This window comes from Lathyrus oleraceus, chromosome 5 (genome assembly GCF_024323335.1).
Source record: "Lathyrus oleraceus cultivar Zhongwan6 chromosome 5, CAAS_Psat_ZW6_1.0, whole genome shotgun sequence".
NCBI classification, from domain to species: Eukaryota; Viridiplantae; Streptophyta; class Magnoliopsida; order Fabales; family Fabaceae; genus Lathyrus; species Lathyrus oleraceus.
In genome coordinates, this window is record NC_066583.1 from 552124851 (window position 1) to 552196939 (window position 72089).

The 72089-nt window shown below is 38.0% G+C and overlaps 1 protein-coding gene and 1 long non-coding RNA gene across 2 annotated transcripts; one reads left to right on the top strand and one right to left on the bottom strand.

Moving 5' to 3' along the window:
- Positions 1-23505: 23505 nt before the first annotated feature.
- On the top strand, positions 23506-36198 carry LOC127086308 (uncharacterized). The gene is made up of 2 exons (XR_007789452.1): positions 23506-24015; positions 35898-36198. It is a non-coding gene; the product is annotated as an uncharacterized LOC127086308 (long non-coding RNA).
- LOC127086307 (uncharacterized) lies at positions 35327-35911 on the bottom strand. Its single transcript, XM_051027056.1, has 2 exons — positions 35762-35911; positions 35327-35671 (listed from the first exon to the last, which is right to left on the bottom strand). Exons 1-2 carry the CDS (start codon positions 35888-35890, stop codon positions 35420-35422), a joined length of 381 nt encoding a protein of 126 aa, XP_050883013.1. The 5' UTR covers positions 35891-35911; the 3' UTR covers positions 35327-35419.
- Positions 36199-72089: the final 35891 nt, after the last annotated feature.

Genomic DNA, 72089 nt, shown 5'->3' on the forward strand with positions numbered 1-72089 from the left:
TTCCTAGCAGTGGTGGTAACTTGGGAGCTCTTCATTGAAAGTTCTTTGGTGTATATACCGACGATTCGAAGTCTATCTTTCACCAGTAATCCTTATATCAGCCACCCCATATCACATTGCATATGCATCATAATCAAATAATCATACATTGCATTTAATACACCATGCATATCCCGCTTTTTGATTTGTAACTGATATATCTCCCTAGTGGAATATTTCAATTAATCACCAGCAGACCAAACCAAAAAGTTTATCTGCTATTCAATACAACCCTTTTAATCATGGGCAAATTTTTGGACATTTATGTATTTACTCCTTTTCCACCTAAACACCCGAAAAGCTAAACGCAATTCGCACCTTCAGGTTTAAGAAGATTAAATATGGGAAGCCGTTATACCCCAAAATTTACCCTCCCTTTTCTCATTTTGGATAATTCATTTTCATACATCAAATCATATCATACATGACCATTGCATTTGGTCATGGGATCACAAACATGGCCACATCTAGGTTTATATCTTAACATTAGGGTTTCATCTTACTTTTGATTGTCAGTTAACCCTAATTTCAATGAGTTGGTACTTGGTTGTTCTTGTTACTTATGTAGGTAATCATGCTCCAAATCAAGGCAATACAAAGACCTTTTGATCAAGGTAAATGCAAGTTTGCTTCATGTTGATTCAAAGGTGGTTCATGTGTTTATTTCCATGCCTCATCACTCAATAATCAAGCTATTCTCAAGATCACTCAAGCCCTAATTAAGTTTTCATTAAGGTATGCTTATTCCATCATAATTATGGCATAAAATGTAAGAAAACATCAAGTTTACACAAAGGGGTGCAAGTTGGTTTGACCTAATTTGCAAGTATGCCTTGCCTTTAGTCCAAACTCCAAAACTCCTTCAATTTTTAACCAATTGTCAAGATTAATTGAGCCAAATGTGCCTTTTGAGTTCTTCTACAAATTTTATTCAAGGGTAAAAATATCAATTCATTCATTAAGGACTTCATTTGTGCAAGAGACCAAGTTGCCAAAATGGGCAAAAACCTTCGCATGACCCCTAGTTTTCACCCTTGTCATTTTCAGCTCAAGCATTCTTTTATTCCCATTCTTTTTGCATCTTGTTAAGCTTGTGTCCAATCTCATTTGGCCCATGTTTGGATTAAAATGCACGAGGGAATCAAAAGTCATGGTGTCACCAACTTAGAACCTCAAAATGACCAAACATGTTGCAAACTGCTTGACCAATTGCCCAACCTAAAACTCAGGTCACGACCTCAATTTCTCAAGCATGTAACTTTCATCTCAAAACTCCTTTGGACTTCTTTCTTTTTTAATTATGTCCTACTCCATGAAATGATCATTTGGCTCAAAGAAAATTGGAAAACGCACAAGTGGATTGGAATTTGCCTAAGCATGAACATGGTAACGTAAACTATGTTTTGCACTATGACCTATAATGTGGAATCATGCTAAAATCAACTTGGGACCACTTCTCACACATGCAAATTTGTTTCCCATGACCAAACGCATATGACCATAACATAAAACGACTTGCAAAGCTCCAAAATCACGAGTTTGGTGCCAAATTTTCTCACGTATTTGACTCCTAACACATTCCCTATAAATATGGGAGTGATTTTCCTTTATTTCTAAGCTTTGAAAGCCAAAGAAAATCTGAAACCATTGGAGCCTGATACCTCTAATACCCAGTCAACCATTTCCTTGATTCAAGCTCTTTTAACTTCAAATCTTCACCCATAATCCATCATAGACAACTTCTGAAGCTAACTGAAGCATTACTTTAGCTTGAAGCTCCTTGGAACCTTGCACTCAAATCCACCATAGTTGACTTCTAAAACTCCAATCAAAAAGGTAGATACGAGTTACAACTTTAAGCAAACAAGTTACCACGGTCTTCACCTTGTTCTACTGATCAAAAGCCCTCTCCTAACTGGGATTTATCTATTGATTTAGTCATTTAACTTTACTTTCAAGAACTAGGGTTCTTCACAAGTTTGAGCAAATTCTCCCTGCTCAGAGCAAATCCATTGCTCTGATGCAGGGATACATGAACGATGAGATGTTTATCAACTGAATCTATGCATGATTCATGTTAAAAACAAGAGTTCATGAGTTTCCAAAATCAAAATCTAGAGGTTGAAGATGAAGTTCTCCGCGTGCTTCAGAGGAAAAATTCAAACTCTCTAGCAAATTAGGACGCACCATCTCCCATTATCGTTTGATTCAAATGTTTTATTTTCTTTTTTTTATTTAATTTAAGTCATTTTCGTCCAAAATTCATTTTAATTATATCCTTTATTATTTTTTAGTCTAATTTTTTTTCCATAATTTCATAAAAATATTACTACTACATATAATTTTTGCATAATTTTGAAAATCAATTTTGCATTTATTTCATATTTTCTTTTCTTTTTCATTTAATTTTCAATTAACATTTTTATTTTAATCATTTTAAAACATTTTTCATCCCAACTTTTGAGGTCAAGTCATTTATATTTTTGTTGACCTCCATTTTTCTTGGACTTTTATTTTGTGTTTTGACCCCTCTTTTACATTTTCTCTTTTATTTATTTTTATTAATCATTATTAATTCATTTTTATCATTTTTTAATTTCTTTTTGATATTCACTTGATGTTTTAATTAAGTTGATTGTTTGGTTGATGATTTCTTCCATAACTCAAATCATTGATAGATGGACTTGAGGTTGATTCAACCTTCTCTGATTCAAAATTATTGATAGATGATTATGAATCATCTTCAATACTTTGCATCAGTGATAGGTTATCCCTTGATGCAATATATTTTGAGTCCTTTGACTTGTGGATAGATAATCCCTAATATTACTTTGTCCCTCTTTACGTTATTGTCATTTACTTTGTTCCTCTTTACATTATTGTCACTAACTCCTAACATTACTTTGTTCCTCTTTACAATATTGTCATTTAATTCTTACCATTTAATTCAAGCCACTTAATTTATGTCATTTACTTTTATTTAATTTACTTAATGCACTTTAATTTTATGTCTCATTAATCATCATCTCAAATTCTACTCTATTCATCTTGCCTTATTCATATGTTACTTCTTATCTTGTTTGATTTATCTGCTTGTTAATCTTAATGAACCAAAACATGATAAAATGACTTTGACTTAATAATAAACTTATGCTTGACTTGAAGTGTTGAAGACCTTTTGGACTATGGACTTTGATTTAGGTTTAGACCCACTGCTTGACTTAGAGTGACCTTGGACCCATGGACCTTATGGACACTTTGACTTGCTATCTCCTGTTGAACTTTTGAGCTTATGGTTTTATTTATCTGTTTTATTCATCTGTTTTATTCATCTGGCTCTTGTATTCATATGCTTAGGCTCAACACGCATTCATATCCATGTGACTTTCTCTTGGATTACCTATCAATGAGACATAGGACAATACACTTTTCATCCACATGGCTTTCTCTTGGGCTACCTAACAATGAAACCTTATGCTAGTTTTGTATGACCGTGCATCTTTGTTGGTTCATAATTTCTACTCCTTTAATCTGGCATGATCAAATTCAACTTTGATTAACTAGATCTTTTCATCTAATACAATCCCATTTTGTCTTTTTCAAGTGACCATAAGTCCCTTGGTCAATTGATGGGACTTGTCTCTGTTACTTTGGAGCTTCAGCCTCAAAACATTTACAAGACTTCTGATGGATCACAGTCACATTCCTCAGCATATCCCAATCATCCCCACAAGCATCTTTAGGAACCTGCTTCAGAGTCTTAACATAGTTCCTCAGAACCTTGTCTTTAGAGTCTTCAGAACTTGAGCGCAGAATCTTAAAGGATGACAATCCTTCAAAGGCTCTTAAATCAGGGCCACAGTCAGAACCTTTAGCATAAACGTTCATCAGAACCGTTTTCTAAGAGCTTTCTAGAACTTTACAGCATCTTGTAAAACACTTGTATCTCTTCAAAGTCTGAGTGTATTAATTTCAGAATTTGATGACATCACACGTTAATGCTTAAGAGTCAGAACCTGTTAGCAAAAGCTACACACTAGATAAAAACCATTAGTGTACAAAATTGTTCTCTTAGAAACAATGCATTGTTATCATCAAAACTAAAAGTCACTTGCTGAACCAAATCTTGTTCTTACATAAATATTATGTTCCGCTACATTTATAGCTATGCCATTAATTCAACTTTCATGGCCTTGATCGTTATGATCGTTACATCATTATAATCATTCATTGTCTTGTTCTTTTATCTATGTCTTAATCGTATAACTCATATCGTAAACTTGTTGCATGACTGAAGGTTGAGTCAACTTTCTGCTTCAAAGTTGAGTCGACCTCTTGGTTGGATGATCTCACGCACACATCATACCGTGACGAGTATGTCTTGAGGTTTGCTTCAACTTGCCTATGAGAGTTTAGGTACTTTCTTAGGGTTCAATGCGCTTTAGAACAAATAAATTGACGTCGGTTGATGCTAAGTAGGTTTTGAGCCAATATAAACATATCGTTCCACGTTGAGACCAAACAATTCAGATTTAAATTTTTGTAAATAAAAATTTAAAGTTAAATTTTGAGTTATTGGATTTTAAATCCACGGCCTGCTGAGTGCGTGAGTACAATCAAACAAATTTTAATAATATACTATCATGGTCTCAAAGCTCAAAGAAATAGCCAAGCCAATAACCATGGCCTTGCACACTAGCACCATGGTTTCAAGTGATGACAATATTGTTTCTGTATAATATATATGTTGCATTGTTAGTCGCTCAAACTAAATTATTTAGTTGATAGCTACATCGTCCAAAACATCATTTCAATACTATTCGGTATGTGATATATGTATGTAAGGTGCAATTTGAGGCACGTCACCATGACTATTAATATGACAAACCTGAAAACTAAATCAAACAAACCAATTCTCATATGTATAAATGCTGTTTGGCCATAGATGTATTTAGGTCCAACTGAATTTTATAAGTTCTTTCCTTTATGGCCCTGAGAATCAGAATGTGACACCCTCCACAAAAGCTACCACTCTTTGATTTGGTCCCTGTTCTCTTCCTTACTTTCCCATGGTATTTGTTTTAAGGTTATCTATGAAGACGAAAGAAAACCTAACTGGGCCAATTCAAAAACAAGAGCGGTTGAAAAGCGTGCATATGTTGTGGTACCATGTTTAAATGGTCCTAGTTTTTTAGTTCTTTGATGTCTTAACGTAGGAGATTTCTATAGAATGGACATATTAAATAGTGTTCGTTGTAAAGAACGAAGAGTGCAGAGACAGCTGCATATGGTCGGTGATAAAGATAAGAGGCATTACAATTTTCTTATCTGTTTAAGGTAACCTTAAATGAATGATAATGTTAATGTCAGATAAGCAACATATAGTTCAAGAAAAAACATATAATACAAAAATGAAAATTTTAACCAAAAACACTAAAGGTTTGGTCACCTCAATTGTGCAAGTCCATACGTCTTCGACTATATAATAGCAACTTTATTTTTTCAATTATTCAAGTTTATAGTTTTAATTCACAACTTGTATTTACATATTATGATACGTTTTAAATGATAAAGAATATCTCTGAACCGTATTCTGGTCGCAACCCAGAAAATATATGAGCCAGTATGAGTACACAACAGTAAATATAAAATCAAAATCATGTTTTAATGGCACCCTTTTATAGCACATTATTTATTAAATGTGGAAGTCTTATGTCACATTACAAGACAATTTGGTTTTTATCACACATAGGCTGCGATAATTATTTGATAACCGTTGTGCTTCTCTGGTTGCGAGGGTTGTTGTAGCGGTAAATTCATTATCATCAAACTATGGATAAATTTGACCTTAATAAAACAAGAGTCGTCACTGCGTTTTTATTATTTTCAAAGGAAAGGGGAAAAACACGAACAAAACTCAAAGATAAAAAGTTTTCAAATCAAAACTAATAAAATGGCAAAGGTTACGAGTAAGGGGATTGGTTACACATAAGGAAGATGGTAACACCCAAAGTGTTATAGGTACTCATATGGAGTCATTTTTTATGTGTGTATGTGTTTTTGACATAAATGATACTTGATAAAAATAGATTTTGGAGATGAGAAAAGAATTCTTTGATTATATTTTTGTGTTTGAGAAGACCTTCGGACTTGTGTCTACATACCACCATAAAAATGAGATATCAAAATCTCTTATTTCGTGGTAAAAATATCAAATAAGTTGGTGAGTTGCTTTTAACAAAAGTTTGATAAGAAGAGGACACAAAATGCCAAAATTTTAAATGGGGTTGTTAGTTTTTTTTTTTTGTCTTTTGAAATTTAAGTCAAATATGGTTAAGTTTATGTGCAAATTTGATTTAAGAAAGAGACTTACAAAAATTTATTGACATAAGGCCAAAGTTTCTAATCATTGAAACAAAGTCTAAGTTTAAGAAAATCACAAGCAAAGAAATTTTTTGAGAAAGGGAAGAGATTTTGAAATTTAAGAAATGGGAGGAGATGAATAGGTTATCCTAAGTACAAATTTAAAAGTTAAGAGTTGAAAAGATTTGACCAATGGGATGCAATCCAACTGACAAGAATGTCATATAGAAACTCATTTTTCTTTGGACTTTAATCAAGCAATAACCAATAAGCAAAGAGCAATATCCAGACATTATGAAGATTAAGGCATCAAATAAAGATAGTCACATCCAAGCAAGCAATTTCCATAGCTAGTAGTCTCATTTATCTTTCAATGTATCAGATGAAATATTCCTTAATCAACTCAGAGCAAAGCATCAGACAAAAGATCAAAATAAAAATTAAGTACAAAGACAGAGTAGTAGATGAATTCAAGCAAATTCCAAGGCTTGTATCAGATGAAGGTTCAGTTCAAGATAGCTTAGTCTCAGAATGTTGGCATTGGCCAAGTTCTTTTTGCACAGGGAATGTTGCCTAATCCTAAGTCCAAAAGTTTAAATCAAGTTCAACAGTCCATCAGATGTTTTTTAGGGTTTTTGTTATTATTAGGTATTTTAAGGTCCTAAGACCACAAACAAAATTAAAACACACAAACAAATATATACAATCACAAGATATGGCTCAAATGAGCAAAGTAAAAATGATATAAACATAAACAAGTTATATGAAATGTAAATGACAATGAATGATAAATGACTGAAATTTAAATTGTATAAAGTAAATGACTTGAAAGTAAAGAAGTATTAATAAGAGTTAGTAAAATGTTAGTCAAATGTTAGTCAAAAGTTAGTCAAGTGTTAGTGGTGATTTTAATTGACTAAATCATTATTTGGAGAACACTCAACCATTCATTCACAAGTATGAATCCTTAAACCAAGACATCTTCCATGAGAGGGGCTCCAACTTGGATAATTCAACAAGTATGTCACTAGCTCCCATGAAAGGAAAAAAGGTCAAGTCTTCATACAATGCCATGAAGAATGGGAGACTTACAATCTCACTTACTATAATGATATGTCTGGAGGGTCAAATTTAATTATATGTTAAGCAATCGTAATTGGACTTGTGTAGAAGCCACAACTATTTGAGGCCGAGCAATACAAATTTAGGTGTTAATGCATATTAGAGATTTGGTATGAAGAACCAAACTCCTAAAACATACCACACACTAAAAGAAAAAAGATCAAAAAGGAGGGATCTACATCAGTCAAACTTGTATTGATTCATCTGACTTAAGGGTCATTGATGAATCAATTAGTCTTTAGACATTAGAGATTTCATTGGTCAAATAAGGGAATGAGGAAGAATAGGGATGAAGATGAAGATGAAGAGGGAGAGGTAGATAGAAACACAAATTGATCATGGGAGGAATTTCATCAAATCAAAACCATCCATTCATTTTGGGAGATAAAATGTACATTTCATCAATCCCCTAAATCTAATGGTTTTGATCCAACAAAAGTCAAACCAACCTTGACCAATGCCCAAACAAAAAGTCAAACATCACAAGACCATAAAAATGACTCCACATAATTTTTAAACATTTAATCAATTAAAAACAATTTAAAATTAAATTAAAATGCATTTTAATTTGGTCAAAACCTAAAATTCCTTCAAAACACCAAATAAATGGCCAAGGGATTTATCATAGGTCAAACAAGGTCAAAGGACCTTAGACAAAAAAATTCATGATTTTTAAAAAGTCAGAAGTATTTTTAAACAATTAAAAATATGCACAAAAACATTTAATTCATGAAAAATATCAAAATTCATCCAAAAAAATAATTTTAATTCAGAATATGGAAGAGAGAAATATTTAATTTTTTTTTGTGAAAGTCCTATATTTTTTGGATTAACAATGAAATGTCTATGAATTAAACAAAATAAAGCAAATAAATGAAAATTCAGAAAATAAAAAGAAATTTGAAAATATGAGGGCCATCAGATTTCCCTTATTAATTGATGCGGCAGATCTGATGGCCAATCGTGTGCTATCCACGATGCGCTCTAGTCAACGTGCCACGCACATGGTATTTAAAAGGAATGACTCAGATTAAAACATTCAAACATGATCAGATGGTTAGGAGGCGTGCCAACACACCACCGGAGCTCGGGCTCCGGTCATCTTCTCCGGTGAACCTCACCGGACTGGTCCACCTTCATCTTAATGGAAAATGAAAAACAAGGACACTATTTCAAAGAAAAATGCTCAGGAGCTAGAATCTAACCTCAATTTTCTCAAATTCCAAATATATCAAAAGATACAGGGATTTGAATTTTGAGGATCATGAACTAAGTTGCTTCGATTTGACCTCAAAGAAACTCAATCTTGTTGCCTACATTGGTAGGACTTCAGCCAATCAAAAATCAAAGAGAATGGTAAAGAATTGAGGGAGACTCGAAGAGATGAAGTTTCTGAAAAATCACCTTCGAGGGAGCTTGAATCTTGCTTGATCTTGCTTCTAATTAGTCTTGAATTGACTTCAGAAGCTTGCATGAAGAGAATTGGATCAAGGAATGGCTTGGATTCTTGGAGTTTCAACTTCAAAACAGAAGTGAAATTGAAACTCGATTTTCAATTCAAAACCTTCAAGTTTATCCTCTAATGGTGAGGGGTATGGTTGCAGGATCAAAGCTTAGGCAAGGTGTCCCCAATTCTAAGCAAACGAGGTTGTATTTATAGGCAATGCAATTGATTTCCACACACTTCCATAAAAATGCTAAAATTAGTAATTCCCACTTACATGGATGCATGGGTGTGTGATAGGCCAATGAAATGATGTAAAAAGGTCCAAAATTGATCATTAGCAATGCTGAAAGTGTGTCATGGAGTCATGCAATTGGAAATGAAAAATGGTCATGAGATTCATCTAAATGGAACCTTGAAGAAAAGCCATGAGCATTCCATTCACTCTTTGACCAAATGAGGTGATCTTGGACTTTTTGAAAACGTGAAATCAAGGGGAACAATTTTCATGTTTAATACTTTTCCATTTGAATCTTTTATCATGATGAACTTTGAGGTGGAAATTTGGGAAATCAAACATAAATGAAAAATTTCTAAGTACCAAGCCAAATGTTCACTTCTTCCACCTTGAATAACTTTTTCTATGGGGTTCAAATGGAAAAAAGTTTCCTTCATAAAAGTTGTAGCTATTTAAAACCTATTCAATTTGGTCACAAATTTGACCTCATTTGGATTTGGCAAGAAGGAGTTATGCTTTTTAGAAGTTGAGGAAAATCTCTTGTTCAATGGTAATGACCTGAAATGACATATAATGTTTCCTCTTGGTACATGCTGTAACACCCTTCTAAAATACCCCAAATGTTTAATTAAAATAGCAATATATCAATCAGAGTAATTATGCAATTAAGGGTGTCACACAATCACTTCACACCATAATAACTGTCATGCTCTTTTATTAATTCAAAACATAAAGCATTTGCACAATACGCAGCGGATAGGGCTTAAATCAATCATGCAAAACATGTAGCATATTACATGTAAACTGGTTCACAATCAACAATAAAACATTTAAAACATCCCATCCCGATGTTACATCTACCAGAGCATGACCCACTAAGGAACTACACTAGACTTCAAGCGCTAGCTCCTACTCAATCACTGCTCGTTACCTGAAAAATAGTTGTGAGGGTGAGTTCCTCAATCGATATAATAAGCATTATAAAATATCATGCAATGTTAAGTAATTTAACACATTTCATCACCCTAATCATAACACACATTCAGTAACGGCACATCAACTCAAACATCATACTCAACACCAACATAAAGCACACGTATAATCTCAATTCATACTCAACACCAACACAAAACACACATATAATATTGGAATACATCCATTCATATTATACGCCATACATACACTATGCAATGAGACTCCATGCATGCGGTACCGACTATTCGTGAACATATAGTTCAACTTCACCGACCAAATCCAGGTACGGCTACCAAGCTCACTAGTCCCACTCATTTGAGACCTAGTGACTCACATCACTAATTCCTCACCATGGGAATTAGCTACCACCCCAAGGGCCATGCTATGCACGCTAATCACCTAGCATGCAAACATCAACAACAGTCCAAAATAACTAACATCACTAATTCCTCACCATGGGAATTAGCTACCACCATAAAGACCACATTATGCTATGCCAAATCACCTAGCATGCAACATCAACAACAATCCACAATGGACATATGCTCACACTCTAAGCCATAAAACAGTCCATCCACAATTACATACATAATATATACATTCACAACATTATGCATATTTTCACACATCATCAGCATATTTATCACGTAATTATATAGTGTCATGCCAAATAATTCAGTCACAGTATTAGCACACTCTACTAATACCTATCCTACTCAAAGCAACGGGAAATAATCCCTACTATATCACACACCGATATAGGCCAATCACCAATTATGTTCACAACATTAAAATATTAATTTTTCACTTTTCCAACAGTGTTAACCGGTTAACGCCCTGGGTTAACCGGTTAACGCAACACAGAACACGCTTTCTGGCAAAATTCAACAGTGTTAACCGGTTAACGCCCTGGGTTAACCGGTTAACGCAGACAGAACAGCAATTTCTCAGAAATCACAACAGCGTTAACCGGTTAACGCCCTGGGTTAACCGGTTAACGCAAGCAAAACAGCAATACTTCATAATTCCTAACAGTGTTAACCGGTTAACACCCTGGGTTAACCGGTTAACGCAAGACAGAAAGCTGTTCCTGCGCTAACACGAAGCAGAATGCAGAATTCTCCGCGTTTTCCGCCGTTGGAGGACTTCCGGACCTCCGATTCCGATTCCGTAAAAAGCTATCCGTTCGGAAAATCACTACCCATCCAATTACAGATTCAATTACGGCTTTAACATAGTTTATTCATCACAATTTTTCAGCATTCAACATCCCAATTAGGGTCAAATCAATGGCTTATCACTACCCATTACATGTTAACCCATAATACCCCTTAAACGACGATAAACCCCCCTTACCTGAGTTAATCCGGCGAATCTTTAAGCTTCAAGCTTTTCCGTTCTTCAACCCTTGCTCTCTTGCTCTTCCTCTTTGCCTTTTCTCCCTTTTCAGCCGCTTCTCTGTTTTCACGTGAAAACTCTTTTTACCAAAAATGGAACCCTTTTTCCTTATTTCCAACTTATATATATTTTCCAATAATTATTATTCCAATAATAATAATAATAATAATCCAATAATTCCAATTATTTAATTAAATTAATAAATATAATATTAACTTAAACTAAATAATTAGCTTATTTTTATCGGGGTGTTACACATGCCCTTGCAAGTTTAATTTGAAGTTTCTCAAAGAATAAAAGTTGGATAGGAAATCTTGAAATTTATCATGGATGACCTTCATTTCATAAAAATTGAGCAAGTTATGGTCCTTGGAAGTTGACCTCCTAATAGGGTTCAAACAAAATGACCTATAATTATTCACTATAAAACATGACTTTCCAAGAAAAACTAGCTCTTGACTTAAACATGAAAGTTGTTTGGAATGTCATAAGGAGTAACTTTTATCTTGGAATAATTTTCATATGACAAATAGTTTAGGATATAGGGTCTAGGGAACCCCAGTTTTGATTAGTTGACTTTCTCTGGTCAACCACCATGAACCAACTTGCAAACCTGATGTTCCCTTGAACTCTTGGAATCATGGAGGATCATATATGTATAAGATGATGTAATATGAAGTATCCCTTGAAATAATTTGATCACATGATGAAGAAACTTGCTGAGGAAGTCACACAAGATACCTAGATGAATTAGGGCTTCCCAGGCAAATTTGCTTCAAACTCTTGATGAATTCTTGATCAATATTACAAATGAAGATCATGGGGATCCATATATGATGTCTAAAATCAATGTGAATCATCTCTTGATTGATCTCCTTTCATTGAGGGTCTCAAATCCTAGTTGTGAGCTTGATGAGGTTTGGTGGATGCACACACTACCTACAAAAGAAATAAAGTTATACATGGACATATTTTTGGTATTTCTGTTAGTAAATAATGAAAAACAAAGTATGATACAATCAAATGTGCTTGGTGATCTCTCATAATTCCAACCCAATGAATGAGGGGTGAGGAGGATGCCAAGGTGTGATCCCAAAGCCAATGCATGTGATGAGACAACATGAGGGATATTAGGGTCAAAATTGGGGTCTTACAACTGCCCATATTTAAGGACATTCTAACTGAGGATGTGAAGGTTAAAATCTTTATATCGACTCTGTAGAATGGACTTGATGAGACTCTTGATGATTTGATGATTAAAATATAATGTGAAGCTCATGGGGATCCATATATCATGTATAAAGCCATTGTAGACCAATTCTTGATTGAGCTCTTAGCCATAAGGGTCTTAAATCCTATATATGAGCTTAATGGATCAAAGGTGATCATGTGCCTTACCTACAAAAGATTTGGACAAATGCAAAGACATATTTTTGGTATTTTGGTTAGTAAAGATGATAAAATACAAAGTATGATACAATCACATGGTGATGGGTGATCTCTCCCAATACAAATCCAATGAATGAGGGGTAAGGAGGATGCCAAGGTATGATCCCAATGCTAATGCATATGATGAGATAACATGAGGGATCTTAGGGCCAAAATTGGGGTCTTACAGGATGAAAAACAATTTTTTCACAATTTTAATACAGCATGAGTCGATACATGAGTAAATGGGTTGATGCATGTTTGGTAAAAAAAACACCAAACAGAAAGGTTGACAGGACATGTATCGATACATAGGGTATGGGTCGATCCAAATTGGGTTGAAAAATAATTTTTCACAATTTTAATACAGCATCAGTCGAAACTTGAGTAAATAGGTTGATACATGTTTGGTAGAAAACACCAAACAGAAAGGTTGACAGGCCATGTATCGTTTCAACCATCAATGGGTCGATACATACTGAAGGAAAGTTGATTTTTGAGAAAAACAATTATACATGTATCGATACATCACCATATGATTCGATACATGCTGAACCAAAATTGAATTTCATAAACATAATTTAGACATGTATCGATACACCAACTCATACGTCGATCCAAAATATCAAAATATGCAAAAATGATATTTTAATGATGCAAAATTCTTCTCAATTGTTATTTTAATGATATGTCATGCTAGAGATCTTTTTGAAATAATTTCCAACTACATTTCTATCACAAACTTTGACATCACTCAAAAACTCATAATATGGGATATCACCTGCACATGCCAATAATATTCTCAAGAGAAACTCGTCTGAGTGTAGTATCACGTAACAAGTAATTCAAGTCTACACTTGAATAGTCACCGCACTACGCCTTAAAAGTCCAAGAGGGTTTAAAGGGTACTAAAGGTCCTCAGCTTCTCGGGCTCCCAGGTCAAAAATAATAATATTATTACGACTACACGTAATAATAAATACTACCATCAAAGGCGCCTCCACTGAGTGGGGTTATATGATATGTTAATCATGCTTAGGATTACTCTATACATGTAACTTTTGATTATACCACCATCCTATCTTATTGCACACTTAAGTCTAGGTTAGGACTTATCTCACATATATCATTTAAACACCCAAAATACCCACACAAAATAGCAAACAAATAATGATAACCCAAATAATAACAAGTTAGGTTTAACCCTCTTGGGGGGGGGGGGGGGTCCCTAGTGAAGTTGCCATTTTTGTCGCGGTGAGAATCGGAGACCAAGCTATTTTATTAGCTTAACTCACAAAACTAGAGTTCACCACCGGACTTTATTATTTCCAAGGGAAAAGGAAAAGATCAAACCCCACAATGAAAATGCAAAGCAAAAAGCAAGGCTAAGATGCAAAGCAAATAAGAGTTCTAAGGCACAAGGGTTGATTATACTAATGGGAGGTACTAGCATCCTAAGTATCTATAGTATCATATAGGAACCTCTTGAAAATATTTGTGTTTGTTTAAAAGTTGTTTGTTAAAAGATTGGGGAGATGAGAAAATAAGTGTTTTTTAATTGTTTTTTTTATTTGGAAAGACATAAAGTCTTGTGCCTACGTACCAATGAAGGATCAAAACCTCGTAGTTGAAGTACAAATAACAAAAGGGTTTATTTAGTGAATTTTATAAGAATAGACGAGTTATCATCTTAAGAAGAATACTCATCTAAACCACCACAAATATGAGAAGATGGATCTTTGCATCATTATGACGGAAGGCCTCTAACTTGGATATAGAATCTACAAGTATGCCACTAACTCCTTCATATGGAAAAGAATCAACATCAATTTCAGTCATTACTATAGGGTAGGAGATTTATATCTCAACTATAGAGATAATTCATGTCTAGTCTCTTTTGAGAAAGGGTTTAAAGTGAAAAAGCCAAGTGGCAAAAGTTTTGAATGAGATTTATGTTTTTTAGTCTTATAGAAAGAGTTTGAAAAGCTTAAAGTGTTTTGAAGCATTTATGAAGAAAGAAAGTTTGAAAATTCAATGACCTAAAGTCAATGTTTTTTATGAAAGAAGTTCAAGTTTAAAAGATTCTAAGATTGGACTAGGGTTTATAAGGATCTAAAGGGCACAAGATGGGTAAAGGAAGATACAAACACACATAATGAATATGCACATGACAATAAGTCAGTTATAATCCCTTTCCCTTGGATTGAAACATAAGGACAAGTATTATGCAAGAAATATCATGGATTAACAATATGCACTAAGCAAGCATATGAACAAAGTCACTACCATGTATCAAGCTTAAACATCTTAAGACACCAATAAAGGCCATCAATAAAGAATGGAGCAAAAGGCATGGCATAAAGAATAGTTCATAACACATGGATCATACAAGCATACAAGCAAAAATGCCTCAAGAATAATTTTGCAAAGTTCATCAAGTCAAAACATCAAACAAGATATATCATGATATCAATCACAAGACATGTAAAGAAATGGTTGAGGCATTTACAAGTGGACCTATAAGGAGCATACAAGCATGTTAAACATTGAACAATTATGTCATGCATCAAGACTAAAGCAATGTTTAGGAGAAAGTTCAAAGCACGTCAAAGCATCATTTTATGACAAAAGTTCACATCATACAAGGGTTCAAGTCTTTAGGGTTCATGCCTCTAAGGTACATACATTAGGGTTCAAAGCAAGTCATCAACCATAATCATCCATATACTTCAAGCACAAATCAAACAAACAAGTTATCATCAAGTCTAAGTCCAATTATAATCAAGGTGTTCAACACATATGGATCAAAATGTGAGCAAATTAATCATGGAAAAAATTAAATCAAAGCATACTTAAATAAAAAATAAAAAGGAATAAATAATAAAAAAAAAATGGATTTTTTAATATAAAATTAAAAATTAAATAACGAAATAAATATTATTTTTAAATATAAAAATATAGAAAAGAAAATAAATAAAATATTTTTTGGGGTTTTCAATAATTATATAATAAATAAAAAAGGAAAAAAATATTAAAAGAAATAAAAAAATATTTTAAAAAAAAAGAGAAAAAGGGAGGAAAAGAAGGAAAAACAAGGGAAAAGGATCAAAACGGGATTAGGGAGGGGTCAAGCCCGTGACCCTTATGTCACAAACATAGGCTGTACAAACACATCAACCATTGCGCCAAGGCTAACTTGCTAATCACAAAGCGCATCCAACATAAAATATACTAAAACAAAATTTATTAAAAACACAGAACTTCATCTTCCTCCTCGTGACGTTACTATAACTATATTTTAAAATAAATGCAACTTTCTCGTTTTTGAACCAAATCAAACATGTGAATATACCATCTTGCTTAGAATTTCATGAGGAATCCATACATAACATTAATTTTCATTTATATTGACTCTAACTCACGAATTTCAAACAAAATCAGAGAAGACCTAAAATTTCAAAATGAAATTAAGTCGCGTACAAGATGAATCGATGCCCATTTTCACGGGGCTTTCATCCCTCACATGATATCAAGCATAATGGTAACAAGAATGAACAGAAATGATGCTTAAATGGTAGAGTTTGAAATATGAATTTTTTACCAAACAAAGTGTGTCCATTGCACCTTCAAACGCACTTCTAGATGACAAATAATGATTCATCTAGCTTCCTTGAGTTCTCAGGAGTGTAATGGTGTGTTTAGAATTACTTGAAACCTTCTAAATCATTCTGACCGAATCCACTTGCAAATGGAAGAAATGAAGTTTGGTTATCGAGTTTGAGGTGCTACAACTCGTGTTTAATGCATACAGAAGCTTATGTAAGGTATATGGAAGGTGTTTGTGGAGAAAAATGGAAGGAAAGTGAAGGATGGGTAAAAATTCAAAAAATGGCTTTAGTGGAGTTTTCAAGTTATGACACAAAGTGATTCTGAGTTTGTGTGTGTTTTTTTTTGTTTTCTGATGTTTCTTCTTTTATTTCTTGTCCTTTAGATGATGACTAGAATGTTGCATTTATAGAGAATTGACTGAATAAAGTTGGATAAAGATTTGGCATTGTTCAATGGATATGGATAAAAAAAAAGATGGTGAAAGGTAGAAGTAACCTTTTGCTCTAGCATGGCTGCAAGTTGACATTTCCGAGTTTTTTTCTCTTGGTTGGACAAGCTACCTCTAGTATCTATAATGGGTCTCATAACTTGTTGAAGGAGTTTTGATCCAAAAGCACTTTTCATGTAGTGCATAAAATATAATTCAATATGGACCATTGGAACAAAATTTTGTCCCTTAAATAGAGATTAATTTGGCTCAAGTTTGGTATTAATTTGTAGATATCATGGGATACTTCAAATCTCATGTTAATATCATCTTGGGAAAATGCTTGAAAATGACCTAAGTTGGCTCCAAATTCGCGTGAACCAAACTGAACAAAACACTTAGAAAGTTGGCTCCAAATTCAACCTTAAAGAATCAAGAATGGTTTCCTAGATTATTGGAAAATTGGTCATAAATTCATGCACTTGGAAAGGCTAAAGACTTCAAAACAATTCTAAGTGTTTTGAAATTTTCAGCAACTTGAAAACCTCAACTTTCACCATCAATATCTTCCACTTCAAGAAAGATTTTGGCCTCAAATTTTCACCAACTTGTAGTATCAAATATCATATTTAATTGTAGGCTTGTTTTCCCAATATGGACACTTGAGGAAGAAGGTACAATCTTGGAAAGTTGGTCACTTGAACATGAAATTTTGGGACTTAGAGAATTTTTCAAAACCTTAATTTGGACAAGTCTTGATCTTTTATTGATTTCCTTGATTTAACTTGATAAAGTTCAATAAAATTTCATATTTCTTTGATCCTTGACTTGAGAAGCCCATCGTTGACCAAAAATGTTAAAAGTCAAACTTTGACTTTGAGCACATGTTGACTTTTTATTAGTTGAACCAAAAGTCTTCAACTATCAATAGATCAAACTTCTTGAGCCAATTGAATCACATGAGTGGCATGAGAAAGAATTTGAGACCTTTGAATCATGTTTCAAGGCATGAGATCATGTTTTGCTTAAAAAGTCAACATCAAGCTAACTTTGACCAAAACCCTAATTTGAAGCATCTGATGAATTGTAGCTTGATGATCTTGAGTTTATGCAAACTTCAAACTTGGTTATTGATGGAGGGAATATCTTGACCATCATGAGTGAGTAGAGGATCTTGATATTTTAAGGATCATACAAAACCTTGATTGGTCAACCACTTGAACTCCTTGGTGCAAAATCCTAACTTGTGAACAAAGCAAGCAAGATATATTTTTATATTTTCAAGGGGTCAGCAAAACATAAAAATAACCATTGTTTATGACCTTGATGATATGAAAATGATGAAAATGGGGTGAAATCTTAGGGTTAAAAATTAGGGTATGACACCTAGCAACGGTTGAGAAAGTCGAAAGTTGATGAATACAGTCCCTAGCAATGTCTGGGAAGGAATATTTAAATTTTGCAATGATCGTCCCAAGCAACAGCTGGGAAGGAATATTTAAATTTTACAATGATCGTCCCTAGCAACAGCTGGGGAGAAATGAGGAATTGTTCTTGAGTAAGATTGGAATGTGAATTAAAGATTATATTATGATGCAATGTTATGTATGTGAAATGTCAATGTATGTTCGGGATGCTGAGGAATATGCAAATACAAGGTTTATAAATTGTGCCAAGTATGATTGGGCTTTGTGGGGGATAATTTGTTGGGAGTGCCAATGATGACTGGGCTTTGTGGTTTCTTCGGGAGAGTGGAATTGACTTCCCGACATCAAAATCTGGATATTTTAATGTCTAAGCTACGTCTGGTGCAATTGCTGCTAATTTTTTTATTGGGCCAAGTCTATGGGATTGTGTGGCTTTGTGGTGTTTGGTTCATACCAAGCATCTTGGATTATGATTACCCTTGGGTACTTTGAAAGAAAAGTAACTTTGATGTTTTTCTTTTGAAAGTCTTTTTTTGGTAAAAGTTATTTACCCAAATATTTCCAATGAAATGTTAATTAAGGAAAGTCACACTTTACAAACAAAGCAGGAAAAGTAAAAGTATTGAACACATTTGGTGGAAATGATTTTATTGATAAATGAATGATCCCAAGAGTGGGTAAGTTATACAAGGAAACAATTCCTAAAAGAGGTGATTGCGAAAAGAAATTTAAAAACTATAATGAAAATGGAAATAACTTAGATTCCCACCAAGTTCCAATTCTGCTATAGTCCTTATGTCTTTGAATGTCCTCAGATCTTGCTTCGGAAGAAAGTGATTGGGGATTGACTCATCGGGGAGTGTGGAGGATTCTTTACAGATTAAAGCCTCTCACTTTTACAAATCCCTAATTTTCTCCTAGACCTCCCTTTCGAGTTTTTAGTCTACCGGGATACCCTTTTTTGCACAAGCCACCCTTTCGGTTTTTCAACTTATCATGTTTTTTCTCCTCTTTTTATTTTTTATTTTTGTAAGCATAATATTTTTGACTGTATTCGCATTCACAGGGGATAAAAGATATTCACCATCCATAGTTGAAAATATTAAGGCTCCTCCAGAGAAGACCTTTCTTACAACGTATGTGCCTTCATAGTTTGGCGTCCATTTGCCCCTTGGGTCAGTGTGAATCGAAAAAATCTTCTTCAACACTAGCTTTCGGACCTTGAGGATGCGGGGAATGACCTTCTTTTCAAAAGCTCGCTTGAGACGCTTTTGGTATAGTTGGACATTAAAGATGGTTGTCAAGTGCTTTTCATCAATGAGGTTTAGTTGGTTAAATTTGGCTTATACCCACTTAGCTTCGTCGAGCTTGACATCGGTCAAAATCCTCAAGGATGGAATCTCTACTTCAACATGCATGACCACATCTATGCCATACACAAGAGGGAATGGGGTTGCCCCAATGGAGCATATCATGCCAACCCTTGTAGGTTTCTACCATCTTTTTCCCCAGTAAGCATCTCATGCCAATCCTTGAAGCTCGTGCATAGATCTTTCATCATCTTGTTATTGAGGTTAGATCCATTATCAGTAATGATCTTATTTGGGACCCCATAACGGCAAATGATTTCTTTCTTCAAGAAACAAGCTACCATTTTTCTGGTAACGTTTGCGTACTAGACTGTTTCCACCCATTTAGTGAAATAGTTTATGGCTACCTGAATCTAGCAGAAATATAACCGAACGCATCGCAGGCTCGAACATACAACAGATTCGCCATCGAACTTTTTTTATTCCCGAAGGAAATGGAAAACATCGATAAAACCCGGGGAAAAGAGATAACTGGGTAAGGAAGTCGGTTATGCAATGGGAAGGTATTATCACCCTTAACATCGGTTGTACTCAACGGGACCCGTTTTGATTGGTCATGCTCGAATGGGTGTTATATCTAAAGATTACTCGCAAAAGAATAAAGGAAAAGAAAAATAAATTGATAGAGTGCTTAGAGAGGATTAGGGCCTTCATGCTTACGTATCCTTATAGTGTTATAAGGAATTCATAGCTTTGTAGTTCAAAGAACTAATCGTGGGAGGTGAAAATAAGAGTGATAAAGGTATGGTTTGAACCAAAGGATAATGTGGTTTGACTCCAAAAAGGGATGAAATCTGAATCCAAGAGTAAAACTGGCATCAAGCAATATGTTGGTAACCTGAAGCATCCGCCACTATATGGTACGACCGAAAACAAAGAGAATTAAGTGTTTGATTCCATAGCAAACATCTCTTGGTTCAAACGTAGGCACTGAATAGAGCTCCAAGAAATAGTGTATTTGGCTCAAAGATAACAGTATATCACATGAAGTGAATGAAGGTAGTAGGTAGGAATGAATGTATTGAATAATGGTCCATGGAGATGAATGGAGTGATAGAGAAAGAATGAATAAATATGCTCACATAGGATTCGAACCCTCGTGTCTACGTATTCTTATCATGCAATGAGAAAGTCAGAGCTCTGTAGTTCGTGGAACTAATGCGGAACAAAGAAAGATAGATTGATTGGATTGCCAAGAGGCAAATAAAATTTCTTAACAAAGCAAGAATGTGGAATTAACCAATGATGGTAATCAACTAAAAAGAATTTAAGAAAGCATGCTCAAAACCAAGGATGCTACCAGAGTTTGTGACTCTACAAGGTAGGAAAAGATATTTGTCAGGATTTGTAGCCCCACAAGGCAGAATGAGATATAGCCAGAGTGTATAACCCTACAGGGTAAGATAGATGAATTCCATAAGGAAGAAGCGTAAATATATGCCATAACCTATAACTATATAAGGGAAAGAAGCAGATTTCCAGATTCCGTAACTCCAACGGGCAAGGTGCACAGGTGTGCCATATTCTGTAACCACACATGCAAGATGAACCAAGGTTAAAGTCTGTAACTTACAATGAAATGCTTGTTTTCCAAAGTCTGTAAATTTATAGGCAAAAAGAAAGGTTATGTACCATAGTCTGTAACTATATAAGGTAAACAAAAGTGATTGCCAGAGTCTGTAACTCAATAAGGGTAAAGAAAGATGATGCCAAAGTCTGTACTTTATAGGAAATGAAAGAGGTAGCCAGAGTCTATACCCCATGGAAGAATGAGTAAATGCCAACGTCTGTAACTGTATAGGCAATATCAAATGTTGCCAGAGTTTGTAAATACATAGGGCAAAGAGAAATGATGTCAAAGTCTACACTTCAATACAATACCAAAGGTTGCCAGAGTCTGCACTCCATGGGCAAGATGCACATGTGTGCCATAGTTTGAACTATACAAGCCAGAAGAAATGATTTGAATGCCAGAGTTTGTAACTCAATAAGGGCAATAGAGTATGATGCCAAAGTCTGAACTGCGTAGGCATTAAAAGAGGTAGCCAGAGTCTGTACTCCATAGGCTGAATGATTAAATACCAAAGTCTATAACTATAAGGCATAATAACATGTCAAAGTCTGTAACTGTATAGAAAAAATCAAGATGGCCAGAGTCTAAACTTAATGGGGAAAAGGGGGGATTGTCGTAGTCTGTAACTCTGTAGGGAAAGAATGCCAAGGTTTGTACCTTATAGGTAAAGAACAAAGCCAGAGTATGTACTCCATGGGATGAATGCCAAGACATATACCTTATGGGCAAGCAACAAAGTATGTCAGAGTCTGAACTCTATTGGGAAAAAGAAGTTTCTAGAGTATGTACTTTATGGGCAAGAACTAACAATGCCAAAGTTTGTAACGGTAGGTAGTGACTGAAGTAATTGATTAAGAAATGGGTGTGTGACCCAAAGGTAATGAATCCAAAAAATGTATGGACATCACAGAAGAGGTTTTGGTACTGAATCTAAGATGAGGGTAATGGTGCTTCACTGTTGAAGAAGAATTGGTGTCTAATGGTGTTTCACTATTGAAGTATTGAATGATTGATGCTTGCTTGAAGAAGACTTTTCAATTGTATGATTCAAATTGCACTAAAGTCAAAGGCGAATACCTTGAGCAACTAGGTCATTCATCATGCACCCAAATATATTCTAAACAAGGATAAGTCAACTCTCATCATTCTTTGTTACTTAAGGCTCGTGGCATATAACTTGAATCAAAATTGACAAGTTGCTGATAAGAGATCCTGATGATTGATCATGATGATTGATCCCGATGATGCAATACTACTTGTTGTAGAAGAAGACTTGACAATCATTTGATTTGAATAGTTCTAAAGTCTATGAATATAAGTGAATACGATGAGAAGCTGGGTCATTCATCTCGTACCCAAAGATATTCAAAATGATTTAATATAATTCTCACTCATTCTCTATTTCTTAAGGTTTATGCCACACAATCTGAATTATGATTGACAAGTGTTGATTGACATTGACTTTGATGTCTTGATCTTGGATGTGAAGCTTGAGGTCTTGAGCTCATGAGATTCAGCATATCCAATACAGCTTGGGCATAATGGACATGCCATATCAAGTGATCAATGATCTTTTGATCACTTGAAGAGACTTGGGGATTACAACACAATACAAAGGATTTGGTTGACCAAAGTGACCTTTGGTCAACACTAATCAGTGGGATTGAAAAATAATAGTTGAACTAGGTACGCAATAAACCTAATGAAATAATCAACTAAATGAAATTAGACATTTCTAAGTAAAGCCCTAAGCTAAGGGATCATGCATTAAAAATCAGAATTTCTAAGCTCTAAGGAAAAAATGGCTAATATGCCAAAAATGGATTTATTAGGAAAATAGTTTCTAAAATCAGCATTTAATCAAAAAGACAAATTAAGCCTAATTGTTTAAGTATGCAAAAAAAAACTAACTAATCTAATTATTCTAACTAAATCTAATTAAGATTTAAAATAAATTAAATCCTAAAAACCTAATTAAGATCTAAATTATTAATTATTCTATAAAAGGATATTCTAATTAAAATGATTCATCATAATTAATCCTCATTCTAAACATAATTATCAAAAAGAAAAAACAAGAATCAATCGGTAAATAAGCTCACAAAGAAGGTTCATGCCCAAAATTAGGTCTTTTTTTGCCAGCAACAAAAAGCGTTTGGGCCTGGCACAAGGCCCAGCGTGGAGTTGATGAACCGGACGGGGTGCACGGTCTATGCTGGTGGTGCATAGACCAATCAATTGATTTGGGCCTAAGGCCCAAACGGGATCAATGCAAAAAACTGGCCCTAGAATGGAGTGTACGTAACGGACTCGAACCAAAAGAGCTTATCTCATAAGCTGCAGCCAAACTGAAAAGGCTTCTCCAACAAGCTCCCAGCTTCAACAACAATGGTGTTCAACGATTCTTCGCTTCGGTATCATGGATGTTGATTTGGATTCTTCGTATCGGTATCATCTTCAAGGATGCGTCCTCTCCGCATCTCAGAGTTCATGGATTGTATCATGGATTTGTATTTGGAACGTTTGAGTCGGAGCAAGGAGAAGGAAGAAGACTTACCGGATTTTTGAGCTCCGAAACGGTGGCTCTGTGGAGATGCACAAGGTAACTTATTTCAGTCTTCTTTGATCTCTTCTCCTCCAATCTTCTTCTGCTTTCTTCTGGTGTGATGTTGTATGCGTTGTTTTTGATGCAAAGTGTGAGTGTAAGGAGAGTTGAGAGAATTTGAGAGGGAAAGGTAAACGAGAGAGGTTTTGCAGTGATTTTTGAAGCTCTGTGATAATGATTCCTCTCCCCCTAATGATGAGCACGATGAGGATTTATAGATCTTGAAGATTAACAAAGATTAACTCTGTTAATCTGGATCAAGTTCAAAGTGGTTTGGAGTTAAGACTCCGTTAGTTTTAGGGATGCATAAGGGACGGTTGGATGAAAATTCGGTTAAGTTAGTTGAATGTTAAATCTTATGTTAATTCACATTAGAAACTGGTAGGTTTTATCAATCAGATTTTCTGTTAGTGAAGTGTTATGAGCTATTGTTATGGATCTGCTATTTATGAAACCAATTGGTCTTTTCACATTGAGTTATTAGAAGTTATGATTTTAATTGGTTCAAATATTGATGCATGTTAGTGATGTGTTTTGGTCAGAAGTTATGCAGGAATTGCTTTGGTTAATGATCTCCTGCAGAAACGATGTTAAAATATAAATCCAATTAGCAAAAAATGCAGGGTTATTTTGTGTAGCAGAAGTTATTATGAAATGTTCAAACTGATTTCTTGTTAGTTGTTATTTTCTCCAATTGGGTTCAGTTAAGTGAATTTTGCAAGGTTCAACCAACTCAGAATTTGTTTGTTAGCAAATTTGTAGGGTCATGGATTTGAAGGGTTTACAAGGTCATCTTAAGGTATAATTTGAATCAAATGTAAACGATAAATGTCATATGGGCATATGAAATGGATGGTCGACTTTGGTCAATTTGTTGATCAAAGTCAACTTTGAGGCATGAATTAGGGTTTTCACATGATTGCAAGCAAGGCATGAATCACATGAAACAAAGACTAATGTTTAAGCCACAATGGATCAAGACATATAGACCAGTGCTTCTGTCAATACCAAAAGACCTAGACAATGTTTGAAATATCAACCCTGAAGACATGTAGAATATGGATGACGCATGATATGATAGCCAAACATCTTTCTCCAATGAATATGGGTTTCTACTAAGCACAGGGTGACAAATCAAGCCACAAGGTACATTAGGATCATACCATCTCTGATTAGGGTTTTGTGAGGCATGTCTTTCAATAAAGGCCTCTAAATCAAGTATGATGTTCCACAAGCAAGTCTTCATGTCCGAGTTCCCAATTAGGTTTTAGGTGACCAAAAAAGGCCTAAAGAGTATCCACAAGGGCCCCTAATCATATCAACAAGAACTAGGGTTTCACTCCCAATATGATCAGATAAAAAAACAAAATCACATTCTAGGGGTTTGTGCATGGGTCAACAAATGTCAACATGAATTAATGCATATGAATGAACATGAATGTGTACAGATGAATCTCAAGTTAAAGTTTAAGTGAAAAGATGCAAAAGGGAGAGCAAATATTATGGTACGACACTACCAAGATAAAGCGATGTCCGTCCGAGACAGTCGGTTCAATGTGCCCAATCACATCAATGCCCCACATGGAGAAAGGCCAAGGTGATGTTAACACATTGAGAGGAACCGGTGGCACGTGTATCTTATCGGCATAAATCTAGCATTGTTGGCATGTTTGCACATGGCGATAGCAGTCAACCTCCATGGTCTTCCAATAGTAGCTCCAATGGCATGTGTCCTAAAGGAGCCTTCATGTATTTCCATTATAATTTGGTTTGCTTCTTGTTTTTTTCACACATCTAAGTAAGACCAAATCATAATTCCTTTTATATAATATCACTCCACTCAAGAAGAACTTGGTTGATAGTTTTTAAAGGTAGTTCTTGTCGGTGATGGAGGCATTCTTAAGATATTCTTGGCTTTCCAAGTACCTCATGATGTCATAAAACCAAGGATGGCCATCAGACTCGTCTTCGGTTTCCAAACAGTAAACTGGTTCGTCTAAGTAGTCAATGTGGATAGATGGTGCTTCATTTTTCCATTTGACCTTAAACATGGATGAAAGATTTGCTAAGGCATCGTCCAACCGATTCTCCTCTCGAGGTATATGATGGAAGGTGATCTCATCAAAATACAGGATTAGCTTCAAGACATGCTCCTTGCAAGGGATCAGCTTGTGATCTCGAGCTTCCCATTCTCCTTTTACTTGGCTGATGACCAAGACTGAATCTCCATAGACTTTAAGAATTTTGATCCTTAGGTCAATAACAGCTTCTATGCCAAAGATACATGCCTTGTACTCCGCCATATTGTTTGTATAAGTAAAGAATAACCTTGCAGTGAAGAGCATATGAAAACCAGTCAGGGAGGTGATGATTTCCCCAATGCCATTGCCATGAGCGTTAGAAGCTCCATCAAACACAAGTGTCCATCATGACCCAGGTTCTGGTCCCTCTTCGGGGTCGGGGATGTTGCAATCCCTTATCAACATGATGTCCTCATCAGGGAATTCAAAGCACATGGACTAATAATCCTCCAAGGGTTGGTGAGAAAGGTAGTCTGAAAAGATACTTCCTTTGACCGCTTTCTGGGTGACATGTTGAATGTCGTACTCAGTTAGGGCCATTTGCCAACGGGCGACACTACTGGTTAGAGCAGGCTTCTCAAAAATGTACTTTATTGGATCCATCTTGGAGATTAGGAGTATGGTGTGCGTAAGCATGTATTTCCTCAAGCGTTTGGCAGCCCAAGCAAGTGCACAATAAGTCTTTTCAAGCTTTAAATACCTATTCTCGCAATCGGTAAACTTCTTTCTTAAATAGTATATAACATGCTCTTTTCTTCCAGTTATGTCGTGTTGACCTAGGATGCAACCCATGGATCCCTCGAGAATGTAAGGTACATGATGAGATGCCTATTTGGCACATGAGGCATTAGAAGTTGAGGTTCTTGCAAATACTCCTTGATCTTCTCAAAGGAATTTTGGAAATTTTCATTCCACACAACTGCCTGATCCTTGAGAAGTAGTTTGAAGATAGGCTCATAGGTGGTCGTGAGGTGAGATATGAATCTGGCGATGTAATTCAACTTCCTTCTCAGTTGTGGGCGCATGCATAGCTTAGATGGCCTTGACCTTTTCAGGATCAACTTCAATACCATGTTGGCTGAAAATGAACCCTAGCAGTTTGTTGAATCATACCCCAAAGGTGCATTTATTGGGATTTAGCCTTAACTTGAATTTTCTTAGCCTTGCAAAGAGTTTCTCCATATTGACAATATGTTCCTCTTCATTTTGAGATTTAGCAATCATGTCATCAACGTAGACTTCGATCTCTTTATGAATCATATCATGAAAGAGCATGACCATTGCATGTTGATATGTTACGCCAACATTCTTTAGGCCGAAGGGCATTACCTTATAGAAAAATGTTCCCCATGGGGTGATAAAGGTTGTTTTCTACATATCATCTTGAGTCATTTTAATCTGATTATAGCCAGAGAAGCCATCCATAAAAGAGAAGATGAAGAATTTAGTTGTATTGTCCCCTAGAACATCAATGTGAGGCAGCGGGAAATCATCTTTAGGACTAGCTCTATTCAAGTATCTATAGCCTACACACATATGCAATTTGCCATCCTTCTTGGGAATAAGCACGATGTTGCTTATCCACTGAGAGTAGTTGGTTACGGCCAAAAATCCTGCTTCAAGATGCGTTTGCACTTCCTCCTTAACCTTCATTGTCATGTCAGGACAAGTCCTTCTTAGCTTTTGTTTTACAGGAGGACAATCTTCTTTGAAGGGTAAACAATGGACCACGATGTCGGTGTCAAGACCGGGCATGTCTTGGTAGGACCAAGCGAACACATCCATATACTCTTGTAGAAGTTTAACAAACATTTCCTTTATGTTATTTTGCAGGGTTGAGCCTATTCTGACCTCTTTCACCTCTTCCTCGGATCCAAGGTTGACCACTTCTACCGATTGTATATGTGGTTGAATGACCTTTGACTCTTACTTCACCAGTCGAGCTAACTCCTCGAGGAGTTCACAATCTTACTCACTGTCTTTGTCAGCGTGAATTGTCGAATTTATATGGGACCATAGCAATATTATTATTGGCGGGAATTGTTGGGAATTTGCATGATTCAGGGTTAATGGTTTTATTTTTATAAAGGAGAAAAAATGAATGAAAACTTAAAACGATATAAGAAAATATTGCCATTTTTTTATGAAGTGAAAAGTAAAAATAAATGAAATACAAGTAGCACAATTTGAATGCAAAAAGTGATGATTTCATTGATTAATTTGATTGAAAATTAACGGGGGGCCTATAAATGATTCTCCATGCCTAGGGCATAACATGTTTCTTTTCTTAAAAGGGAAACAAATTAATCGGAAATTACTTTTCAAACATGGTAACTTCAGGTATCTTAGTTGAGGTCCAATTTTTCAGCTTTTGACATTCCTTCTTTTTGTACACAAGTCCTTCTTCATCAGACACACCATTGATTTGACCGTTCACAAGGTGTCTGGCGCTTGTAAAGATAACTGGTAACGGTAGCACTTGTCCCTCCACAATATTTGGCACTGGTTTCTTCAAATTTTGGGAGTGGTATCCCAAGCCGGCACGGTCCTTGTTAACAGAAAACTATAACACTCATCCCCAACCTTCGGGGTAACTGCTTTCAATGATAGTTTGAGCGTCCTTCCAAAAGACCATTGGGAATTCATCTTTCTTCGCTTCCCTCACGGGGGAAACCATCTATACATTGACAACTTCAAAGGATTGTAATGGGGTTTCATGCATTTCACCTCCAACTTCAACGTAGCGAAAGGACGCTAAGTGACTTACCATGATATCCTTCTCACCTTCAACAACCACTAGCTTATTGTTGATCAAGAATTTCAGCCTTCGATGGAGTATCGATGTGACAGCTTCAGCCGAGTGGATCCAAGGTCATCCAAGCAAACAACTATAAGCAGGGTATATATCCATAACAAAGAAATTAATAAAGAAGGTGTAAGGTCCAACTTTGATGGGGAGGTCACCTTCACCAATCACCTTCCTCCTTGGGTTGTCGAATGCTCTAACAATCAACTTACTCGGTTTCATGACAAGTCCTTCAATAGTTAGCTTGGCGAAAGAACTCTTTGGAAACACATTTAGAGATAAATCGGTATCCACCAAGACCATAGACAGGATAGTGTCTCCATATTCAATGTAAATGTGTAGGGCCTTGTTGTGTTTTCTCCCTTCGGATGGAAGCTCATCGTGATTAAACCCCAAGCTTATACTGACAGTTATGTTGTTGACTACTCCTTCGAATTGACAAACAAAAATTTCTTATGAAACGTGGTCAGCCCTCAAGAAATTTACTAAGACATCTATATGTGCTTCGGCGCACATCAACAAACACAACATTGAGATCTTTGACGGGGGTCTAGTTGAGTTGATTAACGAAATTGTATTCACTTCTCTTAATGATGCGCAGAAACTCCTCCACACCATTGATTGGTATGGAATCTTGCCTTTGTTGATTGACTTCAACTTGTTTGCCTTTATCTTGATTAGAGGTCCCACTCAATAACATGGGGTACAAGTGCAGAATTCCTTCCACTCCTTGTTACTACTCCGATTCCACTTATGTTCACTATTGGCTCATTAGATGCTATTGGTTCCTCTTGTACTTTTTATCCATGAATATAGACTATGAAGTCATATTTTCAAGGCACTGCCTTTTTGTCTTTGAAAGGGAATGGCGTAGGAATCGCTATTACCATAGGAACAACTGGATTGATAGAAATAGTCATTAGTGACATATCATATGGGATTTGTAGTGGTTGGACTTGATCATACAGGATCTCCAAAGTTGACACATCTTCACTAGAGGACAGTCTTCAAAACTTCACATTCTTGAGGGTTGATTAAATAGTGCTCAGAGTTTTTATCACAGACGGGAAATAAGTTACTCTTCATCAAAAGATTCTTAATATCAATGAGGGGGATCTTCAATTCATCCACCCGGGACACCAACTTCTTCTTCTCTTATACTTCTACCATATTAACAGTCGGCTTGTTATGTGGTGGCATTGGATTATTGTGCACATTCAGGCCGTTTAGCACAAACATGATTGCCTTTGAGACTATTAAATCTTAAACTTTGTATTTCAAGGCCTTGCAGTTTTCTATGGAATGACCGGGAGCGTTGTAGTGGAACTCACTTTGGGCATTTGCATCGTAGTCGGGAGGAATGACTGTAGGTGGAGTTCCTAACTCCCTTAACTTCACTAATGAGCCACACAACAAATAGGGTAGTATACGACTGTATGGCATAGGAACTGGATCGAACCTTCTTTCGGGACATCGTTGTCTTTGTTGTTGTTGTTGAGGATAATAACGTTGTTGTTGCGGTGGTGGTTTATTTGGAGTTGGTTGTTGGTTTACTCGTTGATCAACTGGAATGGTATATGGTTGCTGATTCTGAATCGGTGCCACAGAGGCTACTTATTGGTAGGGTGCACGGTATGTCAGTGTTCTTCCTCTAACAACAACAGTTTCATTAGTTTCACCCTCGTGCTTCTTCCCATAAGGTATAAATGGCTTATTTGCCACACTGGATGTACTAGTAGAGTTTTGAATTTTACCCATCTTGATCATGTTTTCTATCCTTTCGTCGGCTAGGACCAAATTGGAAAAAATAGAGGACGTGTTTCATACCATTCGGTCCAAATAGGGGCCTTGGAGGTTACCCATGAACATATCTACCAACTCACGCTCCAATGATGGAGGTTGTACCCTTGCAGCAAGTTCTCTCCAACGTTGTGCATACTCTTTGAAAGTCTCCTCGGACTTTTGAGTCAGATTTTGCAACTGGGTGCGATTAGGCACTATATCAGTGTTGTATAGGTAGTGTTTTAGGAAAGCCTTGGCCATTTCCCTCCATGTCCGAATGTGAGTTCCTTCCAATTGCATATACCAGTCTATAGACGCTTCACTCAAAGAGTCTTGGAAGAAGTGCATAAGTAGTCTATCATCATCGGAGTAGGCGGCCATGTTTCGGAAATAAGCTTTGATATGTGTTCTAGGGTCACTAGCTCCCTTGTATTTTTCAAAGTCGGGAACTTTCAACTTGGCATGTATGATTAAGCCAGGGACAAGACACATTTCAGTGGCATCGAGACCTAAAGAATCGAATCCCTTGATGGCTTTTAACTTCTCTTCAATAGCTCAGACCTTCTTTTCTACCTCGTTGGCAGGTGGACCAAAGGCGTCGTAGACAGGAGCAGCTCTTGGACTAAAGAAGGTATCTTGTTGATCGTCGATCTCAATAATGGTGGGGGGGGGGGGGGGGGGGGGTTAATGGCAGGTAGAGAAACATCGGCGGCTGCACCTACAGGAATCTAGACTGGAATATTTCCTTGGGGAGGCACATGATTCTCCATAGTAGGAATGGTAGTAGGAGTATGGACCATTTGGTTCATATCCTCTTGGATCTTGGCCATGATTTCTTACCCACGGGCAACAGCTTGAATAGTCTCCATCAGTTGTCCCATTTGCGCACGCACTTGGGATACTTCTTCATGTAGGGAATCTTGGTTTTGCTCTAATTGATCCATAATAGTTCGCTGATTATTGCGCATGTAGTAAGGATGTCGGGAAGTCAGCTTGAGGTGTCGGTTTCTGTTGAAGAAAGGTTGATGATGAGTTTTTTTAGTTTTAATTTTGAAAATGCAAAATGATGCATGGATGTACTTTTTTTTGTTTTTATGTTTTATTATTGCAAAGCTCTTAGTTATCATGTTATTTATTGCGAGAAACACTTAATAATTTATCATTGCAATCAAGGATGAAAGAAGTACACACACAAAATGGATAATAAAGAAGCTTCATTCATCCATTGTATGGAATAATACAAGTACAAGTACATAGGAATCGAAACAAGTTGTTGAATCGAAACAAACATGCAAACTAGATGTCAACCCTAAAAAGTAACCCCTTGAGACTTGCAGAGAGCTTCGATGTTGGTGATAAGTTCCGCCATTGTCTTCTTGCAGAATTTGAAAAAGTTGACTACAAGGGGGTGTTTTCGGGGCACATGATCAAGTCCGCCTCCTTAGATTTCTCGGGAAAGTCATGGAGGGAGTAATTAGTCAAGACAACCATATTAATGTACTTGTTCTTCCATTCATTGTGTAAAGGTGTTTGGAGATTTTGGATAATACCGTCCTTGTTCTTCCAATTAATTAAATAAATAATAATAATAGTAAATAATTATAATTAGCAATAATTTGGTAAAAATATTTTCTCACATTAAAAGTTCTGATTTTATTTATTCTACTATTATTAGTCTTATTTGTTTATTTATTTAATTATTGTAATTAAATAAATAAATACTAATGATAGTAAATATATAAATCATTAAATAATACTTTCAAATATAGTTTAAGACCCTTTGTCCAACGCTAAGAGAATATTTTCAAAATTTTGGTCCAACGTCAAATGACTTTTTCAAAAACTCGTTTATCTCGATTAATTTCGCATCAATGTGAATTCATATCTTTTCCCGAATCAAACGTAATACGCTAAAATTATTTTCTTGAATAAACTCGAAAGAAGAGGAACATTGGAGTCTCACATTTCATGAAAACCTCGAACGATCGGCCTTGAGACATACGTCTTGGTCTTATTGAATGTTCATTGTCCATCAAAGAATTTTTATAAACACTTTGAATGAAAAAGGAACATTGGAGTCCCGCATTCCATGAAAACCCCGAATAGTCGATCTCAATGCACACTTCTTAGTCCTACCGAGCATTCGTCATTTGCCTAAAAATACTCAACAAATCAAACTTATTTTCTCGTCCTTGTGCGATCGAAAACCTTTTCAAAAAAAATATTGTTTAGCCTATTCTACCACGAATACAAATAAACGCTTTAAGCCTCCAATTGCGAGCGTAAGAAACATTCAACCGTTAGAGCGCGACCTAAACAATCGGTCATTAAACACACCAACCAACACGTGGTTTTCTACGAAGAATTACGTACCTTTGAATTTCTCATTGTACCTGAGGATATGTAGGAGAGGGACCCATAATCTTGTCAAGCATCCTAATAAAAATATTTTTAGTGATCCCTATTATTTTTCTTTCGCTTTGTATCATTATATATGCTTATTGTTATGCTTATATGTGGATCATGTGATTATACATTTAGTAAAGCTCTACACCCGAGCACTCAAAAAAAGAGAAAAGACATTAGGTTAGAATGAAAGTTGTGTAATGTTAGTTTCAAAGGTGCACGCCTTGAATGCCTAACATGAAGACTCCTTCTAGAGGAGATATTTTCGTAAATCTCGTTATAAGATGACTAAGATGTCGCATAACAATGATTCATGAAGGGTCATTGACTCTGGGGACCCCTCTTAGAACCAAATTCTACTTTGGTGGTTGTGCAATGTTAGTCCCCCAAGGTCCGCACCTTGAATTCCTAACATGAAGATCCCGTCCAGAATAGACCTTTTCATCACTCTTGTCATAAAACAACCAGCTTGTTGCAAGACGTTGATACGATTAAGGATCATGACTATGGAAACCTTATTCACAACCTTACAATCTATCCTGTGAGTCGTTTGTGGGTAGAAATTTTAGAGCTATATATAGGAAAACCTATCAAATAAGGTGTTATGAATTACTCATGATATCTCGAATCCTAACACCATACATTCATACGAAGTTAGCCAATTCTACTTCTAATAGTAATAATTGAGTAAGTTATTATTATTAACTTAAATACCAAAAAAATAAAGTTTATAAAAATGCAAAATAGTTTGTTTCCATTTTTAAAACTAAATTAAAAATATCTTAATTAACTTGGAATGATGAGGGATGCGTATTCACCCATTTCTCGAATAATCGAGGGCTTAGCGCACGCTTTGCCTGAACGACTATTTGCCTTCCACTAATAAAATTTTATAATAAAATTAAAATCATTTATAACTTATCAAATCACCTTTTTATCTTAATTCACTTAAAATAAACTTATAAAAAGAAAGGTGTTGACTCATTTCAATGCGAAATACAAACGGACGCTTCAGCCTCCACCGTGCAAACATACAAGCAGATGTTTAACCGTTCAAATGACTTAAACAGTATTCTCAAAAAATAACTAAAATACAAACATTTTACACCAAAGAACTACGTAGCTCCTTGAGTTTAGCTCCTTGAGTTCCTCATCGCACTTGGGGATACGTAGAAACGAGATTCAACATCTCGTCAAACTTACTAATAAAAAACTATTTTTTTTCATATATATAAACGTCCTTTAGTAAATAGAGAAGTGCATATATTCTTGAGTTAAACATTATATTCCCTAACTAATTAGAAGATTCCCCATTATAAGGTATGTGAGAGATGCTAATACACAGTCGACTCGAATTTGAAATTGATTGTGGCGATCATATTTTTGTTTTTAAAAGAATTTGAAACTGGTTGTGGCGATCATATTTTTATTCTTAAAGGATTTTATCGATGTTTTCACCTATAGTTATTTTGAATACTACGCTCGATCATTTGTAGCGCCGCGACAGGGCGCGATTAGTCAACAACACCAATCATAAAAAAAAAAAAATTATGTGCTTTTTTCATCCTCAAAAATTATAACTTCATATTCTTGAGTGTATCCAACACACTCTTAATCATTTTTTCTTTTTTTATAATCTTTTGAATTCACACATTAATGGATAAAAATAAATATTTTCCATCTAATACAAATTCTTCTGCACTTCTGTACATTAACTTCCAATGCTGAGAACCAAAATTTTAAAAATATTCTAAAATCTGAATATCACATTCATTTACGAACACCATCAACAACTTGTTGGAATATCTTAACACACAAAACAAGATAGATAATCTAACCACTTATAGATATGCTTACACTTTTTTTAAACACTTACATTTAATAAGTATCCATAAATTATACTAGTTTTATTAAGAATAGCAAAGCTCTATAATTAAAGGTCTAACTACTAAAGCATGTCTAATAACGCCGCGTTTGAACAGTTAGTTTTTTTATTGTTGCCGTCAGCCTCTAATAAACTTGTTTGGTGTGTCCATATTCTATGCCTCTTCGACTAATCTTGTGTTGTAGTTGATCAAATATTCTGTTACTGTTGAACTTTATGTTAACTCTTCTCTTCAAATATTTGTTATCATTTGTTCAAATGTGTTAGTTATTAGTCAAATTCATAATTGGAAGTTGGAGAAGATTCATATATACATATTGTTTTTGAGGTGAAATTGCTACCGAAACATACTCTCTTAACATAATACAATTTATTTCATCACATAGATAAAATTCATAACAAGAACAGAATATATATATATATATATATATATTACTTTAATTAGAACCGAACATTATCACAGCCATCTCCAAGTTGCCCTACCAAACCTTCCCTACTTCTATACTCCACTGTGTCCACAACGTTCATATCAGCTTCTGCAGTGGTTGTATCTGTCACTAATGGTATAGTTTTCTTTGTTTCATCACATGCAGTCTCCACACTTTCCTTACCTATGGTTTCTTCAACATTTCCCAGAACCTCGCTTGGGTTCTCTGACCCTTGATTTCCTGGTCCTACTAATGGATCACCACCCTGAATTAAACAAGAAAAAATTACACAATAATAATAAAAGTTCAAAAACCAACTATATAATATGTTGAAAGGAAATTGAGGTATATATACTTGAGTATGCAAATGAGTTTGTTTTGTAATTGAGAAGTGGTTAACTATAGCAGCTTTAGGAGTAGTAGTTGATCGGAGATTTTTGACCAATTCTTTATACTGCACAAGAAAATGAAATTTCTTTGCCATTTTTCAGTGTCTATATGAATGATGTTGATGTCAAGTATGTGAATCATCTAGCTTAGTGTATATATAAGAAAGGAATGACGTTGAATGGTGTGTAAGACGTGGCGGAAGGTAATGGCATGAGTCATGAATATTGAAGATTTTGTAACACAACACGTTCGTACGTTGTCACTATGTCAAAGTTTATCAAATACGTGACACATGTAAGGCATTACTTTGATGTTGGTGAATTGAAACGAGACAAGAACAGTGTGAACATAAGGGATTTGTACCATGAATCTTCTACTAATTAAAACTACAGAATCTTTTTTATTTGTGTATGCATGAAAAACAGCGTGGGAATGTCCCGTCTCTAACAAATCTGATTCGGTGTAGAACGGTTCTCGTTTCATTGGATCAAGATCAATATTATTTTTAAAAAGAAAATCTTTTTCGAATATGAATTGGAATTTCAAAGGATTTGTTTTTATATTACACACTTCTGGCCAATAGTATGTGACAAGGAATTAAGCCAGCATATATCTGCATACGATATCGACTAATCTCGCTTAAATTTTTTTATGCCATTTACACAAGAATCATGATACTTACATGCACCCTTAGTTTATTTACTAATTTGACATCGATAACATAGATTTTATAATGAGTGACTCAAAACATGATATCGGTAACATAGATTTTATAATGAGTGACTCAAAGAAATGTTATATTTGGAGGTGAATAAGGGAGAATGTGTCCACCAAATATTAACTTTGCGAACACAAATTTACGACAAGTCTACCTTTTAATAAAATTTACATAAAACATTGCAAAATTGTATAAGTGTTGCGATTTTATAAAATTGTAATTTTTTTATAAGCAAGATTAGATTAAAAAGAGAGTATAAGGGTTATTTTATCCTTACGGTTATTCTCTTCACACCTCTAATTTCACACAATTTGATGATAATTTGAACGCAAATCAATTTTGTTAAACACACATATACTTACTAACTAATTCATCAAATCATCAATTCTCATAAGTAGATATTTGTTCTAGATAGTCGTCTTATTTAATTGTCGATAATCAACACACAATCTCATGCTACTGTCTTTCTTTTCAAGCAGATCCTCTAATTGTTTCTTCAGCTCACTCAACTCTAAAGAAGACATCCAATAAGGAGTCGTCGACACATGACTAGTACCAGTTACTAAGTCTATAGCAAACTTCACTTCACGTTCTGGAATAAAATCACTAAGGTCATCTAGGAACATCTCAGGAAAATCACACACCAGAGGTAGATCTGTAAACATTCTTTCGCTTCCCAACTCAAGGCCGTGAACATCATAAACACTTGAGCATTCTCGCTCAAGGATATCTCTACCTGCCTCGCGGTCATGAAACTCGACTCCGTACTCTCCGAGGATTCAAGAAATTTCACCGATTTATCAAAACAATTGATAAATATATGGTTAGACTCCAACCAATTCATTCCCAGAATAACATCATGTTGACTTAGAGGCAAACACACTAAGTCAACCCCAAAATCTCGCCCAAAAATTGTCAAAGGATACTTCAAACACAACAAAGAAGTAGTCATTGAACCGTTAACAAGTATCAATGACCATGCTACCACTCATAATAGACACTTCCCAAATCCAACCTCGACACACACTCAACATATATGAACTTCCAATCTTCCTCTTCAACAAAATTTGGAAACAACACAGTCTCATCCAATAACATGCACTCTTGCAATCAACAACATGCTAACCCAATCCACCACACATGAAAGACCTCATAGAAGTATAAGTTTCTTCCCCACTTGTTTCAATTCCGCTCATACGGGTAAGCAGTTAGAAAAACAACGAGTACCAACAGTGTTTCACATACATGTCGCGATACATGAAATCAACATTAAAAAATATGACCGAACGGACCGACCTACTCTAATACTATTATGTAACATCTTACTTGACAACTAGATAATTAATCAAATAAAACAAAAGTTCATCAAGTAGAATGTCATTTATCATACAAACAACTCTTATTTGAACCACATAGTTAAAAATACAAACCATTTGATAAGCAATGAAATTATGAAATACTCAGCATAAAAAGCCTTAATATAAATATTGGTTTTAAAATGCGGTTCGTCATGAAATAAAATCAAATGGAAAGATACACAGCATAAACAAATAAAAAATAGATTTTTCACCTCATGTTACGTATCAAAGTGACTCTAACTATAAGACTCGATCGACAAGAAATTAAAGAGGCATCACACCGTCCTCAATCTCAAAACTTCTACTTAGGTACCTGATTATTTGTACTCAAGAGGAGCACAGACGCAACAACACAAAAAGGGTAAAAATACATTCAAATAATAAACAGTGCATAAACAATAAGGATAGATTCACACACTACAAAATCATCCATATATCAAAAATGCACATCAACACCATGTATCCATATCTCACCCATATTGCATTCGATCACAAAATGCATAAGTCATACAAGAGTACACATCCTTACACAAACATCTCATCATTATGTAATATAATGCAACAACGAATTGACTCATGCTTATCTCAATCCCCACTCTGAACCAGACTCACAACTCAACTCTATATGCATGCAGTACCAGCTCAACATTTGGTTCTTCATGTAAGACTCTAATTTTGATCCTAAGATCCCTCATGGCATCATATCATTGCTCAGTGCATTGCCTCAAGGATCATAGCATGTTTAGCTCCTTAACCCTAGGGAGGAGACTTGTGTGAGTGGTTTGAGATCACCAAGCATGCTTATATTATATATTATTGCTTCTCTTGTTTTATTACTAACCAAAAGCACAAAAATATGTCACTAACTCTTTTTGTTTTGAAGCTCAAGTGATCATGTGCTCCAATGCTCCTAGGAAGCTCCTAAGCTCAAGGATATGGCTAGATGAAGATGAGAAAAAGCATGAAAATGGTCCACAAAGCTCTTAATCATCATATATATCTCCCAAGTATCTCAATTTTCCAGATTGATCAAGTTAACCCAAAGGGCTTGAGGATTGTTTCTCAAAGAAACCCTAATTTCATTGTGCTTTGACTGTGCCTTGTTCATGAAGCAACCTCAACCTATGATCAAATTTAATCAAGGGAAGTTATTTCATTCATTATTTTATGCATATATGAGCCTATTTGAGGATCCTCAATCATTTATTCATCAAGATTGGAAGTTTGGCCTTGAAAAGTTGGCCAGTCAAGTCATCTGACTAAACTGAGGATCACTAAGATACAACTTGTGATGTGTTTGTCAAATGAAGATGACCCCAAGAGAAAAAATGTTCTTAAGAACCATATTAACAACTTTAATGTTCATAAAAAATCCATTTGAAACTTTGAAGGTCATAATTCATTTCAAAATATTATAGGTCATTTTGACTGAAACCCTAAATTTAGGTCAACTTCCCAAGAACCTAACTTCCTTAATATTTATGATTTTGAGGTGATACCAAATGAATTGGAAAGCTTAAGATGTCTACTTAAAATGTTATGTTGGATAAAATTTCATAATCCTAAAATAAATACATGTGACAATACAAAACATTATAGGTCACCTTGGACCTAAGTCATTGAATTTGAAAAAGTGCCCCACTTCAAATTCCCATAACTTTCTCATGAAAAATCCAAATGATGCAAAATTTGAGTCTAAATTAATCATATTGAAAATACATACAAATCTAATGTTGGAGGTTTTTCCATTTGAAGCTTGCATCATGCAAACGGAGGGGATTGAAGAGGCTTGCTTTTGGTGAAAATTTTCAAAGGGTGACTTAGACATGTTTTATGCCCAAACCTTCACAGCCAGTTTTCAATAATTTCCAAATGTCAAATGAATTTTTGCCCAACATGACTTTTGTTCCTTATTTCAAGGACTTTCCAACCATTACTCATATTACTTTTTTAGACTTTCCATGTGTGAGTTTCAAAGAGTTAATTTTTTATGTCCATTTTAGCATTTCATGTTATAACTTGATGTGCAAGCTTGTTCAATTCATTGTGCACGTCCAAATCCATTCCATGTGGTATCAGCAAGGTGTTTCACTCATTCTTGGGCCTGTTACATGCTTGCACATGCCCATGCAAGTAAGATTCAAATTCCATGCACACGAGGGAACCATGCTTTACAACCCTCTTCAGCTATAAATAGAGACTCAATCTCATTCATTTCAAAAACCAAGTGGAGACCTGAAGTGCTGCAGAATTGAAATCCCAACCATTACCAAAGGAATTTTCAAATTTTTCTCTCTTCTTCAAACTTGAAATTCAACATCATTAGTTGATTTTCAAAGCTCAATTCCTTAACCTATCATCACCATCACATTTCCAGAGCAAAAGCAGATCAAGATCTTGAAGAATTCATGGCCTTAGAAACTCCATTTCAGAGGTAGAACCTCAAACTTTTTGGATATAGATCTTACAATTCAATGTGATTTCCTTTAGTTTGTGTGGTTTTCTGAAGTCCTCACACTTGAGGCAGGCCAGTGGTGGTCTCAATTGTTCATTTCGTGCATTTCCAGTTGACATACCATGATCTTCCATCTCACATTTCTCTCTAAATAGGAAGAGTGAGGATGATCCATGGACACAGCGGTGATGTACATCACCTGAGCTTCATTTTGATGTCCTTATTTTTTTTTATTACAATCTTTTTCCCTGCGCGTGGTGGCTGGAATCTGGTATCTCATCGGAGAAGATAGTGGTTTCCACCACCATCCCCACGTGTTTGCTTCCTAGCCCTTGGGTCGTGTCTCAATGCTATAATCCTGACCATCCATTGTGATTACTTGATTTAATGCATTATGCTGCGCGCTTGACTTAAGTCTACCATGCATATGCGCCTCTGAGCCTTTGATCTATGCCACGTCAACTAATGAGTTTGATCTGGTGGCTGCGCTTTTTTCTATTATTCCTATTTTCTTTTAAATTCAGTTAATTCCTTTTATTTTCAAATATTCATAAAAAATTTATTTGAAGTCACAAAAATATGAGACCAATGCCAAAAAATTTCTTGAAAAATCTAGTTTCATATTTTGATTTTTAATTATTTTTGTGACTTCATTTAATATTTTTTGTGAATGATTTGATTTTTAATAGTTTTAATTCATTCTTAATTACTTTCTGATATTTGAAAAATCCAAAAATACTTTCTGATTTTAATTCATATTGTGTTATTTTCCATTGTTTTTAATTGTTTTTAAATAGTTTCTGATTTCCAAAATGGTTGAAAATTTTGATCAAAGTTTGTTTGACCATGTTAGACCTATGAGAATTTAATTGAACTTGTTGAAGTTAATTTGAATTAAATTTGAGGTTTGATCATATTTTGCTTATTTTATTTTTTGCATTTATTTTTAATTCAAAAATTACCAAAAAATTATGGTTGACTTGTTGACTTGTAATCTTCATTTCTTTCCTGTTTGGCATTGATTGATGATGACTTGGTTCACATTTGATCAATTGGATTTGATACTTGAATTCTCTTTCCCTCCATTTCATCTTCATCCCATTCTTTTCATAATTTGGCCAATGAGTTAATGTCTTATGGTTGGTCTTGACAAATGAGATGTTTAACCTTCTTTGATCCAAACCAAACTCAACTTGATCCAAGATCAAGTGAGTTGTTTTGTGTCCAAGATAGGTTGCTTCTTGGTCAAGCAAAAAACTTAAAGTCTATACAAGGCTCTTCCCCTTTTGTTTTGGCATGGCAAGTTTGTGGAGCTTGGCTTACTAGTCATGATCTCTAACTTGTGTTTATTTGCCTATAGTTTTATTGACCGACCTCAAATAGGTGTGACTACTATATTAGTCCACTTATGATTGCTTAACATAGCGCTACATTGTCTTATGACAAACTAACATAACTTCACTAATTACTAACTTTAATTTGAGCATTTAATTTCTTGCCCCTTTACTTTTAATGCCATTTATTTCTTGCTCATTTATTCATATTGCTTTTCATTTTGCTCACTTGAGCACATATTTTATGTTTATGCCATTTTTATTTTGCTCATTTGAGCTCATTATTGTATATAAATATATTGTTGTCTTGTGATTGTTTTGTCTTTGTTTTGTGTGAGCCCAATGCAAAAAGGAAAAAGGACTTAGAATTAGGACATACCCATGCTTAAAGGAGTTCAAGAGAAACTAGGCCTCATGCCTTTAGAATGCTAAACTTGTTGAAGAGCAACTAGGCCTCATACCTTTAGAATGCTAAATTTCAAAGTTGACCTTAAAGGACTTCCCATCTAAACTTGTTCTTTGTCCATTCCCCTTATTGTGTTGATAACTTTTTGATGTTTGCTCTTGTATGATAGGGATTCCATTTTGAGATAATAAAGAGGACCATTGTCATGAGTAGCCAAGTTAAGAGACAAGGCAAATGGAGATCCTAAGAGCTTGAATTCAATTATGTGATTACTTGCTTGTGTGTTAAGTCCAAAGGAAATAAGCATCTTGAGTCATCTCTATGACTTCAAGAAAAGGAACTCCAAGGGTTTATCTTTCCCCTTTTATCTTTGTATGCTTTAGGACTAGCCTTTCTCTTCTTCTCCCCACTCTAACCAAGCCAAAATCTTTTCCTTCAAACTTTGACAGTATTTCAAATTAGAAACCTAGGCCTTAAGCCTTTGACTTTTCAAAACCATTTTCATCAATACTCATTGTGAATAAATCTTAATCCAACTTTGACTTCATTTTGTAAATAAACTTAACTTGTAAATATAACTCATTTCAAGTTGTTTTTGTGGTTCCAATGGCCACCTTATTAAAACCTTTTCAAAAACATTAGTCATAGGTTTGAGTTATCATAGTGGTTGATGTAAATCTCACCTTATCCTTAGTGATTGGATTATAAGTCTTCCATGCTTATTATAGGGTTAACCCCTCACTAGCATGTTGAAGCCCTCCTCACATGGTGGATTGTTGGTTTAGGTTAAGTTTTCTCCCTTTGATAACAAAAGACCTTAAGGCTTTTGATCAAATCAATTCACCAATCCTTTTTTGTGATTTTTACCCCAAACTACGAGGTTTTGATCCTACCTTTGTGATGGTACATAGGCAATGGGGTTATCCATTCAAACAACAAATTTGTAAATATAATCTATTCTCTTCTCATCCCCCCAATCTTTTGTACAAATCTTTTCACAAATACCAACCTACAACACATATTTGCAAAAAGGGTTCCCTTAGAGTACTAAGGATATTTTTGGTGCGTAAAACCTTCTCATTTCATAACCAACCCCCTTACCCAGATCTCTGACATTTTTATTAGTTTTTGATTTGAAAAACTTCTTACCTTGGCTTTTGTTCGCTTTTTAGCCTTTCATTTGGACAAATAAAAGTGCGGTGGCGACTCGAATTGTATGTTGACTTTTGGTTTAGTCAATAAACCTAAAAGTAACGAAAAACCCGCTACAGAAAAGTGGCGACTCTACTGGGGAAGGAATTCTCTAGTGGGTTTAGCCTACTTTTTGCTTATGTGTGTTGTATGTTTATATTTATTGGTGACATATTTTTGTGCAAATTTGGGATGACTGTATTGTTTTTAATGTATGAATTGCTTGATATATTAATTGCTTGTATGCTTGGTGGTTTCTTGTGAGATGAGTTATATACCCGAACTCGAGTGCACTTATGATAGGAGAATGGCATAGTCTTGTTAACTTGTGTGGAGTTATTCCTTAGCAAGTTGACTTGTAAGCCCATTCGCTTGGTGGAGGTCTTGTTGGGATCAATAATGTCACACGAGTAGTCGTGGTTAGGCATTACTCTTTCCAATATAAACCTTAGAAGCCAAGGACTTTAGATACCTAGCCCATCTTGGTCTATTTTAGGACGTAGTGCGAAGGTCGTTCAAGTGTAATACTTGAGGCGATTGTTACGTGATACTATACTCATAAGAGTCCCTCTTGAGAATATTTTTGGAGAACGACTAGTCGTTTTATCCGATAATATATGAAAGATGAGATGATGACTATGGGAACCCTTTTTAGAACGTGATTGTCAGGTTTAACTATAGTACATTCTCATTGGGTGGTTCTTAACCGAGACTCCATGCTTGTGACTTACAACAAACCCTTGATTTGTGGTCGATCCGTTCTCGTATATCTTCAATATCAATGGAACTTGGGTGTTGATAAGGTGTAAACCATAATCCACCAAAATGGATGATTGATATTGAGGATGACGTGCGCCATCCCGTGACCTTTGTGTGGTGTGACTTGCTTGATCCTTGAGTGTGATTGTTACATCCATGCATTCGTGCATTCATATGCATCCATATCATCAACAATAAAAAATTTCAAGGAACTTAAGAGGTCTATTTGCAAATGTTCAGACATGGATAAGCAAAGAAGGAATACGAAGAAGTACAGTTTCAGATAACCCGACTTGAAAGAGTTAAGGAGTTTGACATCTTATGTATTAGAGCCCTTGGAGTTCAAAGCTCGCCATGGGAAGCTTCTGCCTATTCTTTCTACTAAAGTGGATGAAGGTCTAATGAGTGTGTTGGTGCAGTTCTACGATCCTTTGTATCGGTGCTTCACTTTTTCGGATTTCCAGCTTTTGCCTACACTTGAGGAATATGCTTATCATGTGGGTATACCTATTCTTGACCAGTTGTCGTTCAGTGGCTTGGAGAAGATTTCGTCTTCTCAAGAGATTGCTGATATGCTTCATGTGGATGTATCTGACATTATTGCTAACATGACTACCAAAGGTGTTATTCAAGGTCTCCCATCTGATTTTCTGATTGCCAAAGCTACTTTGTTTGGGAAGGCCATGAGTGAGGAAGCTTTTGAATCCATATTCGTACTCCTCATCTATGGGCTAGTGTTATTTCCCAACATCGACAATTTTGTGGATGTGAACGCTATTAGGATCTTCTCTTCTCTTAATCCTGTTCCGACTCTGTTGGGTGACACTTATTTCTCTTTGCGTATGAGGAATGCAAAGGGGGGTGGTTCCATTGTGTGCTGTCTGCCTCTATTGTACAAGTGGTTTATTTCGCACTTGCCTCAGACACTTGCCTTCAAGGAGGACAAGGGATGTCTACGGTGGTCCACGAGACTTATGTCTCTCACTAATGATGATATCTCTTGGTACAATCGTGTTTATGATAGCATTCAGATTATTGATTCTTGTGGTGAGTTCTCCAATGTGCCTCTTCTTGGTACATGTGGTGGAATTAACTACAACCCTGCTTTGGCTCACCGTCAGCTTGGGTTCCCCTTAAAGAATAAACCTAACAAAATTTTGTTGGAAGGCTTGTTCTTTCAAGAGGATAAAGATCCCCAGAACCTGAAGGATAGGATGGTCCGCGCCTGGCGCAAAGTCCATAGGAAAGGGAGGAATGAGCTTGGTCCGAAGAATTGTATTGCTTTGGAACCTTACACCGCTTGGGTGAGGAAGAGTGCTCTTGAGTACTGCATGCCATACGAATATCCGAGACCTACCCCTATGGTTGTGGTTAGGCCTTCTATCCTCCTTAACCAAGGATTAAAGGAGTTGAGAGATGAAGACCGTTCGCGTGCATGGGTTCGTGAACGTGAGAAACTTCTTCAGCAGCTCAAAGATAAGGATGCAGTGATAGAATTTCTAGAGCATCAGGTTATTGATGAGCCTGATGATGTAGTTACTTCTCTTCTTTCTCATTCATCTAGGTTCTGGAAGAGGAAGTATGATCAGCTTGCCAAGTAGAAGGACGATATGGAAGCAGCTTATGAGAGAGAGGTGAAAAGGCTTTGTGCAACCTATTGTAACGCCCCGATTTTTATTAAGTGTTATTATTATTATTTTTATAATGTTTGATTTATAATTATTTCGGTAAAATATTTTATTGTGTGTTAATTTATTATTAGAGTTTAATTATGAGAATTGTGGTATAATAGCTATTGGGCCTAGTGGTGTATATAGTAATTAAGGGAGGTGTAACAATTAAGCCCATTAGTTAGTTTTTATTTAATTAAAACAAGGAATAAAAATAGAATAGAAATAGAATAGAAATAAGATAGAAAGAGAAAGAAGAGAAATAGAAAGAAGTAGAGAGAAGGAGGAGAAAAGAGAAGAAAAGAGAGAAAAGTTAGGGTTTGGAGGAGGAAGAGGAAATTGGAGAAGAATAGCATCATCTTGATCAACCCAAGCTTGCTAGAACACTATAGAGTAACTCAATCATCATCTCTAAGGTAAGGGTGTGAGTTATCATTTCCTATAATTATGAAAATGATGGGTTTTATGTGGGTAATGGTTGTTAGAGGAAATTGTTGGGTTTTGATGTTGTGATTGGATTCCTTGCTTTGAAAATGTTGTTTGTGTTCGTGATGTAGTGTTGATTGTTTATGATTATTGAACATGTATCAATTCTTTGCAAAATGTTAGGGTTAGGTTTAGAAGAATGATAAATAACATTGTGTGTTGTGTTGTTGTTGATGGTTTGGGGTTGATGTATGTTGTGAAAAATATGCTATTGTGTTGATGAATCAAAGTATGAGTAATTTCACAAATCGTGAATTTAGGAAGTGTTGGAAATTAATTGAATGATGTTTAGAATGATGAAATAAAAGTTAAAATGTGGTTACAATGGCTTTGTAATATTGAGAATATTGTAGTTCGTTGAATTCTGAGAATGAGACTTTTTACGGAATCGTAATCGGAGGTCCGGAAGGTATTTAACGGTCAAAAACGCATTTTCTCTGTTTTCTGCTAAATTCGCGGCACGAAAGAGAGTTCGCGGCGCGAAAGAGAGTTCGCGGCGCCAACTGAGTTGAAAACAGAATTCTTTTGTAAACTTCAAAAAGTCATAACTTTTGAATCGTAACTCCGTTTTGGTCCCCGTTCGAAGCGTTGCGAAGCTTATGAAATTTTCTACATGTTGTTGATGTTTATAGGCCATTATAAGGGCTTATTTTAATAAGTGATTATTTTGGAAAAATGATTAATAATTGATATAGTAGGAAGCCTATTTGATTAATGAGGAATACCACTTAACTATAGTGTGTAGGTGTGCGATGTAAATAAACATAGCATGAGGTTGAATTACCTAAGAGATTGTATGATGAAACAATTGATTGTGATGAATATTCTCATTTGTTTTATATATAAACATATGTATGAATTTTGGTGAAGATGATGTTGTGTGAATGCTTTTATGCATGTGAATGGCGACGTGGCCTAAATGGCTATAGCGACGTGGGTTTCGGCCATTGTGATGAGTTATGTTGATGCGATGATGATTTTGGTGTATGTGTATCATTTATCATGGAGTCACATACATTTGCATAAGCGACGTGGCCTTTTGGCAAAAGCGAAGTGGGCATAAAGCCTTGGCCTTGATGGCAAAGCGACGAGTCGGTACCGCATAGCATTTGCATAGTTGAGTCACATATGTTGGTTATGTTTATTTCCGCATTTTGTGATAATTGTTGTTATGTGACGGTTTATGATGTGCGGTGATATTTTGCGATGATGCGATGAATCGTAATGTTTTATGATGGATTGATGAAATGTTAAAGTGATGAGATGCTATGATGTAACATTGATGTTGTGGATGATTATTGACTTTGTTTATGATTAAATACATAAGCATTCAAGTGAAGGATTGTGCGATGTGGTAACAATATTTCTAACTCTCCGAATTTACTTATATATTGCTTATCATTATCTTGATTATATGATTTGAGTATCTCACCCTTTTGTTGTTGGCCGTTACCTTTATATTGGTAACGTGCAGGTGTTCCGCGTTGAGAAGAGGGTAGTGGTAGCACACTTTTGGCGTCATTGCTCTGATTAGGATTGTAACACTCAGGGGTTAATGAACGTTTTTCATGATTTTGATAGTAACAATGCCCTTTTGTATATCATTGTATATGATAGTTGTGATGGGCATTTGTTTGCTTGTTTTCTTTTGAATGTGTAGATGTACGACTCAACTTAATTATCTAAATGATTTCCATTGCGATGTTTTATGTATTGCTGCTATGTGGACTAGGTGAATCCATATACAGTGTTGTTTATTATTTAACAAGGACTAAGTGGATCCTTGCGCAATTGCCGTGCTGTGTAATTTGTTTAAGTGTTGATGAAATGATATATGTGATGCCTCAATTTTATGTGAAATTTGTTTACTCTGATTTTTAATTGAAATTACGACGGGTAGAATTGGGGTGTTACATTAGTGGTATCAGAGCAGGTCGGTCCATCCGACCATGTTGTTGAGTCTTTTGTTGTTTAACGACCTTGTGTTGTTAATTTGTTGCTAATCCTTGTTTGTGTTGTGAGAAGAAGTGTAAGATGGCCGGAAGAAATGCTGGGAGGAATGATGAGGCTCCTGCTGCAGCTATGCAGGCAATGGCTCAGACGTTCCAGAACCCACCCAATGCTGACGAGAACGTGGGGTCTCGTAGTCTGGCGACGTTTCAGAGGGAGAACCCGCCTACTTTTCTGGGTAGGTATGATCCTGAAGGAGCCTTGGATTGGTTGAAGGAGATTGAAAGAATCTTCAGAGTGATGGATTGTACTCTTGTGCAAAAGATCCGTTATGGAACTCATAAGCTGTCAGGTGAAGCCGATGATTGGTGGGTGGACACTCGTCTAAGGTTGGAAACTGCGGGCGAGGAGATTACTTGGGAAGTGTTTCGTAGAGAATTTCTGAGGAAGTATTATCCAGAAGATGTGCGAGGAAAGAAAGAGATTGAATTCCTCGAGTTGAAGCAAGGGAACTTGTCAGTCACGGAGTATGCTGCTAAGTTCACTGAATTGGCTAAGTTATATCCTCACTATGATGGAGCCAATGCCGAATTCTCTAAGTGCGTCAAGTTTGAAAATGGATTGCGTCCGGAAATTAAGAAAGCTGTGGGATATCAAAAGATTCACGTCTTTGCGGATCTGATTGATAGTTGTAGAATCTTTGAAGAGGACAACAATGCACACTATAAGATCTTGTCTAAGAAGAGAGGAATGGGCCAACACAGCCGTGGTAAGCCATATGAAACTCCGGTTGGAAAAGGGAAACAGAAAGTGATTCCGGGTCGAAGAACAATTGGAGGAGTTCATAATAGAAGACGCGTTGGTGTTCTTGTTGATGGCAGGCTTGTCTGTGAAGAGTCAGGCTGTAATTGCGGACTTGTCGGTGGTGTGCAATTTCCCTGAAGTTTTTCCCGATGAGATTCCTAGTGCACCGCCAGAAAGAGAAGTTGAGGTCACTATTGACCTTGTACCTGGTACTAGACCCATCTCTATGGCGCCGTATAAGATGTCAGCATCAGAGTTGGCTGAACTGAAGAGTCAGCTAGAGGATTTGCTTGAAAGGAAGTTTGTGAGACCTAGTGTATCACCTTGGGGAGCTCCAGTTTTGCTGGTGAAAAAAAAATGACAGAAGCATGCGACTTTGTATTTATTATAGACAATTGAATAAGGTGACGATTAAGAATAGGTATCCACTCCCAAGGATCGATGACTTGATGGATCGTTTAGTGGGTGCTCGTATTTTCAGTAAGATTGATCTAAGGTCGGGCTACCATCAAATTAAGGTGAAAGATGAGGACATTCAGAAAACTGCTTTCAGGACTCGTTATGGACACTACGAGTACACGGTGATGCCTTTCGGCGTTACTAATGCGCCGGGAGTATTCATGGAGTACATGAATCGCATTTTCCATCCTTATTTGGATCAATTTGTGGTGGTGTTCATAGACGACATTTTGGTTTATTCTAAGTCAGAGGAAGAGCATGTGGAACATTTGCGTATTGTTTTGCAAGTGTTGAAAGAGAAGAGATTGTATGCTAAGTTGTCTAAGTGTGAGTTTTGGTTGAGAGAAGTTAGCTTTCTTGGTCATGTTGTTTCCGGTGACGGAATTGCGGTTGATCCATCGAAGATTGATGCGGTGTTGCAATGGGAAGCTCCTACGTCAGTTACCGAGATAAGAAGTTTCCTAGGCTTGGCAGGTTACTATAGGAGGTTTATAGAAGGCTTTTCTAAGTTGGCACTTCCTTTGACTAAGTTAACTTGTAAGGGTGCTGCTTTTGTGTGGGATGTCCGATGCGAAGAAAGTTTCCTTGAGTTGAAGAAAAGGTTGACAACGGCTCCGATTTTGATTTTGCCAAATCTCGAGGAATCGTTTGTGGTTTATTGCGATGCTTCGAAGATGGGATTAGGAGATGGCTGGAATTGCTAAAGGATTATGACTTTGGGTTGAACTACCATCCGGGAAAAGCGAATGTGGTGGCCGATGCTCTAAGTAGGAAGACTTTGCATATGTCGACCTTGATGATGAAAGAGTTGGAGTTGATTGAGAAATTCCGAGATATGAGCTTAGTGATCGAGGTGACACCAAGAAGTGTGATTTTGGGTATGTTAAGGATTAACAATGATTTTCTTGATAGCATTAGAGAGGCTCAGAAGTTGGATGTGAAACTTGTTGATGTGATCATTGGACTCGGACAATCTGAGAATGAGGATTTCAAATTGGATGCACAAGGTGTGTTGAGGTTTCGTGATAGGATTGGTGTTCCCGATGATGTGGGTTTAAAAAGGATGATCTTGGAAGAAAGCCATAGGAGTAACTTGAGTATTCATTCCGGAGCGACTAAGATGTACCAAGATTTGAAAAGATTATTTTGGTGGTCGGGAATGAAGCGTGAAGTAGCTCATTTCGTGTATGCATGCTTGACTTGCCAGAAATCAAAGGTGGAGCATCAGAAACCTGCGGGGTTGATGCAACCGTTAGAAATTCCTGAGTGGAAGTGGGATAGCATTTCCATGGACTTTGTGACGGGTTTACCGAATACATCTAGAGGATGTGATGCTATTTGGGTGATTGTTGATAGGCTTACGAAGTCGGCTCACTTTATTCCTATTAACATAAGTTATCCGGTGTCGAAGTTGGCGGAGATTTATACCAATGTTATTGTGAAGCTGCACGGTGTTCCTCTTTATATTGTTTCGGATAGAGATCCGAGGTTCACTTCAGAATTTTGGAAGAGTTTGCAAGAAGCTTTAGGTTCCAAGTTGAGGTTGAGTTCGGCGTATCATCCTCAGACGGATGGTCAAACCGAGAGGACTATCCAATCCTTGGAAGATTTGTTAAGGGCGTGTATTCTTGAACAAGGAGGTTCATGGGATACTCACCTTCCGTTGGTGGAGTTTACTTACAACAATAGTTACCATTCAAGTATTGGAATGGCGCCTTTTGAAGCTTTGTATGGGCGGAGGTGTAGGACTCCGTTGTGTTGGCATGAATCTGGTGAAAGTGTGGTACTTGGACCCGAGATTGTTCGAGAAACTACCAAGACGGTTAAGATGATTCGGGATAAGATGAAGATTTCTCAAAGTAGGCAAAAGAGTTATCATGATAAGAGGAGAAAGGATTTGGAATTTCAAGAGGGTGATCATGTGTTTCTAAGAGTCACACCTACGACCGGTGTTGGACGGGCATTGAAAGCTAAGAACTTGACTCCTCGTTTCATTGGACCGTATCAAATTACGAGTAGAGTGGGAAAAGTTGCTTATAGAGTGGCGTTACCGCCAAACCTCTCGAATTTGCATGACGTGTTCCATGTGTCTCAACTTAGGAAGTATATTCCGGATCCGTCTCATGTGATTCAAATGGATGATATTCAAGTGCGCGATAACCTTACGGTTGAGACGATGCCTTTGAGGATCGAAGGTCGTTAGACGAAGTCCCTATGGGGAAAGGAAATTGATTTGGTGAAGGTTGTTTGGATTGGTGCAGTCGGAGAAAGCACGACATGGGAATTGGAGAACAGGATGTGCGACTCCTACCCCGAGTTATTCGAATGAGGTAATTTTCGAGGACGAAAATATTTAAGTGGGGGAGAGTTGTAACGCCCTGATTTTTATTAAGTGTTATTATTATTATTTTTATAATGTTTGATTTATAATTATTTCGGTAAAATATTTTATTGTGTGTTAATTTATTATTAGAGTTTAATTATGAGAATTATGGTATAATAGCTATTGGGCCTAGTGGTGTATATAGTAATTAAGGGAGGTGTAACAATTAAGCCCATTAGTTAGTTTTTTATTTAATTAAAACAAGGAATAGAAATAGAATAGAAATAGAATAGAAATAAGATAGAAAGAGAAAGAAGAGAAATAGAAAGAAGTAGAGAGAAGGAGGAGAAAAGAGAAGAAAAGAGAGAAAAGTTAGGGTTTGGAGGAGGAAGAGGAAATTGGAGAAGAATAGCATCATCTTGATCAACCCAAGCTTGCTAGAACACTATAGAGTAACTCAATCATCATCTTTAAGATAAGGGTGTGAGTTATCATTTCCTATAATTATGAAAATGATGGGTTTTATGTGGGTAATGGTTGTTAGAGGATATTGTTGGGTTTTGATGTTGTGATTGGATTCCTTGCTTTGAAAATGTTGTTTGTGTTCGTGTTGTAGTGTTGATTGTTTGTGATTATTGAACATGTATCAATTCTTTGCAAAATGTTAGGGTTAGGTTTAGAAGAATGATAAATAACATTGTGTGTTGTGTTGTTGTTGATGGTTTGGGGTTGATGTATGTTGTGAAAAATATGCTATTGTGTTGATGAATCAAAGTATGAGTAATTTCACAAATCGTGAATTTAGGAAGTGTTGGAAATTAATTGAATGATGTTTAGAATGATGAAATAAAAGTTAAATTGTGGTTACAATGGCTTTGTAATATTGAAAATATTGTAGTTCGTTGAATTCTGAGAATGAGACTTTTTACGGAATCGTAATCGGAGGTCCGGAAGGTATTTAACGGTCAAAAACGCATTTTCTCTGTTTTCTGCTAAATTCGCGGCGCGAACGAGAGTTCGCGGCGCCAACTGAGTTGAAAACAGAATTCTTTTGTAAACTTCAAAAGGTCATAACTTTTGAACCGTAACTCCGTTTTGGTCCCCGTTCGAAGCGTTGTGAAGCTTATGAAATTTTCTACATGTTGTTGATGTTTATAGGCCATTATAAGGGCTTATTTTAATAAGTGATTATTTTGGAAAAATGATTAATAATTGATATAGTAGGAAGCCTATTCGATTATGAGGAATACCACTTAACTATAGTGTGTAGGTGTGCGATGTAAATAAACATAGCATGAGGTTGAATTACCTAAGAGATTGTATGATGAAACAATTGATTGTGATGAATATTGTCATTTGTTTTATATATAAACATATGTATGAATGTTGGTGAAGATGATGTTGTGTGAATGCTTTTATACATGTGAATGGCGACGTGGCCTAAATGGCAATAACGACGTGGGCTTCGGCCATTGTGATGAGTTATGTTGATGCGATGATGATTTTGGTGTATGTGTATCATTTATCATGGAGTCACATACATTTGCATAAGCGACGTGGCCTTTTGGCAATAACGACGTGGCCTTTTGGCAAAAGGGAAGTGGGCATAAAGCCTTGGCCTTGATGGCAAAGCGACGAGTCAGTACCGCATAGCATTTGCATAGTTGAGTCACATATGTTGGTTATGTTTATTTCCGCATTTTGTGATAATTGTTGTTATGTGACGGTTTATGATGTGCGGTGATATTTTGCGATGATGCGATGAATCGTAATGTTTTATGATGGATTGATGAAATGTTAAAGTGATGAGATGCTATGATGTAACATTGATGTCGTGGATGATTATTGACTTTGTTTATGATTAAATACATAAGCATTCAAGTGAAGGATTGTGCGATGTGGTAACAATATTTCTAACTCTCCGAATTTACTTATATATTGCTTATCATTATCTTGATTATATGATTTGAGTATCTCACCCTTTTGTTGTTGGCCGTTACCTTTATATTGGTAACGTGCAGGTGTTCCGCGTTGAGAAGAGGGTAGTGGTAGCACACTTTTGGTGTCATTGCTCTGATTAGGATTGTAACACTCAGGGGTTAATGAACGTTTTTCATGATTTTGATAGTAACAATGCCCTTTTTGTATATCATTGTATATGATAGTTGTGATGGGCATTTGTTTGCTTGTTTTCTTTTAAAATGTGTAGATGTACGACTCAACTTAATTATCTAAATGATTTCCGTTGCGATGTTTTGTGTATTGCTGCTATATGGACTAGGTGAATCCATATACAGTGTTGTTTATTATTTAACAAGGACTAAGTGGATCCTTGCGCAATTGTCGTGTTGTGTAATTTGTTTAAGTGTTGATGAAATGATATATGTGATGCCTTAATTTTATGTGAAATTTGTTTACTCTGATTTTTAATTGAAATTACGACGGGTAGAATTAGGGTGTTACACCTATCTTCCAATCTCGAAGGCTTTGGACGATTACTTCTAGGGCTTCATAGGATGTTTATTCTCCTCTTCTCTTATATTGTATTTGGTTACCGAGACTGTACTACTTCTTTGGTGTAAAAAATTTCCAAATATTATTGCTATGAGTATTCCATATATGTCTTAAAAGTTCAATATTTTTCCAACATTTTCAAATAGATCCTTATAAAGTTCCTCTGATTAAAAAAACAAACCATATGCACAAACATTGCATGCATCATATGCATAAGCAGGTTTTGTTCCGAGCTCTTGATCAATGGTCTAACTCTTTTCTCTTCATTTATTTTGAAGACAAGTTGACGCACCGGTATAATACCAGAGCGAATCATCCAAAGATAATGGAACATCTCGAGCAATAGAACAGGGATCTGAAGGAAGAGATTGCTAGGATGACTGCCATGACGAAGTCAGTTCTGGCCGCACAAAGCCAAGCTTTACCAACTCCTACAACTCCTCCCGTGAGGACGGTCATATCTGAGATAACTACTTCAACGGTGCCTACTGCAACAGCCCACTTCGCTCTGACTATGCCAGCTAGGTTCCCTTGGGGAATGCCATCCAATTTCATGCCAGAGGGTTTCGCTCCTACTCTCGCTTTTATGCCGGCATCTAGCCTAGTCCTGTCTATGCCACCTCCCGTTGTGCACACCCTTCCCCGCATTGAAGACACCATTTATCATTCCGAGCCATCTGAGGGCCCAGACATATATGAAAAAATGGATGAAATGAAAGATCAATTCCTTGAGCTGCGCAAGGAACTGAAGACTTTGAGGGGTAAGGACCTCTTTGGGAAAAGTGTTGTTGAGTTGTGCCTAGTGCCCAACGTTAAAATCCCTGTTAAATTCAAAGTGCTTGACTTTGAGAAGTATAAGGGAAATACATGTCCACTTATCCATCTTGTGATGTATGCTCGCAAGATGTCAACACAAACTGACAACGACCAACTGCTGATTCACTACTTTCTGGATAGCCTGACAGGTGCTGCGCTCCGGTGGTATATGGGGATTGAGAGTGCAAGCATCCACTCTTTCAACGATCTAGGCGAGGCCTTTGTAAAGCAGTACAAATATAATGTGGATATGGCTCCAGATCGGGACCAATTGAGGGCGATGTCCCAGAAGGATAAGGAGACCTTCAAGGAATACGCCCAGAGATGGAGAGAATTGGCAGCTCAGATAGTGCCACCCCTGGAAGAGAAGGAGATGACAAAGATCTTCCTGAAGACTTTGAGCTCTTTCTATTACGAGAGAATGATTACTAGCGCTCCATCAGACTTCACCGAAATGGTGAATATGGGGATGAGACTAGAAGAAGGGGTCCGTGAAGGACGTTTATCTCGAGATGACGGTTCCACAACAAAGAAGTATGGAGGCTTTACTAGGAAGAAAGAGGGAGAGACTCATGTTGTGTCCTCTCATGTCAAAAGAAGGCCCTCTATAAGGAGGAAGGAAGTCCGTCTGGCTAACAACCAACACCAGGTGGCTCATATAGCACCTGCTTTCAGAGAAGTTCATCATTAACAACAACAACAACATCGTCAACAACAACAGGCCTACCAGCCTCGTAACAACAATAACACCAGCACCAGCAACTACGAGAGGAAGAGGGTAACTTTTGACCCGATTCCGATGACATATGCTGAGCTTTATCCTTTCTTGATTGATAGGAAGCTGATAACTCCACGAGATCCTCCTGTTGTACCAACCAATCCTAAGTGGTGGTATAAGCCCGAGCTTCATTGTGTGTATCATTCAGGGCCTCCCGGACATGACGGGGAGAACTGTTATCCATTGCAGCCAAGGTGCAAGACCTTGTGAGAAGTGGGATATTGTTTCTTGAGGACGTAGGTCCAAATGTAAAGAAGAACCCATTGCCTGAGCATGGGAAGACAGTCGTTAACATGGTCCAGGGATGCCCTGGTAAATACAAAGTCCTTTATGTGAATGACATAAGGCAGTCCTTGGTTGAGATGCATAAGTTGTTGCGTGAACACAACCACTACGAGCATAACCATGATAGGTGCCAGGTGTGCACTATCAATGAGAGAGGATACCGTCAAGTAAGAAGGGACATCCAAGAGATGCTAGATCAAGGGATGATTGAGATACTTCAGAATCGTAATGAGGACAAAGTTGATGTTATCACTCCTGTGTTTAAAATTCCTGATCCTGTTATTATCAAGTACGATGGCAGTAAGAAGAAAGTATCGCCAACTCTTGTGATAAAGCCAGCGGGCCCTGTCCCGTATGTATCATACAAAGCTGTTCCCTACCGATATAACGCAGTCATGCTGGAGGATGGAAAGGAGGTTTCGTTGCCCTCAACTTCTGTGGTGAGCATTTCAGATGTCAATGGTGTGACCCGTAATGGTCGTGTTTTCTCGACTCAGCCGAAATCCCATGAAGATGTCATTAAGAGAACTGCTGCTAATCCTGTCGGTCCCGTGAGGACTTCTTCTCCAAATATTTATGTTCCTGTTGTTAAGGGTGTTGACCCTGTTGCTATTAAGAATAATAATACTCCTATCCTGGTGGGCCAGTCTGGCATTTTGAAAGAGGATGGTGATGAGATGTTGAGGCTCATCAAAAGGAGTGAATATAATGTTGTTGATCAACTGCTTCAAACTCCATCAAAGATATCTGTCTTATCTTGTTGATGAATTCCGAGCCACACCGCGAAGCTTTGCAGAGGGTGTTGGACATGGCATACATAGACCACGATGTCACGATCGAATAATTTGATAGCATTGTTGCAAATATAACTGCCTATAACAATTTGAGCTTCTGTGATGCTGATCTTCCCGAGGAGGGAAAAGACCACAATTTGGCTTTACACATCTCCATGAACTGTAAGGATGATGCCTTGTCTAATGTGTTGGTGGATACAGGATCATCACTCAATATATTGCCAAAGTCCACTCTTGCCAAACTTTCGTATCAGGGCCATCCCATGAGGCAGAGTGGAGTGGTTGTGAAGGCGTTTGATGGATCACGTAAAACTGTTATCGGCGAATTAGAACTCTCGATCAAGATTGGACCTAGTGATTTCCAGATCACTTTCCAGGTCATGGACATCCATCCGTCTTATAGTTGTTTGCTTGGCAGACCATGGATTCACGAGGAAGGCGCCGTGACATCCACCCTGTCGCAACCTGAAAAATACAGTGCGCGAAAAAAACAACCGGCGAAAGAAAAAGACAGAAGAGTCGCCACCGTGCGTTATTTATCCCAAAGGAGGGAAAGGAAACGCTCGAAGTAAACCTAAAAAAGGAAAGGACAAGACGGGGTCTCGCAACCAAATCTTGGGTTTGGGAGTCGGTTATGCGAAGGGAAGGTATTAGCACCCCTACGCATCCGTAGTACTCTACGGGATCCACTTTTGTAGTTCTTGTCTAAAGGGTGTGGGTTTACCTAATGTGTTTATTTACTAAAAAGGTTAAGAGAAATGACTCGCGCGGATGTCGCATCCACTGCATACGTATCTCATCTGAATATGAGAATCAGAGTCTTCGTAGCTCGGCTGACCTATGGATTGGGAGATGTGTGCTCGCTAAGACATCGCGTCTTATGCCTACGTATCTCATCTGGAATGAGAATCAGAGCAAGCCGTAGTTCGGCTAACTACGGGGTTATGGATTGGGTTTTGGACGAACGACGTCACTACGCAATCTACCGGATGCTCGACCTTTGGAGACTTACTCGCCTGTAGTAGAAGGAGTAAACGTGTTGCTTTGGATTTTAGGGTTTGGGATGCTCGAGGGCAAACAGGCAGTCCTTGACGAAGGAACCGCGCTACATGTGGGGATATGAATACAAAACACAAAACATGTATCTCAAAGTAAAATGCCACCAAGGGGCTCAAACATTGCCTCCTATCGAGGTCTTCCAGCTAAGAAAGCGATAAAGTACGAGAAAAGGAAAAAATTACCACACGGATAAAGATCCGAAGTTACAGCAATTAAAGGAATGGGAAACCCATGGATCCTTCCAAACTAAACACCATCAAAGAAAGTGAGTCAGTACAGGTAATCGGAATGAAACCTCCAGGGGGTATCCCACAAATAAAGTGGAAAACCACGCAAGTTATCCCTGCAAAAGTCATGTGAGCCCTCACAAAAACTCAACAAAAGGGTTAGTGAAACACGATAAGCATTTTTTTCATGGATAACAGTATGGTTTCAGGAACCTCAAACCCTGTGGCATACACTTCAGAAATTAAACGATTAAGCATTCAAGGCATTATTCACATATTCATACACAAATATAAACCCGTGGGCAAAACCTGATGTTACCTCATACATTCATAGCATTCAAATTCAAGGCATAAAGTAATAGGAACAAAGGCATACCTGATGAGAGAGATTGATTAAGATTGAATGGTACGGCCGGATCTGCAAAGTAATACTAGGGTTTGTGTGAGGCGGAGTGAACTTCTCAGTTGAGTTCCCTTTAGGGTTTGGAGGCTGCTCTGAGTTCTCTGTCAGGTTTCTCTCCAGGTTTTGTCCAGGGTTTTGTTTCAAGGAAACCCCAGAGTATTTTGCTTCTCTTCCCTTTTTCTCTCCAGTGAATCTCCCAGTGTAACTTCAAGTGTCTTTTCCTCTACTGAAACTTCAGTATTTATAGACTGATTTTCGTGGGTAGTGGGCTCAAATGAGGGAGACCCAAGTCCCAAAAAAAAAAATTGTTATATTTTATTTATTTATTTAATTAATTTTATTTATTTATTTATTTTTAACTCTTTTTTTTTCGTTTTTTTTTTCAATTTTTTTTTCGTTTTTTTTTCTTCAGGAAAAATGAAGGGTAAATTTTGGGGTATTACAACTGCCCCTATTCAATAAACTTGAGACCTGGCAAGAAGATGGCAGCTGCTTTCGTACTTTCGAGGTATCAAGGGATTGAATACAATAAAAGCCCAAAAATTTGCACTGAAGTGAAGTGAAGTAACAATGTCTGTCAGAATCGGCAAAGAGGTGGTCTTGAAAGAAGAATCTGTCTGGTACGGTGAGAGTCAGTCTGAATACCGAAAAAGAATGTTAACTTGGATACCAAAATAAATGGTAACACAGAAATAACCATGGCCTGAATGTCGCTCATCAGTCTGAATACTGGAAATGACTTCGATCTGAACATCGAGAGATATGAGATTATTAATATCGGTCTGAACACTGAGAGGTTGGCCTAAATGCCACAAGTTGCGTCGACCTGAACATCGGAAACTTCTTCGATCTGAACATCGGAAAATTGGCCTGAACGCCACAAGTTGCATCGACCTGAACGTCGGAAACTTCTTCGATCTGAACATCGGAAAATTGACCTGAATGCCACAAGTTGCATCGACCTGAACGTCGGAAACTTCTTCGATCTGGATATCGGAAAACTGGCCTGAACGCCACTTCGGTCTGAATACCAGAAACTGGCCTGAACGCCACTTCGATCTGAATATCGGAAATTGGCCTGAACACCACTTCGATCTGAATATCGGAAATTGGCCTGAACGCTACTTCGGTCTGGATACCGGAAAACTTCATGCCTGTCAGCATCGGCAGAAATATGGAAAGAAAATAGAGGCGACGCATGGGCCAATGACACTTGCTGGGGATAACCAAGGTGGGTCATGAACAATCTTCAGTCTGAGTACTAGAAACAATTTCTAGCTTATCACTTAGGATACCGAGAATGTTTTATGCTTACATGCGTATGTTTGAATCTTTCAATGGCGTAATGCTCCATGAAAATGGAAATGCTACGCGATTTGGGAGGATGCAATGCAATATGATTCTACATGCAGGGATGCGAAATGCTGGGTAGAATGCCAAGATGAGGCAAGGGGATCTACTAGGGAAATGATCACCATCTTCTGGACCCTGGCAAGGCTGTTGGAGATGCACAGCGCAAAGAATTCTGTGGGGAAATGACCTGCCACACGGTGTTCTAGCAATGATGAAATGCCGAGATTCAGACTGGAGAGAGAACGACACTGAAAACCTGCTGTTGGGGAAAGCGATAGTGGTTCTGGAAACCACGATCAGCGAGAGATGACTTAACAGGGGAAGCAAACACTGATACGGTACCGAGGTTCTGCTTCAAGGAAAGAAACCATGGATCTGGCATTGGGATTATCGATCTGGCCTCGAACTCTAAGGAGCAGCCACTTCTGCTTGGAAGATACAGTCTGGCACTGTCAACTCCGCTGGGGATATATAGTCTGGCACTGTCAACTCTACTGGGGAGTGTATGTCCTGAAACAAACGCTTGGGGAAGTACAGTGGTGAGAACCTGCTGGGGATTGAAGAATCCAACACTCTGATCAGCTCTGCAGGGATAAGACACCAGATTCATCTGTTGGCGACTTCATTGGGGAAGATATTCACGGTCATCTGCAGGGGATTTTAAGGAAATGCCCAGAGGGTATCTGTTCTGAATAGACGATCCAAAGCACTTAAAATTTATAGCAATTTTAAATGTTTATTAAGCATGTACCTGTAAAGCCCTTATGTGTCATGATACAATGTTTATCAAAAATTCGGACGTCATTTTTGCAAACAAAACAGTAAAATGAAAATGAAAACAGAGATATACTGAATAACATGATTTTATTGATTGAATGGCCTCTGAATAGGCATTTACATCAGGAAGCAATCCCTGGAAAGAGGTAATCGCACAAAAGATAAAAACAGAAATTAATCTAATGGCAATGTGAAATGGATTTCTATTGGGTTCCAATTCTGCTATGACTTGCTCGTCTTCAAGATCCTCCAGATGATCAGCCTTCTGAAAAGGTGATTGGACTGTTTCCTACCTTTCGAAAATTTCCAGTCATCGACATGAGATGAGATTCAGAACTAACTCAGGACGCAGTCATTCGCTTAATCCCTAAATTTTGCCTGGATCGCCCTTTTCGGGTTTTCAATCCACCGGGATACCCATTTTTGCCTAAGTTGCCTTTTCAGGTTTTCAACTTACCGGGTGTACGATCTTTTCATTTTTAATCCCTAATTTTTGCCCGAACCTTTTCATTTTCTTGATTCGTCGGGATGCCCATTTTTGCCTGGACTATTCTTTTTACTGTCCAGCGGGTCTATTTTATGCGAAGTATTTTTTAACTGCGTCTGAGTTCACAGGGGAAGTGATGTTTTCACCATCCACAGTTGCAAGCATTAAAGCCCCACCATCAAAAACCTTGGTGACAATATACGGTCCATCATAGTTAGGAGTCCACTTGCCCCTGTGATCTGTCTGAGGAGGAAGGATCCTTTTCAACACTAAATCTCCGACTTGGAAACAACGAGGACGCACTTTCTGATCAAAGGCTCTCTTCATCCGACTCTGATACAACTGCCCATGACAAATGGCTGCCATTCGCCTCTCTTCGATAAGACTCAACTCATTGAACCTCGTCTGAATCCATTCGGCTTCGTCTAACTTGACATCCAACAAGACTCTTAGAGAAGGAATCTCCACTTCAACAGGTAGGACTGCTTCCATACCATATACCAGGGAGTAAGGGGTTGCCCCGGTCGATGTACGTACTGAAGTGCGGTACCCATGCAAGGTGAAAGGTAGCATCTCATGCCAATCTCTGTACGTGACGACCATCTTCTGCACAATCTTCTTTATGTTCTTATTTGCCGCCTCAACAGCGACGTTCATCTTAGGGCGGTAAGGGGAAGAATTGTGATGCTCAATGTTGAAGTTCTGACACAACTCCTTCATCATTTTGTTGTTGAGATTAGAACCATTATCAGTAATGATTCTTTCGGGAATCCCATAGCGACAAATGATTTCTTTCTTGATGAAACGGGCAACCACATGTCTGGTGACATTCGCGAACGACACTTCCTCGACCCACTTGGTGAAATAGTCGATGGCAACAAGGATGAAGCGATGCCCATTGGAAGCAGTCGGCTCAATCTTTCCAATCATGTCAATGCCCCACATAGAAAACGGCCACGGCGAAGTCATCACATTCAGAGGATTTGACGGTACATGCACCTTATCAGCATAAATCTGGCATTTATGACACTTCCGAGCATATTTGAAGCAATCTGACTCCATGGTCATCCAATAATAACCCGCTCTCAACAATTTCTTAGCCATTGCATGTCCGCTGGCATGAGTACCGAAGGAACCTTCATGAAATTCCTGCATTAATATGTCCGCCTCGTGTCTGTCCACGCATCTGAGCAAAACCATGTCGAAGTTCCTCTTATACAGCACATCGTCTTTGTTCAAGAAGAAACTGCCTGCCAATCTTCTCAAAGTCTTTCTGTCATTGTTGGATGCCCCTGCAGGGTACTCTTGATTCTTCAGAAAGCGCTTGATATCGTGATACCAGGTCTTGTCATCGACTACCAGTTCAGCAGCAAACACATATGCGGCCCTGTCAAGGCGCATCACATCGATCCTGGGAGCATGGTTCCAACGAATTACCTTGATCATGGAGGATAGAGTAGCAAGTGCGTCTGCCATCTGGTTCTCATCACGAGGTATATGATACAATTTTACTGTTGTGAAGAAAGTCAACAGTCTTCTCGTGTAATCTCTGTAGGGGACCAGAGTGGGCTGGAGAGTATTCCAATCACCACTCACTTGATTGATCACCAGAGCTGAATCTCCGAAGATGTCCAGAGTCTTGATTCTCAGATCAATGTCTTACTCAATACCCAAGATACAAGCCTCGTACTCAGCTTCATTATTTGTGCACTCAAAAGTCAAACGAGCGGTGAAAGGCATGTGGGCACCTTTCGGAGTAGTAATGACAGCGCCAATTCCACTTCCTCTCGCATTGACAGCCCCATCAAACAACAAAGTCCACTTTTCGTTTGGATCAGGTCCCTCCTCAACAACTGGCTCTTCACAGTCTTTCATCTTGAGGAACATGATGTCTTCATCAGGGAATTCAAACTTCATCGGCTCATAATCATCAATCGGCTGCTGAGCAAGATAGTCTGACAGAATACTCCCTTTGATGGCTTTCTAGGATGTATACTGGATATCATACTCTGTTAAAATCATCTGCCAACGGGCAACACGTCCGGTGAGAGTCGGCTTCTCAAAGATGTACTTCACTGGATCCATCTTAGAAATCAACAAGGTAGTATGGTTCAACATATACTGTCTCAGTCGGCGAGCAGCCCAGGCCAAAGCACAACAAGTTTTCTCAAGCTACGAATATTTGATTTCACAGTCGGTAAACTTTTTGCTAAGGTAGTATATGGCATGCTCTTTTCGACCAGACTCGTCATGTTGTCCCAATACACACCCCATCGAGTTCTCGGTCACTGACAGGTACATTATCAGAGGTCTCCTAGGAACTGGAGGTATAAGGATTGGAGGTTTCTGTAGATACTCTTTTATCTTCTCGAAAGCCCTTTGACAATCTTCATTCCACCTGATAGCCTGATCTTTCCTCAGCAATTTGAAAATTGGCTCACACGTGGTTGTCAGGTGAGAGATGAACCTTGCAATGTAGTTCAACCTCCCTAAGAAACTACGGACTTGCTTCTCTGTTCTTGGCTCAGGCATTTTCTGTATCGCTTTTACTTTGTCGGGATCCACCTCAATCCCTTTTCCGCTAACAATAAAACCCAGCAATTTTCCCGATCTCACCCCGAAAGTGCACTTGTTCGAGTTAAGTCTCAGTTTGAATTTCCTCAAACGCTCAAACAGTTTCTACAAATTCACCAAATGTTCTTCTTCTGTCTGAGATTTGGCAATCATATCATCCACATCAACCTCGATTTCATGATGAATCATATCATGGAACAGAGTTACCATAGCTCGTTGATATGTTGCTCCGGCATTTTTCAGACCAAACGGCATCACCTTGTAGTAGAAGGTGCCCCATGGGGTTATGAAAGTTGTCTTTTCCATGTCTTCTGGTGCCATCTTGATTTGGTTATAGCCAGAAAAGCCATCCATGAAGGAGAATACCGAGAACTGAGCTGTATTATCCACCAAAACATCGATGTGAGGTAATGGGAAATCATCTTTAGGGCTAGCTCTGTTCAGATCCCGGTAGTCGACACACATCCGTACCTTTCCATCCTTCTTAGGTACTGGGACGATGTTTGCAACCCATGGCGGATAATTGGTGACTGCTAGAAACCCTGCATCCAACTGCTTTTGCACTTCTTCCTTTATCTTGACAGCCATCTCTGGTCTTGTTCTTCTGAGCTTCTGCTTGACCGGAGGACAACCTTCTTTGAGAGGCAAGCGGTGTACCACGATGTCTGTGTCCAACCCAGGCATGTCCTGATAAGACCAGGCAAAGATGTCAACGTATTTTTGCAGCAATTCAATCAGCCCTTTCTTCACATTGTCTTCTAAAGCAGCCCCTATCTTGATTTCTCTCTTGGCGTCCTCGGTGCCGAGATTAATCACTTCAACAGACTCTTGATGCGGTTGAATAACCCTTTCCTCTTGTTTTAATAACCTGGTAAGCTCTTCAGGGAGTTCACAGTCTTCATCACCCTCTTCTTCAGCTTGAAAGATTGGATTTTCAAAGTCGAAACGAGCCGTAGCAGAAACGTTATCAATAGGATCCGGTGATGTGCATCTGCATGAGTGATGGTATGTGCTTATGAGTGTGAACAAGAAGTGAAAACTAAACAAAACATTGCCATTTTTTTATTTTGAAAAACTGCAAAAATAGAAAGACAGGGAACGAAATATTTGAATGCAAAAATACGTCCTTTATTTATGATAAAAATGCAAGTGTCACATAGACGGGCCCTACAATGAGTCATTACGCCCTGGGCGGAACGTAAGATTTGGATATGCATGAATAAACAAAGAAAATTACTCTTCAAGAAGAGTGACTTGGATAATCTCTTCAGAAGACCAATTGTTGATGACTTCACCCGGGATCCTCGGACGCACCCAGTTGTCAATGTCACAATCACTATCCCCATCTTCTTCGTTGACTGCAGAGACTTGACCATACTGAATGATGCCAGCACTGGAGAAAGTGATCAGCCCCTGAAGTGTTGTAGAAGTCAAAACTGGCTGATACCCAATCCCGAACTTATCTTCTTTCATTGGTAATTTCAACAGACGCCCCCAACCGGGAGCAACACCTGAATCCACCACGGCCCGTGCCTGCTTAAAGGATGAGATAGAGGCACCCGCTTTAACCTCTTCCACAGACTCTTGGACAGACAAATCTTCAACCTGGAGGATACCTTTGTTGAGCAAGGCCTGGATACCCTGCTGTAGCTTCAAACAACCTCCACTCTGAGTGGCACAATCCAAATAACCCTTCCCACAACCGGGGAAAACATCGGCCTTCAGCAAGCATCCTTTGATATCCAACAATGGAGTCTTCAACTTCAACACATCCTTAATGGACTTGGCTTTTCCCTCTATCATGTTAACGTTCGCACCACCATGTTGGGGCATGGGATTGTTAACGACATTCGGAGCCGGTGCAAGGTCGATGGCCTTTGAATCTATGAGGTCCTGAACTACGTGCTTAAAGGCTTTGCAGTTCTCAATATTGTGGCCAGGTGCCCCAGAGTGGAAGCTACACCTAGCATTGGTGTCGTAACCCACCGGAAGTCTACCAATAGGAGGAGCCAGAGTGCGCAGTTGCACAAGTTGTAGTTGTTGAAGACTAGAAAGCAACTGAGCGTACGACATTGGAAGGGTGTCGAAACGCCGGTCCATCATCCTTTTCCTCTGTTGATAAGCGGGTCTGTTACCCGGTTGCTGCTGCTGTTGATACTGAGCTAGTTAACGTTGTGGTTGTTGTTGTTGTAGTGGTGCTGCAGCTGGAATGGTCACAGCCGCAACATACGGTTGCTGATGATAATTCTGAAAATTATTCCTCCGGTTATCCCTGTTCTGATAAGAAGATATGGCATTTGCATCCCCTTCTCTCCTCTTTTGTCCCTGAATGAACGGCTTCTTCACCCCTGATGAGGATCCACCTCCACTCTGGCTCTTATAGGTCTTTAGGTAATTCTCCACCCTTTCTCCAATAGAGACCACATCAGCAAAGTTGGAAGCATTGCACCCCACCAGACGCTCCAGATAAGGTCCAGGCAGCGTATTCATGAACATGTTGGCCATTTCCTTTTCCAACATAGGAGGCTGAACACGGGAAGCTGTATCCCTCCAGCATTGAGCGTATTCCCTGAAGCACTCATTGCTTTTAAGAGACAGATTTTGAAGTTGAGTTCTGTCCGGAGCCATGTCTGCATTATACTGATACTGCTTCACGAAAGCCTCCGCCAAATCCCTCCAGCAACGGATGTGGGCTCTGTCCAGCCTCATATACCATTCCAAGGATGCCCCAGCTAGGCTATCCTGGAAGAAGTACATAAGTAGCTTCTCGTCATCAGAGTATGCAACCATTTTACGGAAATAGGCTTGCACGTGAGTTTTGGGGCAAGAGCTGCCATGGTATTTGTCAAATATCGGGACCTTGAATTTCGGTGGCACTCTCACACCTGGGACCAGCCCCAAGTCAGCAACATCTACTCCCAGAAGATTCTGTCCTTCCACTGCTTTCAACCTCTCTTCCAATCTTCTATACATGGGGTCCATGCCAAAGTCTTCCTGAAGCAAGGGGAACTGATCATCCTGACCATCCTGAATGGGTTGTTGATCTAGGTTGACATGCGGGATCGGGATAGGCCCCGGTCCATTGGGACCATTAGCCTCTCCAGCTGGAGGATCAGCCAACGTCTCCGGTTGAGTAATAGGGGGATCCCTCTGTACCAACAATTTAAGCTCCTGGTGTCCTTGAGCCACCCTTTGAACCAAATCCATGAATTGATTCATGCGAATCTTCATCTCGGCGAGCTCTGCTTGTAGGCTCTCCATCGCTCTCTGTTGATTCCTTCGGGTACCGTATCGGTGAATGCCTGAGTCAGCTATCCTGGTAGTGGGACACCAAACAAAATGAGAACACTGCAGCGGTACCTGTTATGCAAGATATGAAAATGAATATGTAAATGCAATGCCATGTTTATCAAATCCAAAAGGTATTCTACCCCCTTGATTCCAGTCTCACATCAGGCGAATAGTGCAAGAAGACTGAGTCATGGATAAACTTCTGAGATCAAGATGCAACAAAGGGAAACCAACATACGAATGAGTTCCAGGAAAGGGGCCTTAGCCAAAAGTACATCAAAAGAGGATCCCCACAACAAGCCTGTGGATTATCACTACACAGCAACAAAACAAAAAGTAAAGGGAGGAACATAAACCAGGGATCAGCCTCCTGTATACAACCCATAAGGACTGCTCCTCACTTCATCCAGTAATGCCACCGTGTCGGGATGATCTGGAGATTCTGTCAAATGCCGGATAAGCAGATTCCTCTTGTGAATGATCCCATCCAGTTCGTTGATGTGCTCTCTGTAGTAATTCCCATCATCTTCTCCGAATACCTCTTCAAGTCTGGATTTCTTCAAACCTGCCAATACCTTGAGTTCTTCAATCTGTCCTCGAGCCTCATGGAGTTGATCTGTGATGTAGCCATTAGTAGAACGGGCGCACAGAAGCTCATTGTTTTTCCCCTTCAGCAAAGTCGTCAATTTCTCTATCTGACCAGTCAGTTCGGCTACTGTCTCCTCCTCCTTTGCCTTCCGAGAAGTTGAAAATGCATCCCATTGCTCCTGCCACCCAGCTAATTTACCATGAGCATCTACTAACTGCTGCTTGACTCGCCTCAACTCAGAACTGGATGATCTCAAGGCTTCGTCTGTCTTCCTGAAGAAGTCCGCCTCCACAGCAAATCTCCTCTCTGCTTCCTTTTGCACTCTGACGGCTTCCCCCTTCTGATATTCTGCCTCCTGGAATTGATGCATACAGTCTTGCAACTTCTCACTTAACTCTGAGTTCTTGGTCTGAAGTCCCTCCATGGCACTCTTCAACTTGTCGTACTCCTCTCGGCTCACCATGTTTGACTGCTCAGGAGTAGGTGGATACAAAGGTTCTTCAATAGGGAACGGCAGACCAAACTCTTCGACTCTTCCTTGAAGCCACTCTTCATACAGAGGGTAAGTTCTACAATCTCCTTTTCCAAGGACGGTTCTTCCTCTCTTGATCACCTTGAGCCAGGCCTCAGCTGCCTTACGGGATACCGTCAAATAAGGCGAAGAATGGAAAAACAGAGATTCTTCCACATCCTTTTCCAAAGGCGGAGTTCTTAAAGCATATCCAAACTGTCTAACTGCTAAAGAAGGATTATAGTTGATTCCTCCTCTTCTTCCTACCAACGGAACATTTGGGAAGTTCCCACAACTATGAATAATATCTGCCCGAAGCAAGCTCCGGTCGGACCACCAAGAAATATCTTCAGCTCTCAACCCCATCAATCTCTTCGACCAACTCAACGAGTCCTTGACATTAACGAACACTCCTGATTTGGGTAGGTGAGAACTGAACCACCTATAAAACAAAGGCACACAACAATTCAACAATCCCCCTTTTCTATTCTTATTTCTGTGGTGCACTGAATGAAAGAAATCTCCTAGCAAGGTCGGTACTGGATTTCTCAACACGAAGAGGCGTATTGCGTCCATGTCCACAAATTTGGCGACATTAGGGAACAAGACAATCCCATACACGCAAAAGAGCCAACACAACATTGAAACCCCTCTGGTTACCGTCTTCCAGCTTCTTCTTTGCTTCTCCCAGTAAGAAACTCAGATGAAAACCACTAACTTCTCCCTTCTGACACATATTAGCCTTCCAGACTGATTCCTCCAAATATGTGGCTGAAGCAACCATGCTGAGATCGGGCAGAAACTCAGAACTGTAGAACAATAACTGTGACCTGATAGGAACTCTGAGAAAATTGGAAATCTCCTCCAGAGTAGGGACCAAGATATAATCCGGGAATGTGAAACACCTCAATGGAGGGTCATAGAACTGTAGCAGTGTGAATAGGGCGTCATGTTGATCTTTGGAAAGAACCGTGACGAAACTTAGAATCAGACCGTAATCCTCCCGGAATCCTTCTAGAGAACCAGGATCCATTAACTGCATCAACTGTTGGATGGGCTCCAGACAGACCACCGGAAACTTGTAGGCGACAAGTCTCTTTCTGCCAATATCCATCTTAAGAGAACTAGAAAAACTCCGACTGGAATCAAGAAGAAGATGTAAACCCCCTTGAAATGGATAAACATGTGTTAAATGATATGAATGCAAATGATGTGATGATGTGAATGCAATGCAATGGCATGTCAATCAGGATTGTTGTATCTACTTGAACATCTTTCGGGTTACACTGTCTGAAGAGAAAACCACTGAGGAATATAATACAAGATCAAAGCTCTGCTCCAGAAAACCGGGTTGGTTGGAGGTTAAGGTTTCCTGAATTTAGCCCGCCCCTCACTGGTAGGTTCTAAGAACAGAAGTTCGTCAACTTCAGCCCTTCAGTCGCGAATAATACATTTACCACTGAAGGTTTGGCATTATTACGGGATAAAAGACCTCCACTGACTCCCCTCAACAGGACATCCTAAAGCAAGTTCCCAGTCTCGGGGTCCTCGGATTGATCAACGAGAATGCGCCCACCAGAGCTAACATAATCACGTCTCGGAGGAGAGGCCTCGACTGAGTTCTCGGGAAATGGTCACCAGAGTCGACGATTTCTAAAGAAACATCATGTCGTTACGGAACATCCGTAGGACATAATATATCCAAGAGAAACCTCGTCTGGGTGTGGTTCTTCACGAACGACTTAACGTATCAACATGCCACGCAAGCCTCATGATCATCCACTCTAAAACCTGTGTGTACACTCAAGCCTGGGTAATGGGCTTATCTCTCGTAGAACATCCCATCCCAACAAACAAACAACAGCTCCAACAGATACAGCAAATGAATGCAAGTAAGTAAGTAAATAAATGTACAAAAACATGAACACCCAATAAACAAGAAAATCACACAAGCTAGGAGGGACTCGCTTAGGGAAGATGGACCAGCAAGAGGTCAACTTCTTAGTGTTCCCAGCAGAGTCGCCAGCTGTCGCAACCTGAAAAATACAGTGCGCGAAAAAAACAACCGGCGAAAGAAAAAGACAGAAGAGTCGCCACCGTGCGTTATTTATCCCAAAGGAGGGAAAGGAAACGCTCGAAGTAAACCTGAAAAAGGAAAGGACAAGACGGGGTCTCGCAACCAAATCTTGGGTTTGGGAGTCGGTTATGCGAAGGGAAGGTATTAACACCCCTACGCATCCGTAGTACTCTACGGGATCCACTTTTGTAGTTCTTGTCTAAAGGGTGTGGGTTTACCTAATGTGTTTATTTACTAAAAAGGTTAAGAGAAATGACTCGCGCGGATGTCGCATCCACTGCATACGTATCTCATCTGAATATGAGAATCAGAGTCTTCGTAGCTCGGCTGACCTATGGATTGGGGGATGTGTGCTCGCTAAGACATCGCGTCTTATGCCTACGTATCTCATCTGGAATGAGAATCAGAGCAAGCCGTAGTTCGGCTAACTACGGGGTTATGGATTGGGTTTTGGACGAACGACGTCACTACGCAATCTACCGGATGCTCGACCTTTGGAGACTTACTCGTCTGTAGTAGAAGGAGTAAACGTGTTGCTTTGGGATTTAGGGTTTGGGATGCTCGAGGGCAAACAGGCAGTCCTTGACGAAGGAACCGCGCTACATGTGGGGATATGAATACAAAACACAAAACATGTATCTCAAAGTAAAATGCCACCAAGGGGCTCAAACATTGCCTCCTATCGAGGTCTTCCAGCTAAGAAAGCGATAAAGTACGAGAAAAGGAAAAAATTACCACACGGATAAAGATCCGAAGTTACAGCAATTAAAGGAATGGGAAACCCAGGGATCCTTCCAAGCTAAACACCATCAAAGAAAGTGAGTCAGTACAGGTAATCGGAATGAAACCTCCAGGGGGTATCCCACAAATAAAGTGGAAAACCACGCAAGTTATCCCTGCAAAAGTCATGTGAGCCCTCACAAAAACTCAACAAAAGGGTTAGTGAAACACGATAAGCATTTTTTTCATGGATAACAGTATGGTTTCAGGAACCTCAAACCCTGTGGCATACACTTCAGAAATTAAACGATTAAGCATTCAAGGCACTATTCATATATTCATACACAAATATAAACCCGTGGGCAAAACCTGATGTTACCTCATACATTCATAGCATTCAAATTCAAGGCATAAAGTAATAGGAACAAAGGCATACCTGATGAGAGAGATTGATTAAGATTGAATGGTACGGCCGGATCTGCAAAGTAATACTAAGGTTTGTGTGAGGCGGAGTGAACTTCTCAGTTGAGTTCCCTTCAGGGTTTGGAGGCTGCTCTGAGTTCTCTGTCAGGTTTCTCTCCAGGTTTTGTCCAGGGTTTTGTTTCAAGGAAACCCCAGAGTATTTTGCTTCTCTTCCTTTTTCTCTCCAGTGAATCTCCCAGTGTAACTCCAAGTGTCTTTTCCTCTACTGAAACTTCAGTATTTATAGACTGATTTTCGTGGGTAGTGGGCTCAAATGAGGGAGACCCAAGTCCAAAAAAAAATTTTTTGTTATATTTTATTTATTTATTTAATTAATTTTATTTATTTATTTATTTTTATCTCTTTTTTTTTTCGTTTTTTTGTTTTTTTTTCCAGGAAGAATGAAGGGTAAATTTTGGGGTATTACACACCCTGCACCAAAAGTTGAAGTTCGTCAAGAACAAAAAGTTGGTGGTGATAGGGGGAGAGAAGGATCTCTTGGTCAGTCATTTATCTTCCTTCTCCTATATTGATGCTGAGGATGAGGTTGGGACTCTGTTCCAAGCCTTATCTATTGCTGAGCCTTCGAGGAAAGGACTTTCTTCATTTGTCTCCTATAATGATGCAAAGTTGGCCATTGAGCATGGTGCAACTACTGGTTTG

Bases quoted from the DNA above. Each gene is read 5' to 3' on its own strand.
- LOC127086307 (XM_051027056.1), bottom strand. From the start codon at position 35,890: ATGGCAAAGAAATTTCATTTTCTTGTGCAGTATAAAGAATTGGTCAAA. The intron at 35,672-35,761 runs GTATATATACCT...TGTTTAATTCAG, and splicing joins AAACTCATTTGCATACTCAA to GGTGGTGATCCATTAGTAGG.